The sequence below is a fragment of the Amblyomma maculatum genome, chromosome 6 (assembly GCF_055883805.1).
Source record: "Amblyomma maculatum isolate TAMU_Amacu chromosome 6, ASM5588380v1, whole genome shotgun sequence".
In the NCBI taxonomy this organism is placed as follows: Eukaryota; Metazoa; Arthropoda; class Arachnida; order Ixodida; family Ixodidae; genus Amblyomma; species Amblyomma maculatum.
In genome coordinates this window covers 144,434,145-144,506,233 of record NC_139349.1, presented here as the reverse complement: position 1 = coordinate 144,506,233, position 72,089 = coordinate 144,434,145, and the positions used below count along the sequence as shown (strand labels likewise).

Below are 72,089 nucleotides of genomic sequence, written 5' to 3'. Positions count from 1 at the left end.
TATTGTTGAGCCGCTTACGCCATCTTCCGATTTGCGACGCCGTGGCCGTGAAACTGTACATGTGCAGCGTCTTAAGCCATTCTACGATACAATTGTACTTCGACCCCTTAAGTCGCCAGGATGGCTCCTTTTTCTCTGGGGGGCATTGTGAAGAAAAAGATGAGCCCTTTTTGCTGGACGCTGACGAAGAGGAAGGAGTCTGTTGAATTGTGATCGCGCAGATCATCGTGCTGGTTTGATCAACGTGCACTTCCTTGCCGACCTCGACGCCGTCCTCGACGTATAGAATAAACCTTCTCTTACAATATGTATATTAAAATGCTCTGAAAATCAAGTGCGCTTGTCCTTTGTTTGTTGCGCTGTGTGTTTTAAAAAATAGATTTGATTAATTGGGCGTAATTTATGCGGGTTCCAAACAGGATAAGCATATTCAAGTAGCGGATGCATTAGAGATTTATATAGGTGACTTAATTGCCATGGTAGGAAAAAAGCACACTGGAGACCAGGCAGTGGGTGACTATGGATTATGTAGAGATAATGGGAAAGGTGCGATGCAGCGACCACAGGGTGGTATAAGGTCTCGAATGTGTCTAGTTCTGAAGAGGGAAAGGCACAGATTAGTAAGAAAGAAGTCCATCAACGAATTAGCAGTAAGGGGGAGGGCTGAAGAATTCAGGATCTCGCTACAGAATAGATATTCAGCTCTAACCGAAGATGACGACGTTAGCCCTGAAGCAATGAACAATAGTTTCAGATATATCATTACTGTTTGCGCGGTAGAAGTAGGCGGTAGGATAGAGAGGATACCGGTGACCTATCTAAGGAGACGAAAGATTTGATTAAAAAATGCTAACATTGAAAAGCTTCCAACCCAAAAGACAGGATAGCACTGGCAGAGATATCAGAGCTAATAAATAAGCGAAACTGACCGCCATGAGGGAGTATAAATAACATGAAGAAAATTGAGCACGTTCTAAAGAACGGGGGCAGTCTTAAGCGGTGAGGAGGAAATAGGGAATAGGTAAAATCAGATGCATACGTTAAGGACAAGCATAGGGATGAATATGGAAAGGATAGTCGAAGTAGCCGAAGAGTGCTGTACTAATCCATATATTAGCCGACGTAGTCAGGATAATAATGAGATTGGCAGTAGTTATGAAGGAAGAGGTTAAGATAGCGTTAGAAACTATAAAAAGGGGGAAATGAGCAGAATGAGGTATGGGATATCATGCAAGAAAAACTGGCCACCTCGTATACGGAATGCTTGGTGTAATTGACGGTAGCGGAATGACGGCAAAACGGTATCATTATGTTAATTCATAAGAAAGCGGAAGCTATGGATGTGAACACGTACAGCCAGTCAGCTTACTGTCTGTTACATATACGATATTTACTAAGTTAATCGCTAACAGAGTCAGGATAAGCTTAGACATGAATTAAGCAAAATATCAAGCGGGTTTTCGGAAACGGTACTCTATTATCGATCATATCCATAACAAAAATCAAGTGATAGAAAAATGCTCGAAATATAACAAACCCTAATAAATAGCATTCATTAATTACGAAAAATCATTTGATGAAGTGGAAACCTCGGCAGTCGTACAGGTAGTGCGAAATCAGGGTGTAGAGAAGCCGTATGTGAAAGTTCTGGAAGATATCTATAATGGCTGCACAGCAGCCGTAGTTCTGCATAAAGAAAGCAACAGAAATTCCACACAAAAATGCTTAGGCAAAGGGACACGATGTCCCCAGTACTATTCAAAGGTCCTTAGAGGAATTATTCAGAGACTTGGAATTGGAGCATTTAGGAAAAAGGGTTGATGGAGAACACCTCAGTAATCTGCGATTCACTGATAACATTGCCTTATTAAGTGACTCAGGGAATGAACTGCAAAGAATCATTAATGACCTGGACACGAATAGTAGAACTGTATTCTTGAAAATAAATATGCAGGAGACTAAGGCAGTGTCCAGCAGTCTCGGGAATAAACAGCAGTTCTCAATAAGCAGCGAAACACTAGGAGTGGTAGGAAAATATGTCTACTTAAGACAGGCAGTAACCTCACATCCATGCCATGGAAGGAGAATTTGGCATGTATTCGCGTATTGTTACTAGCAGCTTACCGGTATCGCTCAAGAGAAAAGTATACAACAGTTGCATCTTACCTGTGCTCACCTATGGGACTGAAAATGTGGAGGCTAATGAAAAGGGTCATACTTAAGTTGAGGACAACACAGAGGGCTACGGAACAAAAAATGGTACGTGTAACGGTAAGAGATAGGAAGCGCGCAGAATGCGCCAGAAAAATAACTCGAGTTAATAACGTTCTAGTGAAAACCAAGAAGAAATGGGCATGGGCAGGACATGTATTGCGTTGGGAGCACAACCGATTGTAGCTTAGGATAACAAAATGAATTCCAAGGGATGGAAAGCGTAGCAGGAGGCGGCAGGAAATTAGGTGGGCGGATTGAGGTTAAGAAGTTCACAGATGTCAAGTGGATGCAGCTAGCACAGAACCGCATGAATTGGAGGAATATGGGAGAGGCCTTCGTTCTGCAGTGGGTATAGTCCGGCTGATGAGGATGATGACAATAGAGCCTGAACTTAGTAAAGGCTCAATGTACCGCGAGGCATTCTATTTCAGTGGTCGAATAGTCAGTCTCTGCCTTAGATGTCTGACTCGCGTCCGCAATTACACGTTCGATGCCACTCTGTTTCTGAATGAGCACGGCTCCAAGGCCCTTGTTGCTAGCTTCTGGGTGAATGTAAGTCTCGGTATTCTGGTCAACGTTTCCGAGTACATGGGAGGTCTGTAAGTTCTGTCTAAGGCGGTCGAGTGCACGCTGCTGTTCATATGACCACTGGAATGCGACTTTCTCCTTCTTTGGGTAAGTGGCACAGCGACATGAGAAAATTCGGAACAAAGCGCCTATAGTAAGAGCTAAGACCCAAGAACTTTCGCACGGCGTTTTTTTTTTTTTTTTTGAGAATCTGGGGAAGCAGGCGCCGGTGGCTGTTTTATCGGGATCTCGGAAGATACCGATGGTACTGACAACGTGGCCATGAAATGCGAGTTCATCGTAAGAAAACTGGCGCTTTGTTGGCTTCAGGGTCAGGCCTGTGCTTCTTATAGCCTGTAGTTTTACTTTAAGGTGGACAAGATGACCGAGGAACGTTCTCGAGAAAATCGCGACATCATTAGGGTAGACAAGGCATCTTTGCCCCTTGAAGTATGGCAAAGAGAATGTCCATAATTCGCTAAAAGTTTGCTGATGGGGTATAGAGGCCGAAGGGCATCACTTTAAACTCATTTAGACAACCCGAGGGGATAAAAGCCGCCATTTTTCGGTGGAGCTCATCGGCTTCGTTTTTGAAGTAACCACGTTTCAGGTTGATACATGAAAAGTAGCAAGCATGTCGTAGATGACCAAGCGCGTCATCAATTTGCGGAAGGGGAAAACCTTCCGAAAACCTTCCTTCAGGGTGACATTGAGGCTGTGATATTCAACACAGAGCTGAATAGTGCAATACGTTTTCTTGGCTAGTAACACTGGAGCTGGCCATGAGTTGTACGAGTGTTTAATTATATTCTCATGTGCTGATGACATGGCGCTGGTGACCAAAGAGGAGGCAGAAGTAATAACACTGATATGAGCTCTTTATTTGGCTACCTTGCTCCCGAAAAAGAACTTAACAACTAGGCAGCAGCGATATCAGCGAACATGCTCACTGGTCTTCAACTCACTACCCGTCACACCGAGAAGCCTTCAATATAAAGACAGCGAGGAAACATCTAGATAAAGTCGAGAACGGCGACTAGCATAGCTTGGAACATTGCATAAACGCACGCAAGTGGCCTCAATCTTTAAAAATAATAATAAAAATTAAATAAATAAATAATAAAGCAGCATCTCGCGACTACGAGCATGAACACAGAATACGGAATCGACCGGTGCGCTAGAATCACAGAAGGTCGCATGCCGGCAGCTGAAGAAAAAGAGCAATAAAAATTTGAATTGTTCGCGTAATTACTCCGCACTTAAAAAGACCTTACCTCGATGCTAACAAAATAAACTTAGAAAAGTAAACAAAGCACTAGTGTAAGGAAGATGATACAGCGCCGACACAAACGACGATGAAGACTGCTGGGTTCCTGGCCGATCAGCTGGCGCGCGCAACTGAAAGCCCTGGCTGTCATTTTTTTTTTTTTGATAACGTTGTTTACTGCCTCAGGGCATAATGGAATATGGTAAAAAATGTAAAGGGCATTGAATGAAAAAAAAAAGGGTTGGCTGTTCTAATGAAGTTCAAGAGAGAGTGATGATAAGGCCCTTGAGTCCAAGCGATGTACGAAGATGAGTTGTTCGGCGACAGGCCCACTACCGCCAGGAACCGAATTTTCGTCGACTTCAGTGCCGGGCAAACCCACAACAAGTGGTGAATATCTGCCTCATGATCTTGTGACTTGCAGACAGGACATCCTGGACTCTGATATAAATATCGATATTGAGGCCATGTTCGTGTTAGAGCATATTCGGACGAGATTGTGCTTCGCTCTACGGTCGTCGTGTGTCACCGGTCGCCGTCTCCAGTCCTCCAAACAACCCCCAATAAACCCCTTTTTATTTGGTGGAGGTGCGAGGTGCGACTTTTACACGATCGCTGTGGAGCTCCGCAGCCGTACGATACCTATGGCTACAAACGAGGTAGGCCAAAAGCCAGTGGCAGCCCCTTCGCAGTCCTTCTCATGCTCCGGTGCCATACGGCAGAGAGACCCCGCAGATTTCAGCGGGCAGGGCGACCAGAAACTACTGAAGCAGCGCAACAGCACAAGGCCGGAGGAAGAAATGGACAAACACAGCGCTGAACTGACAACAAATGATTATTCCGGATGCTAAGCATAAATATATATACTTTAGCACAATCGAAAAAACAAAGAAACAGAGAGGAGCGTAATGAATCAACCCAGTCACTGTGCGCATGCAACCGCTTCGCGTGTACAATGATTATACGATATCAAATAGTTATGCTCTTTCAACGAGATGGCTATGGAAGGAGTGCTGATACAATTATCACCTAGCTTCATGATTTCAGATGCTTCGATAATCTCTCGTGTAAGTTTATCCTTGTGCTTGGTAACTATACTTGGCTGTTTTTGAATACTGGGAAACATGAACAATCACTACAGTGAATACGCTGTTTCCATGCTCCCTAAGTCTGTCATTTATACAACGGCCAGTTTGGCCAATGTATGAACCGCCACACGTCAACGGGACTGAATACACCACGTTTTCTTGACATGACACATACTCCATCTTGTGGTTTTTCTTGCATTCATGACCAGGTTCTGATTTTTTTATCTGGGCCATTTACCCTCGCACACAAGCCATTCAGTCTCACGGGCGCCGAAAAAACAACATAAACTCCAGCCTTTTTACCTATTCTCTTCAAATTGTGGGACACAACATGGACATAGGGTATTACTGCCAGATTTCGTTTGGAATGAGGGACATCGTTGCCCCCCCCTTTTTAGCTTTTTCAAACTCCCTTCTGCTACTGACGCCAGAATATGAAGGGGTATTTTGCGTCTGCTAATCTATCAACCTGATTAGAGAAACTATAGTCAATCTTGTGTGGACAGGATTTTTTCATGGCATTTTGAAAGTATGACGCCACAATGCCTCTTTTCACGAGCTTCGAATGGGCTGAGCTATAGGGAAGTAAAGGCTTTTTACTCCTAGGTTCAAAAGCCCAGCATACATGGAAGTCTGAAAAATATAAAGTTAGATCAAGGAACTTTATGCGATCGTTCACAGCCAGTTCATGCGTAATTTCTAGCGGCGAAAGCACTTCAGAAAATATCGCGCAGAAGTCATTCACTTCTGAAGCGAACCTAGCTGAGTCACAGTCTAATAAAATAAGGTAATCATCTACACATCGGAACACTCTTGCAACTGTAGAGCTAATGAGCGAATGCTCGAGTGTCCGGTCAAGCTTGGCAAGGAAAATGTCGCATAGTACTGGGGCGATGCAGATCCCAATCTTTGAATAAAATAGTGCCTTCCCATAGGCTGACTGAAGGTACACTTGCAGCAGGTCTAAAAAGCTTTCAAGAGAAATGCCACAGGCATTCTGTAATGCTACCACTCCGTAGTTGTCAACTGCTTCACTAATGCACTTTAACAGCTTGTCATGAGGGATGGAATAGTATAGGTCTTTTATGTCAATGGAAAATGCGCGGAGTAGCTTGGCCTGGTCAGTTTTTAGAAATTCAATTACTTCGTCCGACTTCTTTACCTGATGAGGGTCGTCAATAGTTAGGTTGGCTAGGTTATTTTGTAAAAAAAACTTCCCCAGGCTCTTCTGCCACGTGCCCTTCTCTGAAACGATCACACGTAATGGCACGTCTACTTTATGCGTTTTCGCGCTAAGAAAACATGTCGAGGCTAAATGTTTCGCATTTGTCAATAGAGGATAAAAGCGCCTCTAAATGTAGCTGTTTCCACAACTGTTTTGCCTTTAATTTGGCTTTTGCGAGGCAAACTCTTCTGCATTCTTTGTAAAGTGAGCAGACCGCACCATTTGCTCTTCGCTGGAAGCTATCCTTCGAAAGTGTAGCAAAACCCCCTTCTTTGTCTGCAATCAACAATGCTAGAGCATTTTTATGCTTGACCATAGACTTATATGCTCCATTCTTTGAACAGTGCTGCTGGGACCAGTGACACATCTTTGTTATTCAGAGTTAACTCCTTTAATTATGCCTGCACTTAGAGTGAACATGATATAATCAATTAATAAGATTAAGTGGCATATACTTTTTATAAGAACTTAAATTTTTCACTGTTGTCTCTTTATAGAGGTATGTATATCTGTGCACATCTCAGTCAAGGATATCACTGACGGCTTTCCCAATTGGGAATGTTTGCTTAGGACCAATTAGAACCAATGGGAAGCCCAGTTGGAAGCCCAATTCGTTTCAAATGGGCGTCCCAATTAAGAGCGAAGGAATCCCAATTGGTTTCTTCAGTCCCAATTGGGACCCCCAAATGGTTTCTTCATTCCCAATTGGGAGTCATGAAACCAACTGGGCGTCCCAGTTGGGAGTGAGGAAACCAACTGGGCTTCCCAATTGGGAGTGGAGAAACCATTTGGGTTAGACAGTACCCATTGGACAAACCATTTGGGATTGGCAGAACCAATTCAATCTGACTGGTCTTCCCAGTTGGACCCATTGACTTTTTTTGACTGGGCTGTCTGCAACTCACAAAATAATGAGGAAGATATTCACCACTTGTGGGTTTGCCCGCCACTGAAGCCGACAATATCAGCACCTGACGGCAGTGGGCCTTTCACCGAGCAACCCATCTTCGTACATTGCTTGCACGCAAGGATCTTATCATCGTTCTCTCTTGAATTTTATTAGAACACAACCAGTCTATTTTCTTTCATTTATTACGCCTTTTAATTTTCGTTTTGCATATTCCTTTATGCCCTAGCTGAGACAATAAACAATGTTATTGCCTTTGCAGCCGCGCTTGATGTTGCGCTCCCACTCTTGCCTCTTCCCTGCGTCTTTCGGTGTCCTGAAGAGAGAACATTTCACCTTGCACGAGCGCTACCCGGTCTTGCACCCGGGCAAGAAACACGTGCTATCACGCTTACCGCGTTTTCTGGACATGACGCGATCACATATCCATAAAAAAGGCACACTTGCACACATGCTAGCTAATTTGCGCGCATTCCGGCTCGCGAGCGAAAAAAAAGTGCCCGTGGTGCACGAGCCTTGCCACGGCACCAACCGATCAGCGCGGCGCAGATTCGCAGTACGGCACAACCGCCACAGCACCACGTACACACCGCGACCACGCTCCGAATGCGTACAGCGCCCCCTGCGCTTTCATCCGGGAAGCGGCCAACCGGTTCCATAGGGAACCCCGCTCGGACGGCATACTAGCAAATACTTCTAGGGACTCTACCTCCGCCGCGCCGGCGCTCGCCCGAGAAGGGGAGTGAGAATGAGGCCTTAATGGTGCCAGCACTCCCCGAAATCCGGTGGCCACAGCCGTGGGGTTTTGCTCCAAGGCGCCGCCGGTCCGGTGAGCGGCGGACTCCGCCCCACGAAAGAGAGACCAGTGAGCGCGCTCGCTTCTCTCACGTGACTCTACGTCACGGCTTGCGTGTCGCGACCAAGCGAGCGCCGGCGGAGTGGCCGCGCGGCTATGGTGGCTAGAAAGGTTAGGTGATGCGAGCTGGCCGTGAGCGCCACTCCTACATTTCATGCCTCTCGTAGGTGGCGCTGCTCTCAGCACTTCGATGCGTGCTCGGCTCGTGCTGGGGCACGGCCGGTCTCGAGGGAGAGCGCGCGCTCCCCCTCGAGACGGGCCGTGGCTGGGGTAAACTTTGGTGCGATTGCAGCGCAGTCATACCAACAAAATGTTAAAATTATTGTTACCACTTGAAATATTTTAACCAGGTAAGCAAAATAGGCAAGTCAGGAGTGACGTCGACTGCTAATATGCTCTTTGGCACCGTGAAAGCGGGCGATGCGGCTGTGCCGGTTGTTTTGCTTGTCGCGCTACTAAATGCTGCTTAAATGAAGAAGTTTTGGTCTGAAGATGCATTACATCATTTCCCGATGGGCACAGTGGTCGAAGTTATAAAGCTAAATATTTTGGTTTGGTGTCGTGAGTTTTAAAAAAGCCAAAGCGACTCGGGCTGAGGGGCGTTGCAGTCGAAGATTACAGAGAATGCAGATGACAAGCGATTATTTAACGTGCGGTTACGTCGCACAGTACGCAGGCATCAGGCTAATTTCTATTCTTTGTTGTCTGCGAATTTCCGGTGCGTCTAAAGTGGGAAAGTGCAATTTTTAGCCAGATGATAGCCAGAACGTGCAACATGCGATGTGAAACGGTATTATAAGTACAGAAGGAACAAATTGCAGTTTTATTCACAAAAACCTCTCATGGATAAGCAAAGTTTTGTTTATTGCACTTAAGGGCAAGAATGCTGGAAAGAAAAGTGAAATATCACAATGTTGAGGTTGCTGTTGATGGCCTCAAAGATACATGTAATACAGGTAGAATAACCACAATTTCCAGACACAACTGCTCACAACCAAATAGCAAATTAAACAACCCACCTCAGTTTCAACAGTTTAATTCTCCCTTGCCTTTCTTTTGAAAATGAATTCTGCGTCTTCAGGTGTAGTCTGCTAAGAACATAGAACTTGATCACTTTGTCACAAATTTAATATGTCCGTGACAACCAACCAGCTGCAGTTTGGTCATTTGGAGAATGGATACCAAGTCAATAAGGCTGTCTCTTCGGATTTCAAGCGCACTAAAACAGCGAGTAAAGGTGTTTTCATGGGATGTCAGGGGCGTTTAGATTGGTTGATGGAAACATAAGACCGCCTATGTCAACTGCACTGGTAATTAACTAGAATAGCAGCTCGGGCATATGTTGGTTATGCATCTTGAGGTAACAGCGCGGAACGTGGACGGGAGCACGAGATTAGAAGACGATACAACGAGCGCTGACTTTCAACTGGTAATTAAGACACGCTCAGTTCCGTTCTTGAGACTGAGGAGTTGTCTGCATCAGTCTTCACATTTGGTGCCAGCGATGCATTTCTTCGCCACATATCCAGCGATATAAAATATCAGCCTTGAATAACTGGCCTGAGTGATGACAGATGTGTGTTCATGCCACAGTCTTTGAGAACTTCATTTGCATCACTCAGGTCTCCCACATAAGAAGCTGGTCATGGATGATGCTGTCACTTATTTTTTTTTTTTAGCAATTGACTGGCCTTTTGCCTGACATTAATGCTTCATTATTTTTTTTAGTTATTGATTGGCATTTTGCGTGACAACCGTGCTTTCATTATTATGTTTTAGCAATTGACTGGCCTTTTGCCTGACAACAATGCTTTCATTAATTTTTTTAGCAATTGACTGGCCTTTGCCTGACAACGATGCTTTCATTAATTTTTTTTTAACAATTGACTGGCCTTTTGCCTGACAACAATGCTTTCATTAATTTTTTTTCTAGCAATTCACTGGCCTTTTGCCTGACAACGATGCTCTCATTATTTTTTTAAGAATTGACTGGCCTTTTGCCTGACAACAATGCTTTCATTAATTTTTTTTTAGCAATTCACTGGCCTTTTGCCTGACAACGATGCTCTCATTAATTTTTTTTAACAATTGACTGGCCTTTTGCCTGACAACAATGTTTTCATTATTTTTTTAGCAATTCACTGGCCTTTTGCCTGACAACGATGCTCTCATTATGTTTCTTAACAATTGACTGGCCTTTTGCCTGACAACAATGCTTTCATTAATTTTTTTAGCAATTGACTGGCCGTTTGCCTGACAACGATGCTCTCACTAATTTTTTTTTAGCAATTGACTGGCCTTTAGCCTGACAACGATGCTTTCATTAATTTTTTTTAGCAATTGACTGGCCTTTTGCCTGACAACGATGCTTTCATTAATTTTTTTGTTTAGCAATTGAAGGTAATTTTGCCTGACAACGATTCTTTCATTGTTTTTTTTTTTTAGCGGGGGGTTTCTAAACGCAAGAGAAGCAGAAAAGTATGCACATGTACTACATACTCCCACTAGCACCTCGGCAAGAAAAACTACATAGGCACCAAACAAAACAGGATAACCTGAGCTAGGGCAAAGCCGATTGAAAAATAGCTCCACAGCTCAAGCAGCATCTACAGGCAAACAAGAACGAACGAACCGGCGTGCGCCGGAGAGAATGCATCGAAGAGCTGACAGCAGCGCCACAGCGGCGACCAGTGGCGGCGGCATGAACCGAAGGCGCGTTTTCTCCAAGCGGCGGAATGCGCGGTCGCGCCACCTCTCCCTTCTAGCCACCATAGCGCGGCCATCGCGGGCTCGCATTCAGACGGCCGTGCGCGAGCACAGAGAAAAAAAAAAAAAAAAGCGGGGGTTGTCCTCCTCTCTGGTGCCCCGCGAAGCGCGCGCTGACAAGAGACAACAAATGCTGTTCTCTTTTTTTTTTTCATTTCTCAATGCACTGGGTGTAGCAGCTAAACATGACCTCCTGCAAAACCTTACGATGTTTCAGTTGTATATTTGAATGGGTTTATCAAAAGAAATCTTGCAAGTTCTGGCGACCCATTCCTTTATTGATGACAGAGTTATTATATATGTTCCTATAGACCTCTTCAATTTCGTTGACTGCCATGAATCATATTATAAATATTATAGGAGTGCGCATATATGCTGAGCTTGGATACTGCCTTGATATATATTCGTACCCGTTTGTGGTTTCGTAGTACGCGCGGTGTTTGTAAAGAGGCTGAGATAAGAAGGCGTTCCAACTCCGAACTGCTGCGAGAAGTCGCGACACTAAACGTGGAATATAAGAGACGGGGACTTTTTTTATCAGGGGTGCTAAGTAACAGTACTATTCTCAAGTAGTAGATTTGGAATTTCACTCACTTCCATTCCGGAGCTACGCAAACGATACCTGTTGCAAACAGTTAAGCGGGTAGTTTTTCTCGCAAACCTAAGCCGATCCAAACGCAGAACAAGTGCTTGGCAAACTGAAATCACATAAAGTATGTGGCTCATAATTTGAGCTAAGATCCATTATATAGACAAACCAGAAACAAAAAGAAGTACGGCGTAGCATACAAGGTTCGGGACTGTAAAGATTCGGACGGGCGGAAAATCTATTGGCTAGGCAGGCGAAGAAGTCAAAATGACTGCCGCACAGGTGAAGGAAAAGAAAGAGGTAATGGGTGAGGTGAGGAAAGGAGCAGAGGAGAAAACGGAACAAAGAAAAGAAAAAAAAAAGCAAACAGTGGGTGAATGGCGCGGCAAGAAGACATCATGAATGGGAGGAGGTCTAAGGAAAGAAATAAAGAAAAACCATACCAATGGGGAAAAAATAAAATCGAGAAAAGGCCGCAGCCTACCTGCCAGACAGAGAACCCCTTTTATGAAAGTTGTGACGAAACTGCTTATCAGGAGTCATATAACTAGAGTGTGCAGTTACACTACGTTTTAGTACTCGCTGCTTATATTCGTACCCATTTGCTTCCGTGCTGTACGCGCGGCGCTTTGCAGTAAACTGTGGAGTTGCGTACAGCTACTGAAGCTAAGATGGCAATGCCTTCCAGCCCCAAAGCACAAGAGCACAAAATGCAGATTTTATTTAATTTTGCAATATGCAGGACGGCACAGCAAACCTCTACTTCCGACAGATTTGCGTGAAATATTATTTCAGTTGGTGCCATTCTAACTTGATTTTTAATGCTTGTATCACAACCATATTGTCATGCTGTCGCAAACAATCCTTTTATTGATAGAATAGTTCATTATGCTTTCTGTGATTGTGCTGATTGAGAAGAATAATTTCGCTGATTGTGAAGAATAATGTTATTGGAGTGAGCATAATTTTCTGCTGTTTAATACATGGTTGCTATAATTATACTCATTTGCTTTGGCGCAGTACGCGTGGTGTTTGTACCGTTACCGATCGCTGAGATGAAAACGCGTTCTAGCTCCAAACTGCTGTTAGAGCACGTGAGACAGCACGCTTCTTTTTTTTTCTTTTTTTTTTTTTTTGTACAGACGCGGAGCACGCGACTTCCACCGCTGCAGGGAGGGCAGCCGCCCTCCGCATTTTTTTTTTTTGCAGGAGAAAAAAAAACCGCTCTGACGTAGTCGCGTGTGAGCAGCGAGGCCCCGCTCAAACAAGTTCGACGGCTTCCGGCGCCCCTTTCTGTTTGAACATCCCGCCGCTCCATCCGTCGTGCGGTGCCCCCCGCCGATGCCGCCGCGACGGAGAGGAGCACGGACTGTGAGAATGAGGCCTAAAAGTCGCACCCCGCACCTACACCAAATGAAGAGGAGTTTATTGGGGGTTTTTCGGAGTACTGGAGACAGCGACTGGTGACACAAGACGACCGTAGAGCGACGCACAATATCGTCCGAATATGCTCTAAGGCCTCATTCTCACAGCCAGTTTTTCTCTCATACGTCGCCTCCGTCGCGCCGGCGCTCGCCCGAGAAGTGGAGTTAATGGTGCCAGTACTCCCCGAAATCGGGTGGCCGGCGCCATGGGGTTTTGCTCCAAGGCGCCGCTGGTCCGACTAACGTCGGACTCCGCCCCACGAAAGACGGTCCAGTGAGCGCGCTCGCTTCTCTCACGTGACTCTACGTCACGGCTTGCGTGTCGCGACCAAGCGAGCGCTGGCGGAGCGGCCGCGCGGCCATCGCGGGCTCGCATGCAGACAGCGGTGCGCGAGCACAGATAAAAAAAAATGGGGGTTGCCCTCCTGTCTGGTGCCCCGCGAAGCGCGCTCTGACAAGAGACAACAAATGCTGTTCCTTTTTCTTTTTTTTCATTTGTCAATGCACCGGGCGTCGCAGCTAAACATGACCTCCTGCAAAACTTTACGATGTTTCAGTTGTATATTAGAATGGGTTTATCAAGAGAAATCTTGCAAGTTCTGGCGACCCATTCCTTTATTGATGACAGTTATTTATATGTACCTATAGATTTCTTCGATTTCGCTGACTGCCATGAATAATATTATAAATATTATGGAGTGCGCATTTATGCTGAGCTTGGATACTGCCTTGATATATATTCGTACCCATTTGTTGTTTCGTAGCACGCGCGGTTTTTGCACTGAGGCTGCGATAAGAAGGCTTTCCAACTCCGAACTGCTGCGAGAAGTCGCGACACTAAATGTGGAATATAAGATACGGTGATTTTTTTTTATCAGGTGAGCTGAAGTAACAGTACTATTCTGAAGTAGTAGATTTGGAATTTCACTCCCTTCCATTCCGGAGCTACGCAAATGATACCTCGTTGCAAACAGTTAAGCGGGTAGTTTTTCGCGCAAACCTAAGCCGATCCAAACGCAGAACAAGTGCTTGGCAAACTGAAATCACATAAAGTATGTGGCTCATAATTTGAGCTAAGATCCATTATATAGACAAACCAGAAACAAAAAGAAGTACGGCGTAGCAAACAAGGTTCGGGACAGTAAAGATTCGGATGGGCGGAAAATCTATTGGCTAGGCAGGCGAAGAAGTCAAAATGACTGCCGCACAGGTGAAGGAAAAGAAAAAGGCAATGGGTGAGGTGAGGAAATGAGCAGAGGAGAAAACGGAACACAGAAAAGAGAGAAAAAAAAGAAACAGTGGGTGAATGGCGCGGCAAGAAAACATCATGAATGGGAGGAGGTCTAAGGAAAGAAATAAAGAAAAACCATACCAATGGGGAAAAAAAATTCAAGAAAAGGCCGCAGTCTACCTGCCACGAAGAGAACTCCTTTTATGAAAGTTGTGACGAAACTGCTTAGCAAAATTAATATAACTAGAGTGTGCATTTACACTACGTTTTAGTACTCGCTGCTTATATTCGTACCCATTTGCTTCCGTGCTGTACGCGCGGCGCTTTGCAGTAAACTGTGGAGTTGCGTACAGCTACTGAAGCTAAGATGGTAATGCCTTCCAGCACCAAAGCACAAGAGGCTAACAAAAAATGCCGATTTTATTTAATTTTGCAATATGCACGACGGCACAGCTAATAATGTTATTGGAGTGAGCATAATTTTCTGCGGTTTAATACATGGTTGCTATAATTATACTCATTTGCTTTGACGCAGTACGCGTGGTGTTTGCACCGTTGCCGAAGCTGAGATGAAAAAGCGTTCTAGCTCCAAACGGCGTTTAGAGCAGGGGAGACCGCACGCTTCTTTTTTTTTCCTGTACAGACGCGGAGCACACGACTTCCACCGCTGCAGGGAGGGCAGCCGCCCTCCGTATTATTTTTTCTTTTTTTTTGAGGAGAAAAAAAAATTCGCTCGCGTGTGAGCGGCGAGGCCCCGCCCAAACAAGTTTGACGCGTCCGGTGGCCCTTTCTGTTTGAACATAGCGCGCTCCGTCCGTCGTGCGGTGTCCCCCGCCGATGCCGCCGCGACGGAGAGGAGCACCGGCTGTTATAATGAGGCTTAACACGAACATGGCCTCAATATCGATATTTATATCAGAGTCCAGGATGTCCTGTCTGCAAGTCACAAGATCATGAGGCAGATATTCACCACTTGTTGTGGGTTTGCCCGGCACTGAAGTCAACGAGAATTAGGCACCTGGCGGCAGTGGGCCTGTCGCCGAACAACTCATCTTCATACATCGCTTGGACTCAAGTTCCTTATCATCACTCTCGAACTTCATTAGAACAGCCAATCTTTTTTTTTTTTCATTTAATGCCCTTTACATTTTTTACCATATTCCATTATGCACATCAAAGATTCCGTTCGACATGAGGTCTCCCGAAAGCTTGGGCTTTTATCTGGCCCACGCCTGTCTTCTACAGCCTAGCTGCTTGCTCCTACTATACAACATACCATCACGCAGGAGGTTGCCGATGCACTTCCCAGTTTTGGCCAGTCAGCGCCTGTGACATCTCATGTCGACCCTGTTCCACCGCAGCCCATATTTCTTGCTGCACCATTGAGTTACAGCCTTCTTGTTGTCGTGCCGCCTCCACCTGTGCCAGTAGGGATTCCTCCCACGTATGCAGAAGTTACCGCCCGCCCTCCGCCGCCATGAGCGGCGGCCGAGATCAAACCCGCGTCGCCATGACTGGCAGTCCCTAACGCGTGAGCCACCGCGGCGGGGCGAGTCATTGAATAAAACAGTTGTATACCAATATAAAAGCTATAGGAACAATGAAGTAATAACCACGCAGCGAAAAGTTGTTTTTCTAGATATTGTTCAGAACTGTCTCATTTACTCTGTGGAGATGAAATTACTCGATCAATTGCGGGACCAGTTATTAGGAGCTGAATGCTATTCACGAAAATTAAAACGCGAAAATATCTCGTTTGCAGCAGAAGGGTTCGTATACATGTGAATTCGCATTCTATTCAGGTGGAAGGTATACGTATAAAACGTTCAGAGTATGCATTTGCACGACAATCGGCATCAAAATTATATCGGCATATATCAAAGAGCGCGCCTAAAATGCGAACAAACCCACGTATCTTTTAATAAGTTCATAGGCACCAACTAGATTACCATCTGGAAGCTCTTCAGAAATTAAAGTAAGCAGCGCATCGATGGTTGCATGCGCCTTACAAATCTAGGATTTAATGAAATGGGTATAATAAAAAAGAAATGCCTCAAATCCCACGTCGTACATGATGTGGTCGCTGACCTGCGACACAAACTTAGCCTTCACGGTAATAGCGTTGTCTTCTACAATCTGTTCAACAGAATGCACATGCTCTCCCTTTTTGACATTTGCGCTGTGAAAATAACCACCGCAGTCGCACTTTTTTAAAACCAGATCAAAGCGTGTACATTGCTACACACTCGCTTAAAACACCCCTTCGTCCAAGCGCGAGTTTAAGAAAAAAGAGCAGGAGCGCGCGCTCGCAAGACAGCTTTTTTTAAGCACGGAAATCCAAGCGCGCCAGAAGCACGCGCAAAGCGAGTAGACTGCGGACAGGGCGGGTGCGCGCGCAAGCGGCTTTCAACAACGCGAGCGACAAAGAACGCGAGTGCGAGCAAAGCGAGTTGCTTCCGCGGGCAGAAGCAGCAAAGACACGAAAGTCTACAAGCGAGCTATTCACTCTGCCAGAACAATTACATGGCGTTGGCGGAAGAGGGTGCTGTTCAGTAACGCCCGCAGCGCCACCCTGCGATGCTTGGGTACCCTATACTGTTCCCCGAAACTGAAGCGAGTGACCTTCGTGGGCCTCTTTAGCCCTGCGCGTAAAGAGGCGGGTCGCGAGCCCCTGCTGATTGAGGGTGACTTTAAGAAGGACGTTTTGTTGGGCTAGTTGGTGCAGTTGGTCCGTGTCTTCTTTCATGTGAATGTGGTGCTAGCGCGTCGTCCATTTTCGAAAAAAATGAGGTTGACTTCAACACCCCTAGTCAGCTATGGGGCTATCGTAAGGGGGAAGTGCGTGGACGTATGCTGCCAGAACTGGAGTCCACATTGAGCCTCATCTTCCACACCGACCCAGCATTTCCCACCCGCGCAAGCAACTTGGTAACCCGACACGCATGCCCGGACCTCACCTTCACTCGCAACATAAGACACGCAGACTGGATCAACACCGAGGAGACCCTCGGTAGCGACCACTGCATCCTCAACACAACCTTTTACACATGCCTCTGAAGCGCCCCACAACGAAAGCCCGCATCCCCAATTGGACTATCTTTCGCCAAAATTTCCCAACAGAAACTAATACGAGCATCGCAGAGCAGGGCTACACGACCTAGTCCCAGTCAGTCATGGCGCACCTCCAGTCCCATAAAGAACAAATACAGCTCACAGAGGTAGTTACGGACGTGGACAACCACCTCCTGCATCTCTGAGAAGCACGCCGTGGCCTCACGCGCCGTTGGAAGCGTCAGAAACACAACAGAAGCTCAAAGCTCACATTGCGGATCTCACCCGGCAGGCAGGAGAGTACGCGGCCTAACTCGCTGACTCCAACTGGGTGGACCGTTGCAACACGGCGGCGAGGCAAATGTCGAGCCGCAATATGTGGCGACTCTTCCGAGCCCTCATCAATCCAACACAGACACGCACGGAGACGCAAAAACACCTACACAAAGCCATGCACTCATTCCAAGGAAACGCAATGCAGCTGGGAGTGGCGCTACGCGATGGTTACCTGTGCACAATTACGGAGCCCCGCGGATCGACCTATTCCTATGCAGCCAGGGAAAACTCGGAGTTGGATAACTCACTCCGGCTCCACGATCTGCGGGCCAGTCTGGTCAAAATGAAGAAGGGCACTGCGCCTGGAAGGGACAAGGTCACCGTCAAACTTCTGAAGAACCTCTCTGACACGGCGCACCAGTGCCTTCTTGATTATATCAATGCGATCTGGACGGGGGAAACCCCCCCTTCCCATTGAATGGAAGACGGCTCTCGCCACCTTTATTCCCAAAGCCGGGAAACCAGTCGAAACGGACAACCTCCGACCCATCTCTCTCATCTCGTGTGTGGGCAAATTGATGGAGACGAGGGTGTGGGATCGGCTGTCTGAGTACCTTGAACAACACAGCACGTTCGCGGACACCATGTTCGGATTTCGCCCACACAGATCCGCACAGGATGTCCTGCTACAACTCGACCGCGAAATACTGAACCCCATCACATGCACAAGAAACGACAAAATCGTCCTCGCCCTGTATCTCAAAGGGGCGTTCGACAATGTAACACACGAGGTTATACTCACGTACTTGAGTCAAACGCACTGTGGTACGAACACTTTCAACTAGATCAAACAATTTCTCACAGACAGGGTGTCTTATATCCGAATACAGGATCAAGAGCACGAACCTTTTTTTGCTCGGCACGAAGGGCCCTCCGCAAGGCGCAGTGCTAACCCCTCTGCTATTCAACGTTGCAATGATACGCTTACTGCTCTGTTGGGTGCGGTCGGAGGGGTGCAGCACACTCAACACGCCGACGACATCACCCTTTTGAACACGCAAGGGTGTCTGGGGGACATGGAGACGAGCCTTCAAACGGCTGCTAGTATAGTGGACCGTTATGCCCGCGGATGTGGTCTCCAATGCTCACCGCAGAAATCTGAATTCGTGTATCTGCGCCCCACACGCTCATGATCGACTCATATAAATCTCTCCTTGCAAAGTGGTCCCATTCAAGAATCTAAGTAAATCAGAGATCTTCGACTCTTTATACACAACCGGAGACGATGCGACAAAATACTCGCCAAGCTCCGGCAGGTGGCGGACCAGGTGGGCCGCATGGTCCGCCGGCTTTCCAACAAGCGCGGTGGGTTACGATGCAAGGACGCCTTGCGGCTGGCGAAAGCATTCGTGACCAGTCGAATCTTGTATGTGACCCCTACCTCCACCTGCGGAAACAGGAGGAGGGTACTCTCGAAGTTATCCTCCGTAAAATCATGAAACGAGCACTGGACCTCCAGGTTTCCACCTCTACCAGCCGTCTCATGGCGCGAGTGTGGTGAATACTTTCAAGGAGCTTCGGGAGGCACACCTCACCAATCAGTACACATGTCTGACAAAGACAGAGTCGGATCGCCGTCTTCTTGCCCGACTTCACATCTAACACACCTAACCCAGAGAGGAGAGAGGCATTCCCGCAAAATGGAGACCTGCCCTCCATGTGCGGCCTCTTCCCGCCAACATCTGCAAAGAGGACCATAATTGTCGGCGCCTGGTGCGGGCGGAAGCCTTGGACCGCCATTATGGAAGCGAACCAGGAGTTTTCTATGTGGACGTCTCCGACCAGAACCTTAGGGGTTGGCACACAGCCGCGGTCATCCACAAGGGCAAAATGCCTTTCGTTCAAGGCCCAGTCACCAACCCACGCTGAAGAGGTTGCCATCGCCCTCGCAGCCTCTGACGCCTCCTCCAAATACATAACCGACTCGCGAGGGGCTTGTCGGAACGTCCAGCAAGAGTGGACTGCTCCCCTAGCTTAACGCATATACCAAAATTGTAGTCGAGATTCGGATCCCGCGTACCGATCTCTCGTTTGGGCTCCAGGTCGCCATGTTCTCTAAAAGAATGAGGCAGCCGACGCCGACGCCCGCGCGCTCTCTCTCCGGGCATTTCCCACGCAACCCGACGCGGACCAGGATTTTTATTTCAACCCAGCTTACAAATTTAAATAAATATGTGAATATTACAGATTCACGCACCACACTCTTCCCACCCCGTGCAAAGGGCTGGGGAAGGCTAACGAGCGGGTGCTCCTGCGCCTGCTCATCAATAAAATGTAGTGCCCGGCTACTCTAAAACATTTTGATCCACAATTCGACGGGCTGTGCTCGCACTGTGGGGAGGTGTCTGACACCTACCACATGGTGTGGGCCTGCCAGAAAAGCCATATTTGCCCCTATCCCCAACCCTACCCGAGAGAACTGGGAGGCGACCCTGTCCGGCTGCAGCATCCCAGAGGCCCAAAAGGTCTTAACGCAGCGCGCCCGGGCTGCGGCAAAGCCCAATGGAGTGCCTGTCTAGGCATCCCACCTAGTGTATATACCTCTCTGTAATACAATAAATGTTTTCACTACCACCACCACCACCACCTCAGCGTTCCGTGTCTTAACGGCCTGTGTACTCTCGAGAGCATGAGAGGCACGTGATTGGAGCTCCTCATGTTGGCGTGGTCGAGATCACTCTGCAGCCTCTGTCAGTGCACGGTAGCATCACTGCGCTCCCTCTCCAGGTCGGCCAGCTTCCTCCATAAGTGGGCATCTGAATCAGAGCCCCGCTTGCGGCACTTGCTGGTCGCCTCGATTGCGAGACTGAAAGTGACGGGGTTCGATCAGGCTCTCTAGACGTACCTGGCGCTGGACCTCGGGACCCCCATGGCGTCAAGAAAGGCCCCGGCGCCGATCAAAGCCACGGCGTCCTTAGGCGCCCACGGCCAGGACTGTCAAGGCAACAGCTCAATATTTTAAGGCGATGTCCTGCAGGCTTTCCGCGGGATCCTGCCGGCGAGTATACAGGAGTTGGTATTGGAACCTGGGTAGCGGAGACTGACCGCCAATCTCGTATGGCCCTCGGGGCTTGGCGGCAGTGAGCGCCATCCCACTGCTTCCACCAAAATGTTACAAAGTAGGAGTTCACTTGGATAAACGCATACGGGATGGATCACAGACGCAGGAAACACACAGTCACAGTAACAGACACAGTCGTTGTTGTTGTCCAAATAACTTATGGCACATACCCACAGAGGGGGATCGGCCAAGAATTGGGTAACAAATAAAATTTTTGAAGTATACTTGCTTTAAAAAAATTAATTTGAGGGATAGAGTAAAGGAAACAAAACGGGAAATAAGTGAAATATAAATTGAAAAGTGGCAACACACACGGGATATTGGCACTGCAATTGTAGAAAAAGTGATGCTTGCTCGTCCAACACCAACTCCATTGTTCGCTTCTTTCTCATCTGCCTCCCATCTACGCGCTTCCGCCGCACTTCCTCGTCCTCCATACCGTAATAATGTGGATGGAGATTGATGTTGCCCAATGTTGCAGCTTTCTGTTGATATCAATAAATGCGGATATTAATTCCGATAGTTTGCCCAAGATAAAAGGAAGCTATAGTTATCGGTTTAAATTATAGACCTTACATTGTAGCTCATATTTACGCTCTCATTATCTGTTAAAAAGGAGAGGTTTCATGCTACATCGTACAACACATGAGTCATGAACGTCTGAAAGAGCAGACAAAAATTTGGATACGTGCTTTCTTTAAATAGCGCGCAAAATAGTCATGTACGTTAAACAAGACGTGAGATTCCCCCACATCTAAATATTTGTTAACTGAATTCTTTTCGTGATTTTTTATCTGTACCCTCGAACGACGGCTGTGGTGTCAAAGGGAGATAGAGGTTACCTCTGTCAAGAATAAACTGTTATATAATCGGTGTTAGTGCACATTTTATAATTATTTGAGCTCTTGGGCGGGTTTGTGTAAGGTATAGTGTGCATTAAAATAAAAGATGCAACGACCTTAGCTCATGTTCACCCCATCACGTGACTCCAAAATGTTTCCGATGTCATAGCCCTATTTTAGTGGTTGGAATCAACGTTTTATTCAAAATATTCAAGTATATGTTATGCGCCATATTTTCACGTAATCCATATGACTGCTATGTTTTTTTGTTGTGCTGCACATCAGTTCATACCTTTGTTTTACCTGCAGAATAGGTGTTAGTTATTTGAGCCGCTTACTTTTTTGTGATACATTTGAATCTGTGATTAGTTATAAAGCTTTTCCACGGATACTACGACAGTTAAAAGTTTCCAACAAGATGTGAACCAGCAAGTTGAAAGCCTTTGAAAAAGCATCGAATATTTTTAATGCCATTGACTTTTCCTCTCATTGTTCAAGACTGAATTCTTTCCACTCAGGAAGTGTCAAATTCATTTGTTTTTAGAACACATAAATTGATGAGGTGTCAAAAGTTTATACATGAGAATGAATTTCTACTAGCATAAGTGGAGAATCTTTTCAAAGACCTTTGAGAACGCAGGCCGAGTAGTGCCTGGCCTATAATAGCAAACTGATTTTCGTTGGAATTTTAATTATAACTCTGATCTTTGCCGTTTCAATTTTTTGACGGAAAATGTGCAGTCGTATAGACGCACTAAATATGCTGCCTTTGGTGCGATGATATCAGCGACCTATTTTACAGGTTGTACCTAGCGGTCATCAATATCGCGGCATGCACTCTTTTCACGCGATAGCGTTCAATGTCCCGTTCACAAGAAAATTCGGCGTCGCCGAAATTGTGAGCTAAAAAGCACGAACGCGACCCTGGCAGGCGGTAGCTGGCAGCTGAAATGGCCGAGCCCTGATTATGCGGAGGGTTTCCTGATGTCACGTTTGGCAGGAGCTGCCAACTTTGCAGGTTGCAGGTGGGAGAAACATGTAAGGTGATCCGATCCATCGCGTATCGTCATGACGGATCCTTGGACTTCATATCTATGAGTCAACTAATCAGGCCAATCTTTCTACAACCGTTAAAGTTTGCATCAGCTTACACATCTAGTTCGCCGCATTGTCAATAAGCACGCCAGGATACGCAAGCGTCAAGTCAGGCAGCTTGTCCACGCATTAAACCTCAGTAAAGTTCTATATACAACTGTATACCTTACTCTAACCTGTCGCCAAAAACATCCGATTGAGGTTGCACTTCATATATTGTACAAGGCTGCCCTTAACGTCCCTGTACATAAGTTGACGGAGCGCCTATACTCTGCGGGGCGGTTCTTGCCCCTGGGAGTCCTCGTACAGCATCATCGAGACCGGCAAATGGCACATCATTTTAGCACCAAACAAGGACATTGGATACTTCAGCAAGTTCCACTCAAACCCATCGACCTCCCTTCATTACCCCTTCTTCCCTGATACCAGATACCCTCAGCAACCTCCGCTCCAAAAAAAGGTTGCACCCGATACTAACCCAAGTGGACGTTCCGCTCGCGTTTCTAATCCTGTTCCTCCTACTGATTCCACGATCGTCTACACAGATGCATTACGAGCTTACGTCGATGTGGCTGCTTACTCAATTGAGAGCTGCAGCGAGGTAGTGACGCATGCCCTCAGGCCTTACATAGACCTTCATCCTACAGCGATTCTCGAGACTACCAAAAGTCGCCTGTATTCAAGACCTCCCAAAAGCACCCCCTAGCGCTTCAGGATATACCATATATACTGATTCAATACAGCCTAAACGCGCGATTCACACGAGTCGCATTCCTGAAGAACTGCAGGGTAATCTACACAGAGCTCTCACGAAACTCCGTCCTTGCACTGTCAGACTGAGGTGGATTCCTGGTCACGATGGAATCCCAGGAAATGAGGTAGTGCACCGCCTCACCCGCGAACTTCAGCACCGGGCACCTGGGATTCCCTAGCCTTATCCACCCACGTGGGATGATACTCTTCGCTACAAAAAAGAAATCAACATTCGCTCTGACAACTATTAGTACACTTCCTTTTCCTGATAAATTTCTCACTGCCACGCAAATGCGCATTCATAGGCGCATACAACTAAACACAATCCTTACATCCCCCCGGATGTCCAAATTATTCCGAACTCTATGCAAACTTAGAACACTGCATGACTTCCTGCCCTGTTGTTTTCAGTCACCTCACTTTCCACACCCTCCTTCCCCAACGTGGCGGGCTTGGTTAGCCTCTGACCAGCTGAAAGACCAGTTGGCCTTGGGGACCCTGGCCGAGGACATTCTAGACGCTTAAGAGTGCGTTGAATAAAGTTGTTTCCTCCTCCTAGTGACTGCTCGGAGCATGCATGTATCTTACTCGGGAGAAGCTGGGTTTCATGGCAGCGTTTCAAAAAGTACTTTTAAACGCATTCCTTAAATCGTTCCCTGATAAGTCATGGCCATTGAGTTGCAGCTTCGAGTGTGGCATGCAACGTGCTGAGCTCTATAGTACTATGCTCATTCGTGCCCAAAGTGAATGATGCGTACCGTACTTAAAGTTTGGAAGAGGAAAAGTAGTATTGGTTCCGTGCGCATCTGAGCTTTTTGGTCAAAGCTTTCCTGCATTGTTTAATATTAAGACAGTCTTGAGGCGCACCTGTACCAAGAACGCCTTTATGCCGCTAGTTCCTTATTTCGATATCACGGCTTAAATTTGTTGGTAAAGCGGCGCACACAATTTACGACTTGTTCAGCGAAGCTTAGAAATAAATCGAAGGAAACATGGTTTAATAAATTGACCGAGAAGCATATCATACCGTTGTTCAGCAGCTAAAGGATAGTGGGCAATATATGGAGGCATTCTGGAGGGTGGCGATGCATCACACAACAGCTAGAGGATCCACTGCGCGAAACTGAGGGGAGTGATCAGAATGAATTGATAAAAAAAGGCGAGGGATACCACGTACAATTTATTTGACACACCCCATTGAACATTAACTGCAGCATTTATTGCGGAGTAAGCATGCAGACAATGTTAGACCGCTAATTTTGTGTTCTTATCGCTGAACACTACTGATGCCTTTGAAAAGATAAATACCAGGCTCTTAATAATCCTTCAGCGGAATAATTTATAAATTACTGAAATGGTAGCTTGAAGCAAATACCACAATTATAATAATACCCTTTTTGAGATGTTAAACTTCATCTATGGCACACTCGATCCAGCATTGGCAAATATAAAAATGAAATGCATGTATGAATTGAAATGTATTTAGCGAACTAATTAGTTATGCCGGATAATTACATATTTGATTGCAATTAGGTATCTGGTTGCAATTACAAATTTATAGTCCACCATTACCAATAGCAAGGCGTGTTTCTAAACTTTTTAAGTAAGCCATTATTCTCGCTGCAGTGGATTGATAAATATTATGCCGGTTATGCCGGATAATTACATATTTGATTGCAATTAGGTATCTGGTTGCAATTACAAATTTATAGTCCACCATTACCAATAGCAAGGCGTGTTTCTAAACTTTTTAAGTAAGCCATTATTCTCGCTGCAGTGGATTGATAAATATTGTGCATATGTCGCAAAGGCCGCGCGGTTTGAATAAATTGCTGGATTGCACTAAGCTTTGCTTAAATGCTCAAAGGCAAAATCTTTTTTCTTCGTTTCTTTCTCTTCTACATTTGTTATTTGCGTATTTCGGTACTTTCGTACCTTATTTAATCTCTTCATATCTTTTAAAATTTCTTCTCCCCTTGTATATTTAAAAATAAAGAACCTAAACACTCCTCACCAACTATCATTAAATTTCAATGCCAATAAGTATCAGTATCGGTCCCTATCTCACTATCACTGTCGGCCTCGATCTCTATCACTATCGGTCCTTTTCTATCAGTGTCACATCACCACCGGTCACTATTACTATCGGGACCTATCTATCCTTATCACTATTTATCGCTAGCTATCACTATCTATCTGTGACCCCATTATCTACCACTATCTGCCTAACGCGAACTATCTACCACTATCGATCTCTTGCTGTAGCTCTTATTCTATTAAACTACTATCTATTATACCTATCACTATTTATTTTTTTCTGTCGCTATCTATCATTTACATCCTTTCCCACTCTCCCTCGCTATGCGGTGAACACATCCCGAGAACGTCAATATAAGCTAAGAAAGCCTTTCCGTTTAAAATCCATGCACTAAGACAACACCACCTAGACTAAGAGACGGCCAGCGCAAGTCCCCCTTTCCACTAGTCCTACATCACGACAGTGAGATCGGGGGATAGATCGGCGGCGCCTATCGTAAGCGTACGCAAGCAAGGCGAGTGTGCCTAAGTGTGCGTGTTTTCAGCCTGTTTTTGCTGTGTTCTTAATCCATGCTGCATAGGCGCTTGTGAGCAAGGTGTCTACTATGTCTGGGCGGTTTCGTGCGCAAAACTGTCGATCTAACTATGCCAATGGATCCAAAGCGCAAGTGTACAAGTTTTCGTTGGATTCGGCTCAGAATACAGCGTGGACAAAGGCTGTGCCGTGGAAAAGCTTATTACCGGTGAAGTGCACTGTGGTAAGAAAGCGTTCTTGTTTGCTTCCTAATACTCGTGCTGTTATTCACGACTATTTGATTTAGCACAGTGTATTAAAGCGTAGGCATGCGCATATCGAGAACCCAATTTGGACAGCACAACTGCTAATAATCGAGTAGCGTTCGCCCTGTTTCGAGTGCGGAACAAAATTGTTTTACAACCTAAATTATTTTCTTATGGAAACAATTTTATTTCGCTAGTTGCCACGTGATTGTAGTTGCCGTAGTAAATGACTGCTTTAAAGCTGAGTTAGCTGCTCGCTTCGTTAATATACTCATGCCAAGCGCTGCTCCCATCTTCAGCAGCTTTTTTTATATTTACGCCACAGCTTTGTGACCAGCACGTCTGTGAAAGCGACCTCGTATTCACGACAAGCTACACCGAGTGTCGTCAAGGTCACCGTTCAGAATAATACCTCTGCCTACCATTTTTAGGTTTATCTATCCATCTAACAATAAATGTACTCTCAGATGAATTTTGTGCCTGCCTTAATGTTTATTCAAGTAACTCTGAATGAAGGTGAAAATTTCCTCGCAACTTCATTTCTAATATTGAAATAAATGCCAGTTGCAAACTTCTCATATACTTCAAACGACTGGCCATATTAGATAACACAGGTAACACAAGTATAACTCTCTTCATCACTAGCACTAAAAATTTCAAGAGGTGGCTCCAGAGCAGCGTTGAATAAAACGAAACACAACCGCGTAGGGTGAAACCGACTGTCAGTATGATCTCACTACGATGACGTCACATAAGCTTGCACAGGCCTTGTAGTAGTCTAGGTGGTGTTGACTAAGCCCCGCCGGCAGCGCTGTCAGTCAGTCAGTCAATAACGCAAGTGCCACGTCACCTTTTTTGCTCCGCCTGCGTTGCAGTGGTCATCGTTGTTTGCTAGCCCTCCCCATATGTGTAAAAAACACGCGATATAGCACATCTGCTGCTCAATGACGGTACTGAGCGCAATGCTTAGAGAGTGTCGTGTTGGTCTTATTGGTATCTTGAAGTGTGGTGGTCAAATTCGCTGTGCCACGGCACCGAGAATATTCTCATCTTAGTTCTAAAAACTGATATGACTCTTAATGATGGCTAGCTGCAAATTCTTAATTGAAAATGAATATTAATTTGTGCGCACAAAAATATTTATCATATGTAATTAACCTACTATCAGTTCTATTATGAAGTTAACATTATCAACCTCTCTTTAGATGTTCGCACGATTGGTACGACTGTGTCACATAATGTGTCTTCGTATCTCAAATGTCTGTTTTAAATTGTGCTTTACTCTGACCCAAACACCTGACGTGTAATTTTTTTTAAGCTGACGCACGGAGAAAAGAATTCGTCTTGCAGTATTCACGTCTAAATACTACGGTTATTATTTTCTTCGTGTAAACACATTGCCCCGAAGAAAAAACTGCGAATGTGAAATGGCAACAAATTTAGAATCCAGAAAAGTTTTAAAGAGTTGAACTTAATAGCCTTGGAGATTAAAATAAGACTTCAAGAGAGATTGAAATGCTGACCTTTTATGCAACTCGAATGAAGGCGTGCCGCATTGACCCGATTTTAATGAGCACTTTTCACGGAAAATGTCACCTAAACATGACATATCTTTAGAATCGAGGACGAAAATCACACTACGCCAGGAACAATGTATTTTCATTCGACTACAATATGGCGGCTTGGTATATCGTGCACGTTGAAAGACATCGCGAGCATCTGAATATTCCACTTATCAAGGCGCCGACTTGGACCTAAGCCCGCATGGAAACCGGGGCCCAGTCGGGAAAGAGCACTGTGTTCCCTATGGCGTTGGTTTAGCAAAAAAGCTGGCCTGTGGGCGGAGGCTTAATACGCGCATGTCTCGGGCAGCCCCATGGCAAGCCGCTATTGATGCTTCTGTATTTGCTCACTTGCCAAGTTCGCCAAACTCTTAGGCGACACCGTGAATTAGCTTCAAAAGATAAGCACACTATGATACATTCAGATTAGATTGACCTTGAAAAGCTGCCAAGGTTTACACTGGGGATGCTGACGAGGGCTGTAAACTGGCACGCAGCTGGGAAGAGCTAACGGTTTAAAACATAGGGTAAAATGTGGCATATATAAGTTCCCAGTTCTGCTGTTTGCCGAAAAGTCCCGGCTTCCGCTCAGACTGGAAGCGGCATCATAGTCATACGCTTGTGATGTGGACTCGCCGCCACAGTCGGCTTCTCTCCTCGGTTATCGTGTATCTGCGATGTAGTCTTTCAGCAGTCAATGCAAACCATTGGTCATCACGGTACAGTGATTTCCCGGCAACGACGAGTGTCCGTTTATCTTCAGAAATCCGTGCGATATTGAACCTAGAAAACATAAACCTCAATAATGAACAAAGGTAGCACGACATGCTAGACTGCGAAATGTTCGACAGAACTCAGCTTGGCGGGGTTCGCTTGTTGTTGCTATTGATAGTGAAGTTCGCGCAAACACCAAGTAGCCTGGCTCCTGTTTTAACCGGTTCGCACAGCACAGGCAATCAGAAGAGGGTTTGGAAGAACATGTACAAAAAGAGTTAACTTCTTCACTGCATGAACAGTTTTCGAAATTGGCCGCAAAATAGGCCGACAAGAAATTCTGGACGCCACGAAGAAACATGTCGTACGTCCAACTTGGAACTAGGCAGTGTGTCGTGAATTTCAAGGAGAGACTGCGAAGATGCTAGGAGTAAACGTATTATTGTTCTTTATAGACTGGAAGAGCTAATGTCACGGTTGAACGCGCCATATTGTCTACAGGAACAGGAAAAATACTCAGAATGTGCATGTGGCGCTTAATGTTTCTTGGGGCAGATGTGCGACGTCTACCTGAAAAAACTTTTCTGGCAGGAACAAATAGTCTGCAGACTGGTGAAACTGCAAATCGAATGCTTTGTGGGCAGCTTACTGACAGGTAGGCGAATCACCTGTGATGCCTTGAGGGACCTCGAATAGAGGATTTGAATAGGAAGTTGTACGGTACAGTTCGAGAATGAAACTTTGTTAATACGTAGTGAATATCAATTGTGGCCTTACTGTGCTAACGGAAGTGGAAAATAGGCAAAATCTCGGGCTAATAATGTTTATGATACTTATCCTATTGATTGACGGATGCAGCTGGCGAGGCAGGAAGGTGTAACGCGGACGAAGATGGAAACCAGCAGGTGGTTGATTACGAAAATTATTGAACGACATCAATATTTATTTTAAAGGTAAACACACATCTGGCATAAAGACGATTGATAAAATGGCGCGGTTGGCTTTATCATGATATTAGAGTTTCCAATAAATTAGGGCTGTTCTAAGTGCGAAGAATATTATTTTCTTCACCTGAGCATGACAACCTGGTGCCCGTTACACTCGAAAGCATTGCAATACTTTAATTACATTTTAGTTCAAGTACATCTGGCAGCCAAAGGTGCATTAGAATTGAGTAAATATCTTGGAAGAATATATATTACCGTTTCTAGCATTTGTAGCTGAAATGTTAATGATATCCAACGTGTCTTCGTCAGTTTCAGGAAAAAAGCCAGATTCTTTGGGCCGTAATTGAAATCCGCTTAGGTACAAGTGACAGACATCACTTCTGAGAAGTACAAGGCAATAAAACAGAGCTGTTCGGCTGATCGTTGACCTTTGACTTGTAGCACTAAATGACTCTGTATAATGTTCAAAAAAAAAAAATACGTGATTTGATGTTTCTGCGATGGTAACTGAGGTTCGTATAATTTAGCAGATCAGCTTCTCTGAGTATAAATGATGAGCAGAAGAGCTTTTATCTAAGGAAGCCGCAGGAAAGTTATCGGGACTCGAAGCTGAGAATGATAACACTTCTTTTTTCTCTCTTCATTATTACCGTGACTCTTGGAAACTCTAGTACCATCCCAAAATTAACGTTTCTCACAGGTAAGTAGCTATGGTGGTTTGTATAGCAGTTTTAAAATGTGTATGGAAAACGTGCAGTAAAAAGGGCTGAGGCTGCCTTGGTGTATGAAAGTTTTTTTAGGCATATATTTTTCATGTTTTGTTTTGCAGCATGTGAAAAAAAATCTATTAACTTCCCTGCATATTTTGTTTGAAATATTTTGTTTGCAATGGTGGAATTGATATATTGTGCAAGAAACGTAAAAATTATATTTTTGCTCTGTGCACATCAGGCTGTGGTTTTCGTCGTCTGGAGCATTTTTGTCTTCTTTATGCTATCCTTGAATTTTCGGGCCGATATTCATAAGAAAACAATTTCGCGAAATTACAAAGGTAGATTTTTTTTCGCCACACCGGCTTCAATTGTGCGAATGCGTGACGGTTGTTGTAATTCAAACTTTTCTGAAACTCCGTGTGTGAGACGATGGAAAAAATTCTAGGGAGCAATAGCAATATCTATATCCCGGCGTACCACGGCAACAGAGGTGACATAATATGCGCGCAGCTGACCAAAAAAGCGAGGGTTTTAGTAGGGTAGATAGGTAGGCCAGTTGGTGACAGATTGGAAGATTAAAAATCACAGCAGACACAGAACAGATGAGGGTGACGACACAGGGCCACCGCCCTGTATCGTCTCCTCCCTCTGTCCTGCGTGTGCTGCGGCTTTTAATTTTCCAGCAAGGGTCTTATCACATCATTGACATAGTATGCCGCATAGAATGGATAATCGGCTTAAAATATTTTCTTTTTAATAGCCGCATATATCCCAGTTGCCACATATAAACGGTAATTTAACTAACGAGACAAAATGGTCTCAGCCCCAGTGGAACCAACTGACGCGTACAGGTGCGACTCCTGCGATATAATCTAGAGAATTTTGTTTTCGTTCTCCAAAGTGAACAATATATGAGGAGTAAATATTTAACTTTTAATTTAGAGGCTTGATGTAGAAAATGTCAGTGCAGAAGATGTAGAATGGTAGAATGTCCTAAAACACAGCTGAATGCACCAGTTTTACCAAGGTGCCGTGTACGTAAAGTAGATTTTTATGCTGGCTTTAAGTAACGCTGACTATAAAAAGCTCCATGTGACTCTTCTGTGACGTCTGCGGGCTAAGACGCATATCTCAAGGAATAAAATGCGCTGTGGTCAGGTGGTAACTTGTTTATAAGGTCGTTAAATAAAACTGTGCTAACGGCGTCCGAAGAAAGGATAACCGATGGTCGCTTAGGGCAACAAACTGGATTTCAAAGGAAGGAAATCGTAGCATGGGGTGGCAGGAAATTAGGTGGGCGGATAAGGTTAAGACGTTCGCAGGGGTCAAGTGGATGCAGCTCGCACAGAACCGGGTTAACTGGAGGAATATGGGAGAGGGCTTCGCCCTACAGTAGGTATAGTCAGGTTGAAGATGATGAGGATGATAATTAACGGCACCCTGAGGCAAGAATTTCTGCTAGGGGGTCTCAAGAGCATCTGTAACGTCTGAATTGACACTTCGCTTCGGAATACACTAAATAAAAAGCTGGCTGAATTGTATTCATTCAATTAACATTGGCAAGTCGCATTACTTACGGATGTTATTAAGGTACACTTGATGCTATAGATAGGAAACTTATCACACCTTGAGGTTATTACACCTGTTATCAGCATGGCATGCTTGTAGTTGTTAGCACCTGGTTGCAATCAGTTTTGTTATTTGGAACCGGTGCTCAAAATATGGAGTAAGTCTGAATGAAAAGCAGGTTCAGGTGTAGTCGCTGTCTCTAGTCTAGAATTCCATTGGCGAAGGCCGCTTCCTTCTTTTTTTTTAATCTCGATGAGCTCTTGTTAACTGTTCATAGCCAGTGCTGTGCAGGGGTGTCTGTGACCCCACCGTTATTGTCGGATTATTAATACGGGTAACCTAATAGTTCTGACAGGTCGTTTAAATGATGTAGGTAATACAGATATGCCTTCCCCGTACAAATTCCGCATTCGTTGTTGAAGCACTCATGGGTAATCGCATGCGGTTTCCAGCGGCTGTTGAATTAAAGCTTTTCTCCAGATGCATCTCCAGTGACTTGTCTAGCACCTTAGCGGAAAGGGGTATATTCCCGTATTCCTAATCTGTAATGCTGGATGTTTCCGTATGTGTTAGCGGGTTTGAATCGGCAGTGACCTTGGGGGCGTAGTAAAGGTCTTAGGCCAAGAAAGCTCAGGTGTTAGCGTGTGTCCATTCGCTCATCTTAATGTCCTTGGCCAGAAACGCAGGAGTGGGAGCATAACTTCAGCACCGAATATTGCGTTTTATATGTATTTCAGCGCTTGTAATGCCGAAAAAAAAATTTGACATTAGCTTCATGAAATTTGTAAAGATTTGCATGAGGTTTTGAGTCGTAGTCGCAGTTTTGTGCGCAGCAAAAGAAGCACTAATCAAGAATTCGAAAGTCTAAACAGAACACAACGTTACACTATATATACATGACATCTCACAGAAGGCTGAAAGAGAGACGCACCGACCTTCTTACGTTCAAAGCCGGCTGGCGAGCGTTAAAAAAAGTCCGTTTATGGAAATGATGGATACTTGCTCGTAGCTTTTACTGCATCTGCAAACGAACTGCAGGGTGCCACTGCAGGCGCCACTGTTTCTGGAAGTGTGCTGCTTTCAGGCGCCCCTTAACGGAGGCAGCCGTCATCCTTGTTTCATCACCTTCTTGCGACCCTTATTTCTTTAGCATTATTTATTTTAAATTTCATTCGATTCGACCCTAAATGCAATAGCAAACTATCGCGTATTAACGGCGCTGGTTCTATTACTAATCACGAAGCTGGCGTAGATGTCGAGAAGTTGACTTTTCGCGGCATTACTGCTGATAACAGTGCGCAAGATGCTTTTCTTGTAACATGGTGGTCACTGCATACGCGGGGACTGGTTGTCGGCTGCAATTGAGGCCGCCAAGCTTCACACGGCGCAGTTCGGCCACTACTTCACTCGTTTTTGTTTCATGCACTGGTTTAAGAGTACATGTTGATGTGCGAGTCGGTTGCACATGCCTAAAGAATAGAAATGCGCAAAAAAGGCACGGACATGAAGAGGACAACGACGGGCGCATTATAACGACTGGTTTTATCTAGAAAAGAACACAAGAAATGCACCCTTCCTTGTGCCTTTCTTGTCCGTGGCTTTTTTGGCGCGTTTCCACTCCAAAAGCATATACTGGTGCCGCAGATAATCTGAAGAGTCTTGTAACGTTACTTCAACAAAGGGATCCCAGAGATGTTTATCGCTCAGGAAGCATGGTAAAGGCTGCTACTTTCGACTAAAAAAGGAGTAAAAAAGACAAAATCGACCAAAGCACAAAAAGAAAAAAAAAACTAAACAATGTTGTGGCGCCGCATTTACTGCCATGCTTTGCACGCTCGTGAGCAAAAATTCACAATGAAATAAAAGAAGCCTATTAAACGCCATATAAGCGTGTTTGTAGTGACAGATGTTTACTTTTTGTGTGTCTATTACGTTATTTCTTTGTTACTTCAGCTCCTACTCGCTGCGTACATGACGCGTTGATCAGCACGCGCACCGAATCAGCCGTGTAAGCTGTCCTTTTTTGCCTAAGGCCGATTTCGCAGTCTTGGTGGTAAATTGTTGCTGTTGCAACCAATCACGGGTATTTTCTGTATGCTTTGAGAGAACGCAATAAAGTCAACTGTAACTGTACACCACAAATACTTTTTGCGGACTAAAAATATTTGCATTGTGCACTTGACCTGCCATTTGCTTCTGCACAAGGAAGAAATTACAATTCATTAACGTATAGCGAAATAGAGTATGACGTGCAATAGCTGTGGGGCACAGATGGAAGTCAATGGAAACGACGACGTGCAACTCAAAGTGCGACAGTGTGCGTTTGTGTTCACGCGGGGCAATCGGCTGCGTAGTATCATATCGTTCCATAGGATACTATGCTCTGTGTCTGCGATGAAGCCACATTCTGAGGACGAATGCATGGCGAAAAGTTCTTCAATCTTAGCTCATTTTTGATAGAAATGATTATATGCTCTTTGCAATAGCACCAAGACCAGATGGCTTTTATGTGAATACAAGCGCTTCGAATCTCTTATGGCCCTCTCCTACTCCAGATGTTTGAGATCAGTAGTGATGTTGGTATTTGCCACAAGGTGATTTGACGAGAAAATAAACTGACTACATATTTAAGATATTTAACGTTTTTTCCTTACATAAATATTATGCACATGATCCCCGATCGACCAATAGTGCAATAAGTTTTTGTGTGAATATCAATATTTTGCAAGGAAAAATTGCGGCAGATCGTGGCACAGGCAGCTTCTCCGTTCACAGCGCTCTCTAGATACTTTGCAATCACGTAGGAATCCAGACATACCGGACTCGTTTATTCTGAAAGTAAAAGAGAGTAATACTATCGAAGACATATTTCTGATGTTCTGAGGAAATCACCGAGTGCAAAAAAAAAATTGTTCAAAAACGCCACAAGTTTAAATGCAGGCGATATCAGTAATTTTTTCTACGTGAATAGAAAGCGGACCTACTTAAAATTGTAGAATTGATAGGTCACTAAGTGCTAAAAACGTCCTATTGTACTGTGTCATATATAAGAGAAAGGACTAGAAACACTGTTACAAGTAGGGCATATATCTGAACATACGTGCACTATTAAAATTAAAGGAGTTCAGAGAAAACCATCCCAAATAGCTTAAAACATTAGCAAGAAGCGTTTATAAAGATGTGAAAAAGAATGCGAAAGAACGTACATTATTATACTTTTTCCAAAATTGTTATCAAAGATGGAACCTGCAAATTCTAAAATATCATCGCAAGTGTCTGAATGAAGGACTAAATATAGCAAACAGAATGTTCAGTGCACGAACTATTAGGCATAGGTTAAGGCCGAGATTTGTTTTTTTAAAAAGATAGCATATCTTATACATTATTTTATTTGTAATGGACCCGAGGCCGTTACAGGGTGGTTACAATACAAGTTCAGAATAGCAGTAGTGCTAGGCTTAACGCTGGTCATGCAAGGAGAATATGCAAGAAATGGTCATCGACGAGGTAAGAAATAAGAGAAATTTATTGAGATGTCATCTCTCCGCAACCGCAAAATAAAATAAATACATTAAAACCAGGAAGAAATGTAATTTTGAAAATAAACCCTAAAAGTTTATTACCCTAAGCGACCATCGGTTATCCTTTCTTCGCACTGCATGTCCTGCCCATGCCCATTTCTTCTTCTTAATTTCCACTCCTTTTTCATGCGCATGCTAAAATGACAGCAGAGCTGCCTCATCCGCATGCTAACATAGCACTGAAGCAACTCAGCCATTGTCTCTTCCTTGCGCTCATCACATGGAAAAGTAATGGTGTAGGTGTCCAGAACACCATCAATTGTGTCCTAGTAGAATTGCGAGACATTCTTCTAGCGATAAAAAACACGTACGAAGGTAGAAGAGACAACACGAACGCCTGTTTTTTCTTTTATTTTTTTTTTACATAAGTCAATAGTCTCAGTTCTTCGCCTTAGCTAGCGAGACAGTCGTAGGAATGAAGTTTTTAATCATTGCTTGATTGGCTTTCTGTTTAAACAAAGTTTTCGGCGTCACAGCAAAGTCAGCCTCTTTGTCCGCAACCAGCAGTTAAATATCTGTGCTTTTCAAGTAATTAACCGTAAATCTAAAGGGGAGCTTGGGAGCAAGCGGGGCGTTCCTATGTCGCAAACAATCTACACCTTCCGCAATAGAGCCGTCCTGGTCATCTGAGCTGGCTGCTGCCGCCACATTTCTGACAATAGACAGGAACCGCATGGGTCCATCTTTAAGCTCAACAAGAAGGTTTGGTCCCTGACTTCAAAATTTTCCGACAAAAAAGACTCACCGACGCAGGTCATTTTGTTAGGTGCATATTTCTGCCGCGCTTGTGCTTTCCTGTTTTGTTTTTTTTTTCTTTTTTGAGAGGCTGCAGCTTAGAGAGGCTGCATTGCACCGTTGTCGTTGACTTCCGGCCTACGTTTCTTCGATGATTGCGCAGAAGGTTTCGTCTTTCGATGCGGATTTCTAGGTCTCTCTGGCCGCGTAGATACTTGGGACAGTTCGGAAATCAAATAGGGACTGCATCTCTAGAAAGCACGGGCCTCTTTTCCGCGTCAAGCAGCACCCTTCCATCGAGCTCCGCGCAATATGCCTGGTATATCACGTCCTCTGCAAAATGCTTGGCGCAGACATGACCAGTGAGCATTAACGTCCGGTCTGCCATAGGAATCGCACGGCGCCACGTATCCAAACGAGCATTGTCGGACGGAGCTAACACGCTCCGCAAAACACCGGTAGCCCGAATTGTAATTCGGCATGAATTCGTCCCTTTGCGCAGCACGCACCAGCTGTGGGCTAATCTGCCGACGATGTCCAAACGCAAGATCATGATGCAAAATAAAAGAACGCGGTTAAAATAGCACGGAAGTACCGCCGCGCACTACGAAGAGGGGCAAAAACACGTGTGCAGATAGATAGATAGATAGATAGATGGATTTATTGAAAAGAAAAGCAGAGAGGTTGGCCGGAATAATTCAAATCTGTCCTGCTACTCTGCACTGGGGAAGGGAAAAGGGAGAAGAAAGAAGATCATGATGGGTGACGATGTGGGAGAAGGCATATGAAATATAGCTTGCCTCACAAGCGCGAATCAAGCCCGCTGGCGCACAAAATACGGCAAAGACACGCACTGCCTGGACATCCTTCCCCTTGTCCTGCCAAGCGCCCAGCAGCTGTTCCTCCGACAAAGGCCTCTTGTCCAAACGCTTCAAGGAAGCGGCTAGCACACTTCTTTCGCCCACATATAGTGGGCACAGCTATAATATATGGTCCACAGTCTCTGGGATGCCACAAGTATAACATTCCGGCGAGTCCACCTGTCCAATTAAATGCAAGTACTTGCGCGTGAAAGCCACGTTTAAACGAAGTCTATGTAGTAAGCATGCCTGATGACGCGGAATATCACGCGGAACATAAAATTTCAATGTTCGATCGAGCCTTTTCAGATGAATGTGTCGGGCATCTGGCTGGGCCCAGTAAGCTGCTGTAACATTCTTCATGCAACTCGTAAAAAGGCATGTCGTATTCGCACTTGAAAAAGGCACAGATGTTTGGAGGCTATTGCTGAGCGCGCTTTTCGCTTCAACATCGGCCTGTTCATTCCCATGGAGCCCGCAGTGGGCAGGAATCCATTGAAATAATATCTTGTGACCTTGGAGCTGGGCAGATGTGAGGAGTTCCATAATGTTTATTGCCAGGGACTGGTAGGCAGTGTGGCATAAGAAGTTATCCAAAATTTGCAATGCAGTCTTTGAGTCTGTGAATATGCACCATTTTGAGGCGGTTCCCCACATATGCAGCGAATAGATTCCCGAAAGGCTACAAGTTCAGCACGGTTCATGTTGAAGTATGTCCCAAAAGGAAATGTAGAGTCGTTTTCTGTGCTGGTATAACCACAGCTGCAGCGGATGTCTGTGCTGACACAGATCCATCTGTGTATACGTGAATATAATTAGGATATTCTGACCAGATGTGCGCCAGAGTAAGTTGTTTGAGCCCACTAAGTGGCACCATTGATTTCTTTAGTATTCCGGGAACACGAAGGTGCACCAAAGGTTTATCCATCGTCCATGGTGGTTGGGTAGGACGATATGGGAGGGCATATCCTGTCGGTACTTGCGACTGATGGCAGCGTAGTGCACTTGTAAAACTGCAGTCCGGCAGCACATCCAGAATCTTGCTGAGTGGGTGAAAACGGTGTCTAGTAAGTGCTCGTAAATATACACGAAGTGGTTCTTGCAAAAAGTATTGTGACAAAGACACAATTGAAGAGGCACATGCTCGCCCGATATGTACGTGTGCAGTGCCGCGCCACGCCGGACCGAGCCGCCAAGCGTGGGCCTTCCGTGGGCCCACCTTTCTAAGCGCCCTCTCAGTTAGCGACCGGTTGCCATGGCGACAACCCCGAACATATTGTGGCGGCCTTATGGCGCGCGGCGGGTGGAGAGTGTCAACACCTTAGTATTGGGTGCGAGCGCCACCACTGGAGCGAAAGGCGCTAGTGTCGACCTAGGGGAGCGAGTGGGATATCACGTGATTCTTCGCTGCTGGAGCAGAGGCTCGATTGAATTTGAGCGTTTAAAAGCTAATAGCTGCGTTTATTTCTGCCGTTTTGGTTGATAACGAGTGCCAGCCCTGCGATTTTTGATCTTGCATCGTTTCTGAGGCTGCTGATGTTTGTTTAAGCTGTTTCTACGGTCCGTTGCTGCTCTGTACCTGGACGAAGGCGACGGAATCCGGAGGAAGCTCCCATTGCTACTCGAAAAATAACCTCACAGAATCTTTTTTTAATCAAGCTTTGAAGGGGCAAAGAATCCAGTGGTCATCCTCATGTGCGCAGCAGACATTTCAGCGAGCAAGATTTTGTCCATGTAGTTGGCGCTAAACAGTTGGGTGAGCGGCAGAAGGAACGATGCGCGCGTTTTAATTTGAGCTTAACGATCCTATTGCTTGAAGGATGGAAGCTTTTCTGGCTTCCTCAAGCCAGCACCAAGGATCGTGCAAAGAACGAAGAAACGAAGAAGAACGAAGGATCGTGCGAAAGCCAGGTCTTAAATAATTCAGAGTGAAATCGTTGACACGGAAGTTTCACTGAAATGCCAACTAAAGATTCTGCCGCCACGGGCAGCGGTATGCATGGTGAGTTGTCTCAGGCAGCGTCTCCAGTACTGTAGGAGTTTCAAATGATATAATACTTGAATAAACGAAAGATAGAGCATTACATGCATGTTGTGATATGCTGATCGAGATATGCGTAAAAAATATACTGTGCGCGGGGAAAAAAAAAATCCACTCTGACCAAGAGTGACAATGGTGGCAGTCAATGGGCAAGAATTCGCTGCGTGGAACGAATGTCTTCACAACTGCTAAAAAATTAATCCATGTCATCCCCACTGTCAAACTTGTTTGCTCTACTTAGTTCAAGGAAGCAGACGAAAGGTGCCGCTTCCGCTGGCGCTATGCGAAGGCGCTCAGCATCTGTCAGATGCTCCGACAGTCCTCTGCTCTTGCAGAGGAATCCCATATATTACTTGTGTACTAACTGTTTTCATCTAACTGGTTGTGTGGCAGCTTTGTGTTTTTTTTACCATAAGGTCAACAGCAATGCTACAGCCAGTGCGCGTCGTCGTCGCAGTAGTTGAAGCTCACGAACCTCGACAAATATGATTCGGTGGTGTTTTCTTGCCGAATGAGTGGTTCTACTACCCCAATTCTTAAGCGCATACAGCCCGGCCTGAGGTGTATATTAAATAAATAAGTGAACGTAATACTAACGCCCAACAAAACTGCCTATGAAAGCGTCCTACAGCAGCAGTTCCCGCGCGTTATCCCACTTAGTACGTCACGCGGGCGCTTCCGAGAGGTGGCGCCATGATATGTCCTCGCGTCCTTATTCTTACACTGTGCTTGACGTCACCACTGTGGATTTCTCGTGATGGAGCCGGCGCAAATCGTCTCAACTGCCCGTGCTCAGCTGCTCGAACAAATAACCCGATACTCTTCTGACCGAGGCTCGGTCGGCTCGCTGCTGCGGTCGCGTTGCTCATCCTCTTCAACAAGCTGTGTATCATTCTCTAGTGCAAGTTCGACATGCTCCGAGACTTCGTGACTGTCGAGCCCTTCGGTTACAGCATCTTTCATCTGATGCACCAAATCAAAGTACGGGTCGATACGTTTTTTCTCACGGTAATACCTGTCGTCAAGATCTGCCTGTGACAGCTGATATCTGAATAGTATTGAAGTTCGACGTAATTTTCCAGGCCTTCTTCTAGCAGACCTTTGATTTCTTCCGCCGCTTCAGCGGAGAAGCGGGCTACCAACTTTTGTGCCCAAGTATTTTGTTCGATGCGCTTTTTCCTGCAGACCCGCTCGAAAATCTGCTAGATACTGGGCCGTATACCCGGCGATCACGAACGGTTGCGGCATGTATCGCGGTCTCGAACAATTAGGTTGAATAATGCCAGTTATAGCTTCATGCTTTTCCAATGTCACCTGATGGGCTAACAGCACCAGCTGTATTAATTTAGTTAAGGGGCCAAAACGTTTTTCTTCCTCCTCGAGCCTGTGCTCGCGCTCTTGATTACCGAATTCACTGCATGCACGGTACTTCCAAATTTCATTGTTTGTGGACTCGAAGCACATTTTCCTTTCCACGCGGCGCTACTGCCCTTGGAACTGGTCGCGCTCACGGCGCAGCAATCTTTCAAGCCCTTCGGGATCGCGTTCGCGCCATTTTTTTTCTTTCTTTTTTTCTGCCTCCTCGCGGTCACAGCGTTCCCGTCGTTCACGATCTTCGCGATCACGGCGTTCAGTGATCTCGAACCAGGCCTCTGCGGTCTTCTCAACAGTCACGTCTTTGGTCCTCATGACATCAAGGATCTGGCCAACGCAATGCTCAGCGTTTCACAAATTTGGAGATCTTTGACCTTGTAACATTCGATATTTCACTCCGGCCTCTTGCTCTTTGCCCTTTTTTTTTAAATATACATGACTTTCGCTAACTCCTTCTAGCAAAACGCGCGCAAGTATTTTACACAGTGCCTTGTTTACCCGCTTAGCATCCCTTGGTTTCAAACACTCTCTTCTTGGCTTGAAACACTCAAGATTAACACAATGCGACACCAAACCTTTCTCTTAGCTATCTTAATCTGAATCAGACAGAAAAAGTCTTGCGTTTAAGCAAAACATCAGGTACTCAACGCGCCGATGTGACTGACGACGGTCGATCCGTAGCTTTCAGCCAGCATTGCGATGTCACCGGTGCCGGCCAGTGGCACGGTCATGCCTCAGACATCTGACCGCTTCTACCACTGTACCACCACGGTCGCGCCTGTGGTATTCCAACGCTGTCATCCAATGTCACATCACCTGTTTCGTGAACGAGAGCTGGCTGCTCCCTTTGCGGTAGCTATGAAATGAAGTCAGCATTGCAGATATGAACACAAGGCGTCTTTATATACAGGGCATATTTAAACAAAAATCGGCAGGGGGGCCCAGGACTAGCGGCTAGACACAACTGTAGTCGCACAGCGACGGCCGGGTACCTATGGCGCGTCCCCTCCTTACGAGTGGCACGGCACTCGATGCATTCTCGTGTAGAACTCGCTTTTCGCAGGCAGTGCGCTGGCTTAAATAGCGTTTAAAAGTCGTTGGCGCCCAAAACTTCCAATCCCCAGGCAGCTAGTGATAACGGCCAGAGAAGTCCAATTAGCTAGCGTGCTGATCGCTCGGTTCAAATCTCCCATGGTGCGAAGGCAACTAGCCGCGAGGGAGCCGGCGCCCAGGTATCTTGCCTTCCAAGCGTGTCTGACCATGTTGACCACCTGATGCTTCCTGGCAATGCGCCGCTATCTGACAGGCGTCGTATGAGCGCTTTCGCACTAAAGTCTCCTTACTAACAGCCACTCATCATTTTTTTTGAGTGAGTAAGTGAATGAATGAAACACTTTATTGCATAAAAGTTTTGAAATCGCTTGGGGGTGCCCTCAGTCCTGACCCCATTGGCCTTTACCGTCTTGCGAGCTCTGACGATCAGTTTGTGCTGGTCATCAGACGTTGAGCAGGACAGGGCAGCCTCCCACTGCTCCGGTTTAGGTGTGTTGTTTATTGGCGCGACCTTTGCTTTTTGACAGGCCCATGTAGCATGGTAAAACGAAGGGTGTTCCCCCGCATAGCGGGAATTCATTCTCGCATCTTGTGGGATAAATGTTGCTGAGTAGACCCAGGTTGGGGTATGTGTTAGTTTGCTGTTGTTTCCACACAACCGACTGCTCTCTATTAAGGTATCCGCGAAGAGGGGAGTAGGTTCTCCTTAGTGCTCTTTGGTCTATATCGTCTAGTGACAGCGTCACGTTCCCAGTCGTTCTGCGCTTCCTTTTGCCTTTAACAGTCGCATGGTCTTGTGCCCGTCTGATGAAGCATCTCGGGATTGAAGTTTGGCCAATGTGCTCATGGCTATTTTCAGTGTCACGTCTTGTTTATCATATTTATCAATGGGATGCCGTAATACACAACATATGTTTCACGTCTTTTCTCTGCCAATAGCAAGCATTTCAATACATTTAATGTATTCCATACACTCCAGAATTTTTAGAGAGTACGCATATTTCTTTTCTGTTTGGCGTAGATGGTTTCATTGAGTCCTAAACACTTAAGACTGACATTTCTCACATGAAGAAAATAATAACCTTTATTCTGGGCCAACAATGTGTGTATAACCATCTAAGCAAACGAATAACTGAGAATACATTTCTATCTGCACTTTCATAGCACTTGGAGGGCCTCTGATTCTGCTCGTTACATCTCTTGAGGGTAGGATATTGAAGTAATTTAATGCCCGTGCTGTTTATTCCAGTTCTAGATGGCTCCCTGTCTTTCGAGTTGTGCTTGCTTTGCATTATGAATTTCAGTTATGCTTGGCTTCTTAGAGCAAGCAAACATCTTCCGCATGTTCCCTGATACTACATATGTGATTAATTATTCAATTGATAAGTAATTATGCTATAGTTATATAGAAATACTTAGAATTTTATTTTTGCCTTAGTAGCCTCAATGTAAACGGCCGTCCACACTTAAGGTGAACATGTGAGCTTTTGGACGCTCTTTCGGAGAGCCATTATGCCTCAGCCTCTGCACCCTGATGCGAAAATACATGCCATGCGAAGCATCTACTCTAGGTCCCTATATATGCCCTTGACAATTGGCCTCTATGTGCTCTCGCGGCTGACGCAATGATTTCGCCAAGAAAGCGACTGCCTGCTAACGAGTTCACATTGAGAGGGGATGACACTCTACCTCCTTCCCTTATGTACTTATATACAAGTTGGCGAGCGAATTTCAGTGGTGGTTCTTACACTTTGGCTTTCGGCCACTCATCCCAGGGTCCAACATTAGGATTTAAGTGGCCATATTTCTGTTTAAACAAGACAAAATCGTCATTAGCTAGCGATTTCAGGGCGCGTTAAAAAGTCCCACGTGACTTATATTCAGCAGGATCCGTCTGCTAGGGTGCCTATTATAATCCATGAGTCGCTGCGCAACGTTAAACCGCAAATGCTACTACTGCTAATTACGCGAACAGGCACTGAATGACACTAAGTGCTCAACATCGCCTCTTATCCTGGCCGCCTTTTAAGTCTTATCAGTGTGCGCGTTCTTAGCCATCACACGTGATAAACAACTGTGCGATCGCCCGGTGTCTTCCTCTGAGCTTTTTTCGCGTAATTGCAATGTACAGTATTTGCCAAAAATGTAGAGGCCCGGGAGTTCCGCTTCTAAAACATTTAGTGCGGCTTGTAATGCATTTCTAGCGTTCCGAATTCCTTGATGGCCAGATTTTTAAGGCGAAAGCGTTTGAGCATTCCTACTCCCGGTGGCCGTTACATCCAAATGCTGGAAGAAGAAGAAGAGAAGGAGGAGGAAGAAGAAGAATGATAGAAGAAAGAAGAGAGAAGAAGAAGAAACAAGAAGTCTTAGGGGGTGGTAGCTGGCAGATGACATGGCCGAGCACTAACTGGACGTAAGGCTTCTTGACATTACGTTTGGCAGGAGCTGCCAACTCGGAGCTCTCGATGACGCAATCAGCCTGCCAAAACCTTTGCATTCAGTTCATGTCTAGGCCACGCAGGCACGTTCATACGACTCAGTTAAAGCGGGGATTTATATGTTGGCTGGTAGCTTACGCTATCGCGTCATCGCGGATCCAAAGTGTCCACTAGAATGCTTCTTTGTCCTGCCCTTTCCAATGAGAAGGACCTCCACTAATGCTAAATCAGCGCTATTATACGGCTCAGAAGCAAGACCCCTGGGCTTCACATTTTTTACAAAGGCTGGGAATTTTTAACGCCTGGATAAAGCGGGACAAGAGCAAAAGCATAAGTGCATTTTTTGCGTCGCCTTTTTCACGCACATGAAATATTCGTTACAAGCCGAGTCCCCTTGGCGGGGTGGGCTAACTGACTTTCACGCAACATTGTCGTATGAAGAATGACAATAGGTAACACGGCATCAGGCTCTACTTTTATTAATGCATGAGAATATACCGTTTTTTATGAGCATGGCTTGTTCAATGAAGTCCTTCTTTCCACTGGCCACGAAGTAAAATAGTTTGATGTTCTTGAGTTTGATGAAATTGAAAGGAGTGCCAATAAATCTTTTCTGCCAAAGGTAGTAAATATATATCTGTCTCTCTTTCTTTCTATTTCTTTCAACCTTCTTTTCTTTTTTCTCGCTTTCTCTCTTTTTATTAAGGTATATTTTTGTACGTCAAATGTATAATTACTCTGGTGCATGTTTTGAGCGTTCTTTCAAATGTTTCCTTCAGCTGTGTACTAAAGCCTGAATGGCATAGCAGCTTATGTTTGACTTCCCTAAACCTGAAGGGCGTAAATCGCTCTCATATACTAGCAGGCGCCAAACAATGAAATGATTACAGGGGTCTAACGGGGTAGTTGCACAAATTTAGTCTAGCTGCGGTGACCTCATGATACACGGATTAATCTAGGGTCAGGTTTTTAGCTCCGTACATATTATGACAGCTGCGTAAAAAAAGAGTGTGCTGTAGGACACAGTGTACTGAAAGGCTAACAACTGCTCATTTGGTTCATTTTCAGCACACACGAACAAAAACAAAAAAAACTAGTTATGACAAGAAAAACATGTCCAAGGGTTTCCGAGGTATGGCGATAGAAAACCTACATCGTTAAGATGTACCAACGGCATAACTATTTTCGTGCCCAGGCTTCTCGTGACATCGCGTTTTCGGTACACAGCCTCCGCGTTCAGCGGATGACGAAAAATTCCATGGCATTTTTTTTCCGGGTCTGGATTGGATTCCACAAGCATGATCAACAACGTACCGCTTTGTTTTTGTTCCAAAAAAGCTATTGAGACAAATAAATTAGTGGGCCACCAAGCAATCATTTCATCAAATAGCTTTTATTTTGCAAAGTTAGAATGACCTAATGAACAAGACAAGTAAACAATGGTTTTGCCAATCTTCATAATCAAGCCAATTTTCGCATGCTTTTATTAACGACACTGTGTTCAAATCGTCAAAATGACTAACCAGTGGAAAGGCATCGGAGAAACATTTGATTGCATTGCAGATTGGCATATCTTGTGGTCCTCTGGATGACCAAAGAAGTGAAAATTGTTCCGGTTAAAGCAGACGAGCTACCGCAGCTCTTCTCAATCAGGCTACACGAGCGTCATCTCAAGTTTGGGGTTTGGTTTGGTTTGGTGAAACTTTATTTCCTACAGTAGGGGTCCTGGAGAACTCTCGGCTAGGCGCCAGGTGTAGAGGGCAGCTCCCACGTCGGCACAGAGAGCCCGAAGCTCTCCGCCGCCGCGCGGGCCTCCTGGACAGCCCGAAGCTGATCATGTAGTGAAGCACTTTTTAAAACTTTGTCCTAACGTTCCTTGTTCTTGGCGTAGGCGTCGCTCGATGCACAACCACACAGCATATGGTTTAAGTCTACACGGTCACTGCACCGTTCACACACATGTTGTCCGTCGTAGTCTGGGTCGATGTGCTTCATGCGCCAGGGGTTGGGGTATGAGTTCGTTTGGAGCAAGCGTAACGTGACTGATTGGCTGCGGAATAATTTCTTATCCGGGAGGGGAAATGCTCGTCTGCCTAGATAAAAGTGCTTAGTGAGCTCGTTGTACGTGAATAATTGATCTCTGTACTCGATATGTGGAGTAGCAGGGGAAACCGGAGGGACACGGTCGATGAGTCCTCGCGCCGCCTCGTGTGCGATCTCATTGAGATTCCGCAGGCCGCCCCCTAAGCTGCCCATGTGTGCCGGGAACCATACGATGGAATGATCGGTGATGTTACTTCCGCCTAAGATCCGTAGCGTCGTCTTGTCTATACCGCCCTTGGCGAAAGCTCGAGTGGCTGCTCTAGAGTCGCTGTATACAGTTGTGAAGTCCGAGTCTTTTAGAGCTAGTGCTATCGCTGCTTGTTCAGCTACCTCTGGCTTCTTGGTGTAAAGTGTGAGTGAGTTGCGCGTACGCCCGTGTCCGTCGACTACTGCTACCGAGTAGGCATGCTTTCCCGGTATGTACGCTGCATCCACGAAAGCTGTCTGGTCGGGGAACTGTGCCACGTCCGCAGCGAGGGCTCTGGCGCGGGCGAGCCTTCTTCCTTGATTGTGGATCGGGTGAACGTTTCTTGGGAAGGGGGACACTTTGATTGCTTCTAGCACGACTTTAGGTAACTGCAGGTTACCTAAACTGAATGGTGTTCAGGGGTTGTATGCCTCTAAAACGAAATAGCACCAGGTTCATAAGTTAGTGTTCCCAGCCCGTAATTTAGCAATTTTCGAGGAAACCTCCGCTCTTAAAACCTATGTAATTGCGTAAATGCGAAAAACATGCAATCACTGCACTTGGTGCATTCCGCTAATAACGCAATCGGCTGCAGTGCCCAGCACTGCTCATGTGTCACTTAAAAAAGGAAAAGAAGCACGGAGAGTGCCGTCAAGTCATCGAGATGTCTTTCGACTTATATGTTTACTGTCAGCCACCGTAGATATGTTCTCCAAAACCAACTGAAAATCTGTATTTCTCAGATGCATGCACGTTTTTTGTTTGGATTGTTTCGGTGGGCCTGTCAAGAAATTTCCCTCTTGGTCGAGCTGTCGAAGCAGCCGTTTTTTGTTGTTGTTGTTCCGGCTACAAGCTGCGTATGCTCCTAAAGTTCAAAATGTGTTTTCCTTTCCACTAAGTGTATGTAGGTTGGAGGACTGAGTGTTGTAAATTATGATATATGATTTTTGCGAGCATAGTAGTAGGGATATTGGGCGAGTGTATAGCAATCGGTCGGCGCTTCAGGAACCTACCCGAGCGACTCATTCTCTTCAGGTGGGAGGGCAAGTGTGACGAGCAATGAAAAACAGCAGCACACGAACGGATTTTTTCACGATGGAAATATGGCCCGTACAGGTATATCAGAAAAGGAATAAGGGATTAAAGAAGAGAGAGGACAAACAACCGCCTTCTGGCAAGCGAAATGGGCTGAGGTGCTATACCATCTCCCGTGGGCAACAGTGCCCCGCCGTTGTGGCCATTGAGGGAGAAAGGATGTTTAATGGGCTCATAATTGATAGCTTACCGGGATTAGTTGGCTGGTGGCAGATTGGTGCAAGGACGTCGGTAAACGAGGAAACGACTGCGGGGTCACAGCTAAAGAGATGACAACAAATTGAGGAGAGAGATCAGGGCTTAAGGGCTTCCTAGTGGTGGCTCGCCTTGCGTACGCCACCACTACAGCATGAACGTGCGCCTCCTTCACGTTCATGCTGTTTGCTTCACATATATCACCAGTACTTCAACTTATGAGTGCTTATCCCGCCCATATTAGTCATTACGCAGTCGTAAACTGCTAGATTGTATGAAGGGATTCCCAACGTGGGCCATCCACACAAACCAGCCGGCTTTGCCTATGGGACGCGAGTTTAAATTAGGTTCTGTCCTGGAAGCCCGGAAGAGATAAACTCTGCGTTACATAGGGAATTACGGAAGGAAAGACGAGAGAAGTGCTGTGTGAAAAATTGCAGAAATAAAGGGGAGGCAAATGAAATGCGGCCATCAAATTAGCACTAAGCTGTCTCGTCGAGCGAAGTTATGGCATGAAATGATGAAATGCGTAGTTGGACAAATAGACTTACAATGTTCACGGTGTCACAAATGTGCCTGAAGGTAACAAGCGAGGTCACATTAGAGCTTGTCGAGATGGGGAACGCCATTAAAATACGTGAATTAAGGGCTGCAATTCGAATTCCCTCCCCCGTCCCAAAGGCCAAGCTGACGGCGGTTGCGAAATCGGCTGCGTGGTATCCTGACGTCACACAAAGCGACAACCAGTCAGGTTGACGGCTTAGTCATTGGTCATACACCTACATACTGCCAAGGGCATGCTTACGAATGTTTCCCGAGAGCGTTGATGCCTGCTTCTCTGGGCAACTAGGCCTACCGCTTTCGCATTGAAAGACACCCACTGAAAGTGTCACTGAAATGCGAAACGGTAAAGACCCCATTTCCCGGATAATGCGGAGTTGTGGGCGAGCGACGTGAGCGAAAAACTTTTAGCACGCTTGTAACAGTAGCTAGCAGGTGACATGGCTCGACACTGCGGGGGTTGTGTGCTTAGTGCTATCACCAGGTCACGGACTGTCAAATCAGCGGGCTATTTTGAGATAGGTGGATAAGATACAAATGGAAGCCACATTAACCCTCAAATTCCAAGTCAGACAAGCTACTCCCATTCCACACATTGAACTCCGTAGCGTTTGGTTAAAGCGGGGCTTTGTATCTCTGTATCTTATTTGCTTTTATCGGGTGCTCCGGCACATAATGCGGTAGCTTACTAGTGTATCAATATGAGTACGCATCAGACGGACGTAAACTAAGGGATGCGTTTTTAAGCGGATAACAGGGGGCATATACGGGGGCGACGATGCGGGAGTCGTTACCGCTGTCGAGTCATACCTTTAAAGATGGAGCTTAAGTAGCTTTATTTCAGACGTTACCAGCAACAACGGGACATACAGGATCTCGCTTACTATTCGCTTATCTCTATGTTGACGAAGCTGGTGACCGAACTAGTTGGCTATTGCATTAAGAGGTTGTTTCTAGGTAAAAAACAAACAAAACGAACACATAGAACGAATAGGAAAGGTTATAGGACTGACGTGACAGGTTTCTCTGCGAAGCGGAAATGTGTATAGTGTGTACCACCACGGATTCACGATGCCGTTTGATAATATATATTTTTGCCTTGCTGTATGGCCACTCTGGCCGACCGAACTATGTATAGTCCAACGCACTAAACTACGGATCGTCTGTTCCTGGTGCGTCCTCTTTTCCTGTGAGATATATTACAACCGTTCGTTTAGACTGTGTGACAAGGGAGGACAGTGTATAACTATTCACAATTTCAACATTTCCCATATGCTCGTTTGACAACAGGTGACTGTACTTACAATGGAACAAGGATCAAGAACGGTGAAACCTTTCAACCATCTGGTTTGTGTGAACGATTCTTGTGCACTAATGGTGATGTAATGTTGCAAACGTAAGTGTTTACATTCGCAACTACAGCGCTAAATTAAGATGTATGCTTCTTGAATTTAAGTCATTCCATATTGCCACCCAGGGTTCACTGCGTAGTTAACAGCTTTAATAAGAATTGAAAGTATTGCGCAGGTAGTGCAGTTATTCTTCGCGCTATATTTGGTCGCAATATTGTGACATTCCATACTGATTCTTATAACACCCGGAGCATTATGTGATATAACCAAGGCTAAGCGCAGAGGGGGCTCGGGGGCATTTCAGGAAACACCGTCACTGCCGGCGCCGGCAAAAAGCGGGAGATGGAGAATCATCAATGCCGTGTAGAGTGGGTGAAGTGCATGCCTTGAATATTCCCTTTGAACTCGTTCACTAGTTTGTGCTTATACAACTGCTGATTGGTTCGATTCATAACACCAGTAGGCAGCAGGGAGCTCCACCTTCATTCATAGCAAATATAGCTAATACTCTCCCAGGCAGCTCCCTGGGGCAGCACTACAACGACGGCGGCTAGTCGTACTTCCTTGGTATTCTGAAGGACTCTAACGGATTGGTAACGCAGTTGCCGATATTACCACCGGTGGGAACCGCACAGCATGTGACTTCTATAAGCCAGCCACCACCGAGAAACATCTATGTGAGAGCCTGAGGCGCTCTTACGTCTCTACGTCTGGTGGCCGTAGCACTTGCACAAAAAAGGTTAAACTATCTTCCACCTTTCTACCACAACTTTTTCCTAAGAGAGAATGCAATAGTCTGCCCAGCGCTAGTTGTTGTTCCTAAATGAGGGAAATGACATAAAAAATGTAGCACTTCAAAAACTACCCGTCTCCAACTAGAAATGCGATCATTCGAGCAAAGAAGTTGGCGCAGGAGAAGCTCGGTAGCTTATGCGCCGTGTGACCCGACACACCATCCAAAGATAACCCTCTATAATCATCACCACTTTTTATCAATCACGCCGCCACCATTACCAAATGTCAGACCCAGTAATGGGTTTATGTGTCCTTAAAAGCGCAGATTTGAGCTGCAGTACTTCTGGAGCGATGGTCTAAAAAGAAGTATCGAAGGTTTTAGGGACTTCGCATTGAGTGATAGCGTCAACTAATCAGCAGAAATAAAACATACTATCATGATATGGCAGCAACGCTATCCAGCTCTGCCTCTCTTCTCCGTTTCGGTTTCCACGATTTCCAGGTAATGATTGCCTTCAGGCTTTAGGCGTGAATTGAGAAAAAATATTCGATGTTTTTGTTTTGATAGAATTAGTCATATGTTGAGTTTATACTCTGCACAATAAACTCGTTAAACTGGAAAGGCAATTTGCTTAAGCGGTCTGTAGGTTTGGCGTACATCAGTCAGTCTCAAGACGCCGGAATTATTCTATAGCTCTCTTTTTGCGGAAAGTTGAAAGCTTGCAATTGTGCTGCATGCTAATAACTAACAGTTTACAGTCCAAATCTTTATTTTTGAAGTATGGCCGTGTGAAGGTGCTAATCAACAACAATATCCATTTAATTTCTTTTATTCTGTAGCTATCGGATACTCTTTTCTGTGTGTTTACCAAACTGTCTTTTTGTTTTATTTAGGTGCACCACGAAACCTGTCTATGAAGGCTGCGAGCAGCATCCTGGCCCAGGAAGTGTCTATCCCGACTGCTGCCCAAGCGTTTACTGCCCATAGGCAGCCGCTGATTGATTCCCAGGCGCTTACTGTAGAATGAGGCGCACAAGTGATGGATAGCCGGAACAGCTATCATGTACGGGGAAATGCCAACGTATGAAACATCCGCATGGGAGGAAATAAATGTCTAAAAACCCAGAATACATTCTTCTTATTTCATGCTTCACTTGAAACGAAATCTCTGCAAAGAAAGCTGCGTAAGATAGAACTTTTGTAATTGAAATAGTAAACAGAGTTACAAGAGAGTATACACAATACTATACAAAAGATAGTGCCCTGTCGAGTTGAAAAAAACAAACGAGCGATCGGTTTATCGCCGGACCAAGGAGTGAACTGCGTCACCAGAAGTTCGTAAGCACATGTTGACTTGGCCCACATACGTCTATTGCCGTATATGGCATCGATGTCTTTGGTGAAAATCGGATCCGTATGGCTGAGCCAACACCAAAATTTACGGCCCCTTAGTGAAGGAAGCGCACCACTTCTCGCGCTTACTGTAGTTGCCACCTCCGCGCTGGCCCGAACACGGGGGAAAAACACGGGGGAAAAAAAACAAAACCATCGTTCTCTTTACTGTCTTTTTCCGAGAACTGTCCTGTACTCTCTTGTCTATTTTTTTATTGGTTTTATTGGTTGGTTTTTATTGGTTTATTGGTGACACCTGAACCGCACCGTAAGGGAAGGCAGGGAGGTGGGAATTAAAGTGGAAAGAGAAAAAGCGGAGCCGTAGTGGACGGCTACGGAGTAATTTCGACCACCTGGGGATCTTTAACGTGCGCAGACGTTAAAATCCTCAGGTGGTAGAAATGACGCCTTGATTTTTCTTTCTTCCTGGAGGCTATGGCTAACATTAAATGGAGTGGCTGATATAAGGTGCTGAATATTTAGTATATATCAACGGCGTACATATTGGATAAACTTAATGCAAAAAAATTTTATTGTGAAATAACCTCGTAGAGGTTTTATCCTGCAACGTCCTACAAATATTATACAAAGTGATACACTTTTATGATAATAAAATGAATGATTGTTGTATGACATTTATATGATATTATATAATAAAGCCCGTGTGAGAGTATTGCATCATAGAAACGTTTTTCAGTAGATGGACCGCATTTGTTTTGTACTTTATTGTCCCGTCAGCTTGCTGGGCCTTGCGCTGTGTGGCTAGCGCGGCAATTGAACAGCACATACATTTAATTTCATCGCTCGAGCGTCCCGTCAAAGTGATTTTCCTGGCAGCCGCTAAGTTTCCTCATATATGATGAATTTTAGAGAAGAAAGAATCACCAAAGAAAATATGCCTGTTCGCTGAAACGAAATGTTGCATATATGCCTTGTCCAGGGCTACAAACTATCAAAGCTTACTAGCTGTGGACCGCCTGCTCGAAGTCCTTCACAAAGTCCAATAATCAAATATCTCGAAACTTCTATCGATTCGGCTTATCATGGTAGCAGTTGCTGCCCACAACTGTTTGATCACTTTTCGGAGAGCAGTTCCTGAATGGGGCTCTTTTAATCTTACAGAAGACAGAATGTTATATAGAAGTCCCAGAAAAACCATGGAGCTCACTTAAACTCTGCTTTTGTACTTCCGGGCAACGCTTTATGGCTATGCAGCCAAAGCTATATGACCCAGAGGCATCAGCTCAAGGCGCAGCAGAATATAGTCCTTTCATAAATCTCACAGATGGTGCTCTGGAATATTACTGAACTACGGAAATATTGACGGAGTTATTGCACCAGTACAACGTATTGTAGTGCATTTTAAAGTCAGTCCACTACGCCGCCAATCAGGAGTCAGTGGAAAATTTTCAGAGTACTGCAAAGGACTCGCGGTGGTCATTTCCCTTCCAGACCTCCGGTCGCGGCCGCCGTCTGGATGATATGTGACCGCTTTCGCAGGATTGGAACGTGCTTCTAGCCCCTTAAAAACTGCAAGGTTTTGAATCCCTTGTTCAGAACGGTATCAGCAATGATTGCGTAGTCATAAACTTTATTACTGTTGTCAGCAATCGATGGCAAACGAGGTGTCTGGGTGAACTGACGAAAACTTCAGGTCACCTGCACTCGCAAACCCGCGGCCGTTTGAATCATCTCGTATTATGCGCGCAGTGCAAAAGTGTTACAACATTATGAAGTCACAGGGTCTGAAGTATTACATCTAGGAAGATCCCAAGAATGTGTTTGTATATATAGTGTTCAGTTGTCGAAAATGCCGTAGGGCGGCGCCGCTGTGCTACACGCGGAGGACGGTTTGCGGAGTTTTACTAGGCTCTGGAACAATGAATCGCTTTGTATAGGTACCCTGCATCCACCAGGTGCCCTTTATAGGAGCTCTATCTCCGGTTGTCGCGAAGCGGCACCATGTAGCCGCTTTTGCGTTTGCCGGGGAATAGCTGCAGCAGATGACGCGCCTCACGCAGTCCAAGTGGTATGGCGGTAACCGGCGTGCCCGTTGTTTTACGACGAGTTTTCTAGACGTTCAAGGCGTTGACGCTTTTTCCGTGGTGCAAACCTAAAAAAGGGTCGACCACTAATAGAAAAGGGCCACGTCTATGATCTCAGTGAAGCTCATCATGTTTGAAGTTTGAAGTTTAAAGTTTATTTTCATTTCAAGAAGAAATGAGGGACCCGAGACAAAAAGTGAACGTTAATTCACTTGACGGCGCTCGGGCCCCAATACATGGCAACAGCGAGGGGTTAGTAATTACAATATCGGTGCATCCAAAATTCAGATTGTGGTTTCAAACAAGAGTTACAAACATCTTCCTTTTCCACATAATTCAGTCTGCGGAAAAGCTTAATATAACTGCACAACATGAAATATCCACAGGGCCAGTGAATACCATCAAAATGAATGCAGCATGAAATCCAGAAAATACAAATGAATGAAAGAAAACAGCAAAGCATATTTATATCTGTGACATAAAAAAATAAATGTATTGTTCTCTTATTAACCTTTTCAATATCCACTTTATTTTGGAGAAGATAATTTAAGAAAGACGGCAGAAGATATGCGAGCATTTGCTGGCCAAATGTTGTTCTCGCAAAAGGCACAATCCAAGTATCTGTAGAACGTGAAAGGCATGTTCGTGTAAGTGCTCTTAAGTTGGCGATGGAAAGTACTGCATATTCAGAGGTAGCAATGTGCTGTTTGTAGCGAACGGCTAAGTTGTATGAATAGAGATGGGCCACTGCCATTATTCTAAAATTCTTGAAAAACGGCATGGTATGAGTGTAGTAGTCTGCTCCAGCTATATGGCGGACCGCCTTTTGCTGAAGTACATATAATCGATTTAAATTTGTTTGTGTAGTTTTACCCCATACAAGGAAACAGTAGTTTAGTTGAGACAAGAACAATGAATTGTATATATGAAGCTTAATTTTGGCCGGTAGAAAGAAATGGAATTTTGCTAATATACCCACTACTTTTGACAGGCGTGAAATTGTTTCATTTACCTGCCTATCCCAGGACATATTTTTGTGAAAATAAACATCGAGTGTTTTTACTTCATCAACGATTTCAATAGGAGCATGGCCAAAAATTATACTATTATTTAGAGACATTATTGGCAACGATGACTGTCTTACGGAAAATAACATTGCTTTTGTTTTGGTTACATTTATTTCTAATGAATTAAGTTTGCTCCATGTGCTCAAATGATTCAACGATTCATTTATGGCGTTTACAAGCTCGTTGTAGTCATTGCTTCGAAATAAGAGTGTTGTGTCATCCGCATATATTATATACTCTGGCCTTGCACTAATGTTTACAATATCATTGACATAAAAATTAAATAAGAGGAGCCCCGGGATGCTCCCTTGAGGCACGCCCATAGTAGCACAACGAGCCATGTTGATGGCTCTGAAAGCGCGGGAAATTGCATACCGCAGACAAGAATAAACGGAGCGACAAAATGCGTTACTCTTGAGGTATACGTTTCCTTTCTTCAACAGTACTGTACGAATGATCTAAACAATTGTGGGATTCCAGATGCCGACTTACATATTTTTGTAGCTGTAAAGGTGTTTTGATCGACGGAAGCAGCAGAATCTGCAGAGCTAGCTGCGACTGCCACGCTAGCGTGGCGGGATTATGTAAGCAGGCGGCGGCTTTTGCTCTCTGCATTCAACGGTATGGTTGTAGCTCCTGCACAAGCCAACCGCATACATGGGGTCTTCCGCCATCGCGGAAAGCTTACCCGAAACTTTCCGGAATTCATGAGCCGAGAAATAAAAAAAAAGGTAGCTTTTTTTTTGGCCCCGCTCTCAAATGCGATCACTCTACTCATTCTGAAAGCAAGATCGCTTGATGATATTTGCGAATGTACATCATTATAATCTCATTTCATTTTTCAGTGAGTGTGAAAAACTTTGATAACGGTCATGTGCTAAAGTTTTTAGCCGACATCGAATGTCCATTGATCGACATGATTCGCTCAGAGGCAGTACCCAAGGACGAAGTCACTCCCAGTCGCTTCCGATTGCTCTGAAAAGGAACTTGAACTTTTTGAATGGCCCAAAAAAAGGGTAAAGCTTTTACTGTTAATAATTACAAGAAAGGAGAAGCAGAATGATTTTTAAAAGATATGATTTTCTTGAGAGGTTTGTGTAAATTATATCCTTTAATCAACATGTCATTAACTGCGAAAGAAAGATTTTTCAAACACGAAATTTCGTCTTGTAGTCGGTCGACTGGTCGCTGTGGTTCAGCACCAAGGACCGAATGACCGACTTCAACGAAATAACCAAGGCGTTCCGCCTAACTCGCAGACCTCTTCCACCCCCTTGCTCGGGGCTCAGTCGAGAGCAAGCCGTTTTATTCAGACAGCTACAGATGGGCTCACTCCCCAACCCGTCGCTGATGCACAGAATGTATCCCGAGACGCACCCGACAGACAAATGCAGAGTCTGCCGAACGGAGACGGCCAGCTTCGCGCACATTCTGTGAAATTGCAACAAGTACCAGGAAGAAGCTAAGTCTGGGTGGATCCCGCCGCGACTGGAAGCAGCCGCAGGGAGCTACAATCAAAACGAACAACTCTGGGCCGTCCAGCAGGTCATCAAGGCGCTGGCCCAGTAGGGAACCAGCGAGCCGGCAACGGCAAGCGGGGACCCAGGCCGCGCGGCCGGTGCCCAGAGGACTACTAGGCCCCGTCCGGAGCGCGCGTTCTACTGCAGGCCCAAATAAACGTTTTAACAATGCAATCAAAGACGAAATTGATATTTAATGATCTTGTACCCCGGTACTTTTAACACAATCATGCAGGCCCTTACGCGTTGAGCAAGGAATATATCACCAGTGTGTGATTGTGGGTGAAAAGGATGTCAAAATATTATGTTCTGAATAAACGCAGAGAGAGGCCTTTGAAATAATGGCAGATTTTGGAGAATCACAGCCGCAAAGATATATCAGTAGTGGTTAACTTTTCTTTTGAGCAGCCCAGAACCTTTTCTGGTGTTCATGTGCACGTGCCAGTGCTAAAACAGCTTTATTTTCTTTTGCAGGCACTGTTACGTTTCTCCACCGACAAGTAGGACAGCTGACGTGGCCACCGCATAGCAACAGGCAGAACCGCGAGCGGATCGGCCATTTCGGCGTTCATCGGCAGCGCAACGCTTCCTCCCGCGGACATGTCTCAACGCGATCCTGCCACGCGCCAAATGTGCGTGCGTGCGTGTATGTGCAAACACCGGCCAAGCCTGGAGCTCGTGGGAGAGTGCGCCGCCCTCGCCCGTGTGCAGGAGGTGGAGGAGATGCGTTCGGACCACTTGCGATTGAGTCATCCCATCTTGCCCAGACACGTTGGGCGCTCCCTTTCCTGTGAGGGTTTACCCTTTCCCTGTGAACTGGAAAAACTATAAAAAGCAGCGGCCGACTCCGCTGCGACAGAGACTACTTTGACGCGCCGTTGTTACGACGCTAGACACCAGCTGTGTGAGAGTGTCTGTATTCTCTCCGGGTCAGCTTCTCTGCCCGCTATTTCCTGATGTTTTAGTAAAGGTTGTTTCGTTGGAAGACGCCTCGTCTTTGCTGGCACCTTTGATGCCGTCCGCCGTCCACGGAGCCGCCAGGCCAACGCTACCGAGGGTCCGCGCGCCGCATGTAACAAGAAAGAAAGTACTGACCTGCAGTGAGGAGCTCCTCTACGACCGTGCTCAAAGCATTGTCTCATAAACACAGTCCACTGGTCCTGCGTTACAATATGGTTTGACAAAAGGAGCCAGAAGCGAGAAAAATGTTTGAGCCTGAACATTGTACAAGAGTCTCCAAATGTGGCCTTACGGTATGCTCAGACGATCCATGGTTGGCTCGCGTTCCGGACGGGATTTTCAAGTAAGCATTTCCATAACATGTTTTGTCGGTCACTGAGCAAAATGTGATTTCAGGGACCAAGACGGTGAAACAGTTACGCTGGAAATAAAATGTCCCTACGCCAGGAGAAACCAGAAAACGACAGACATTGCCTTCGCTGAAATACCAGGCTGTGTGGCGACAAAGACATGAATTTAAGATAAATGTCACCCATATTACAAACAGGCAGAAGTTCGCTTGCATATGTTCTTGGCCTCCAAAAGTGCTACTTCTACGTATATTGAAGTCTGGACTCCCTCACAATTCGTGTTGTGAGGGACAACATATTCTTGTTTTCGGCAGTCCCCAAGCTACGTCAGTCTTATTTTCAACATTTTTTTTAGGGCAATATCCGAAAGAAGAAAATTGTGATATTCCCCACCAAGCAGCGCGTTCACTGGCCATAAGGCTTAGCAATCGTTTATTATATGTGGATGCAGTACATTTTGTTTATACTATCTACAATGGCTTCACTGGAGCCATTTTAGACAGTCGCATGAGTAGTACCATATTCTGCACGGTAATAGTAAGGCAGTGCTATAAACAGCTGATATCATGTGCAATTAGGCGTTGTGTTTACTTTCTGTCTTCCAGCCTTTCCAGTAAGTTGAAGCTAGCAGTTTGAGTTCATTGTAGGTTTTGACAATACAGTGTAGCATTGCCACGGTGCCGGGGCAAAAAGGAAGGCATAAATCCTTTTTCTATGCCCCTAGCACCACACAGGTGTCACAACACAAGCAGCATAAGTAACGGCAAAGGTGTTTGCTCACTGTAACAGCAAGAACATACCATAACGGTTCTGCGTTGGAAAAAAAGAAAACGAGAAAAAAAAAGGAAAAATAGTGCATTGATCGCAAAACACACAGACAGTGCAGTAATGAAACAAACATGAAAGGACGTGTTGACTTTCGCTGTGCATGAAACAGAACGGAAATGCACTCATTGCTGGGACAGAAAAGATAGCCTTTATTATTTTTGAAAAACAGACAAGCTGGAAGACCGTTTTAGTATCTCAATGAAGGATTCCGTTTAAAAGCTCAGAGGCTTGCCATATTGGTAAAACTGTACCATAGTTCTTCCGAATGCTTGTTTTAATGAATATGTGTTAGGGGACTTCAATACTGGCCCCGCCGTGTTGGTGCAGCGGTAAGACGCCCGACAACTGTGCCGGCGTACCTACTGGCGTTCGATACCTACCGCTGGCGGCTGCGTTTCAATGGTGGCGAAACGAAGAGGCATCCGTATGCTGTGCAATGTCAGCGCACGTTAAAGATCCCCAGATGGCCGAAATTACTCCGTAGCCGTTCACGTGACATTTCTGTCAAACCAAATCCAACAAAAATCAGTTCTTGCACTCGGAGCACCTGAGGTACAATAGATGGGGCCCTGCGCACTATTCGTGAGCCCACTCGTCACACATCGTGCATTGGACCCACACAGAACGAGGCGCTGTGTTGCTCCATAATTCTTTGCACACAAGAGCGATTTCTCCTGCACAAAATAGGCACCACAAGCTCTTCTTGGCTTGAGGAAAGAATTCGTCTTTTTGATCCAAGATGCCTTCAGGAAAACACGAATGAGCTATGCGTCTCCAGTCATTTTTCTCGCCTTTGAATGGCGTTCTTAGGCAGAGAGAAGGCTTTCGCTGCCGCACAAATAGAATGTTTTCGCTGGCACATGCTTTTTGGAGCCCTCTTCATATTGTCTTTGCTCCATGCAGCCCTCGTCGTCTTTCGTTTGTGCGTACGGGTCATTCTAGAAAACGAGACAAAAAAATCAGGGCTAAATAATGCACTTTGCGAGAGCAGTGAAAGTAATTGCTTCCTCCGTGCGATGAACTCTTCCATAGGCTCCTTCTCAAACAATTTTATATTTATGAAGGTTACCAAAATAGGAAGTAGTTGTTCTAAGTATTTCCACAGGTAGCCAAGGAGATGCAGTGACAAAAAAGATACGTACTTTGTCGCAGTAGTTCACGGCTATGCTGCTGCGCAGGTCCAGAGAAACGGGACGTAAGAATTTCGCACTTTCTGGCAGAACAGCCACTCCACGAAAGTGGTTAGGGAATTTTTTCGGAAAGTGGGCAACACACATTTAGTGAACACTTAGCGGCATCTAAAAGGGGTTTTAGAAACCTACTTCATCTCTAAGATTTTACGCTAGATGTCGCTAGACGAGGCATGCCGCATTTCGCCCTAGGTAGTATAGTTTTTCACCGTGCCCTAGGTCTCATTTTACCCCATCCTACTATAGTGCAGCCCTACCCTAGTATATGTAGCCTTTTTTTATGCAAAGTTATCTATACAAAAACGCCCAAACGCAGTCGTTATCCGCGAATAGGGATATTCCTTCGAAAGTTTTAGGCTCGCACAGAGCGTAAAAAATATAAACAGTGTATCTTTACTTTGAAACAGTCAGCAAGTGCATACACAAGTTGTATCTTAACAAGAAAATCCAGATAGCGAGTGCAGCTTCGGAAGCCGGTCGCAGTCTCTGCGGGGGAGGCGGTATTTCGGTGGACGATGGTCTTTGAAGGTAGCGAAGCCTTCGAATTGCGATGGGTTTTACCAGGATCTTCAATGCTCATTGAAAGAATCTGATTTTACGTCAGCGAGACTGAAACGCCGGCGGCGGCTGCTGCAAATTTCTTAAGTGTTCAAGGTCAGACGAGCACTAGTTTTGGAAAGAGGGTATATAAACCGAAAATAATTAATGTTCGACTAACATGTGCAAGCACCCATTTGCTATTTTATTTGTCCTCTAGAACAGCTGAAAAAAAAAAAAAAAAAGGAGACGGGGCTCTGACCAGCAAAAGCGTTGCAGGGCTTAAAGCCAATTAAAGATAAATGAAAAGGCGCAAATGCTCAAAATAAAAATATCGAAATAAAAATTATCATACGAACAATAAAAAAGAGAGAAGGAAAAAAACCAGATCTTAGTCTCAAGTTTGTCCACACTGGCCAGAAGAAGAAGAAAAATATAAAAAAAAAACATAAGAAGGCAGTATCCAGACCTGCAAATAAGGCAAAAGCAGGAAACAGAAGCAGAAAACCAGAGAACAGCAGCAAAACAACGAATATACAAAACATGACAAAACATGCGGTGAGAGAGGCGGACGTGCAGCACTCCAAACAGAAAAAAAAAGGGAGGCCGGAGAAAAGCTGAACAGGACAGTACACGACAAAAGGAAATTAAATAGAAATTAAGTCTGGTAAAAAACAGAAATTTGGCAGTCGCCTATAATATTATAATTGTTGGTCCATAAAACAAAAGAGAGAAAAACTATAATCAGCAGCAAAAGAATGAACCAAAAATAAAGTGGACAAACTGCTGATACACCAAACACAAGAGAGAGAAAAGAAGAAAGATGGGTGTAGTCTAAGCAAAATAAAGGAAAAGAAAAAAAGCTAGAAAACCTATTCTGATTTAAAAGACCTCCCCCACTAAACCAAGTTTATTAACCCGAAAAGGCTCAGTAAGAGAAACATTGGAAATACGTCGAACATAAATCAGTACCAGTAAACGTCAGGTTCTTCTTGTCCTTCAAACCTTTCGCACCTCTCAAGGTGCTCCTCGATTCGGCAGGCGACGTGCAGTTCACACACAACCACGCAATGAGACGTAGGACGACGAACTTGAAGTAACAAAACGAAAATTAACTTTATACGACACAAGATATACAGGAAGATACAGGAAAGGATACAGGAAGATATAAGATACAGGAAACTAATTTACACGAGGCAGTGAGACGATACACTTTACAAGAGAGACTGGGCGAAAGACAACTGCAAACTGAGCACATTGCTCTTTTTACAACTTCTCAGCCGGGGCCTGCCTGCTACGCTGTCTTCTTCGAGCGAAAATCAAACCAAACTCAGAATCAGAACCGTCAATGGCTGCGGAGCACTTTTAGCTGCACTAAAAGTGCTCTCGCGAGTTTCAGCTCCTACCAGTGGTCGAACAGGAGCAGTAGCGCTGTGTTCTATTGGCAGAGGAGGCGCGCTTTTGGGGTCCCTGGAGCAGCCGAGAGCAGTCCTCGGTGCTCCATCGCCAGCGGCGGAGTACAGGGAGAACGGAGGAAGTCACGTGACCTTTTTGATGTCACTTCTGGCACGGCCGGGGCGGGCAGGCTAGCCAACGTAGACAGCGTGGTTTCAAACGAGTGACGGCTTGGAGATGCCCTCAGTAAAGCAGTATGTACGCTTGCTTCCTATCTTCTTCCCTAGCTGTGAGGTATGGGCTGGTTTGGCTTAAGCAGGCTGTGCCGTTTACTTGGCTCAATCAGCCGCTTTTGCACCTTAAAATTTACGCCTCAATTATGTACATACAACTATATATATATATATATATATATATATATATATATATATATATATATATATATATATATAGATGACATGGCCGCTCGATGGAAGCGCACATGCTGCGTCGCACCTCCGTCAATGGGCAAGCGCGTCCTTGGGGAGTTTACAGTTGCGCCCTCTATTTCTGCTGAGGGCGCCACCATTCGAAGACGCGTCGCCGCCGGCGCTGCCGGCTCTGAGCGCGTGGTTTGCTTCCTTTCTGGACGCGTTCGCCTCGTGTCTGCGTGGTAAACGCAAACTTTTTGTGTGCGCGTGTGCAATCACGTTAACGCTGAGACGGGATGCGTTTGTTATTTAAGGCGAAAGCCGGTTCTAGGCTCATAGAGCGAAAATCTGTGCGCAGAAGCTGTGGCTGTAATCTGTGAGTCGCATCTGTGCACTGGTGTGTCAGTCGCAAAAGCGGACGTGCAAGGAGGGAGATTAAGAATGAAAATGATTGATGGTGATAGGTAATCAATAAAAGTAATAAATAGACATTGATAGAGGTAATGACTAATGACTAATAATGGTTAATAATGACTAAAATGATTTGTAATGACCAGTATACCAAACTATGATATGTAATGACCGCAAATGATTAGAAATGAGTACAAGTGCTTAGCGATGTGTGGTAATGACTATAATAGCTAAGCATGACTTATCATTACTGCTAATGACTACGAAATGACCAATATGTGAAAGGATGACATGTAATCACCACCGCTGACTCTAAATGAGCAACCTGCTTAGTTATGAGTGGTAAGGACTACAATGACTACGCAGGCAGACTCATCATGACTGGGAAAAGAACAATATATCATACGACGACTTGAAATGAACTGTGGCAAGCGATGAGAGGCAAACGATAGGACAAGGGTAGGCTTTCACCGTCCTACGCTTAAGAGACATCTAAGAGACCCTCAAATTTTATCTGCTGAGCTCGCTTCAGACAAAGGCAGTAGCGAGGAGTGGAAATGCACTCGCTTCCTTTGAAATAAAAGCGGCGCTGAGGTTAAAAAGTCTAGATGCTGAAGCATAATGCCCTATCAGCTGCCATTGAATTTGCTACAAGGTACAGCAGATTGGACGTGTTTGTGATTAATTATAGGTTAACAGTGCAAACAACTTGACGGGAACACAGGAGAAGAGGACGGCACAACCGCGCTAGTTGTGTCGTCCTGTTTTCCTGTGTTCCCGTCACGTTGTTTAACCTATTTATTTACCAGGGAGCTGGTCAGTGAACTAGGATTTTTAACGATGTCTTGTGAAGCAGATGAACACGATGAGGTAGCACCAGCAGCTTTTCTCGCAGGTTATGTTGCGAGGACATATCAGAAAACGGTACGAGCGTTTTTCTTATATATATTGTCACGTAGCCGTTTAGGCCCGTAACCAGAAGGTTGGTTTTAATAGGGGGGTTGACCTAGAAGGCACAGAAGAGTAGGTCCAGAGAGCACTGAGAGACAGCAGCCGACTTCAGCTTCTTCTCACAACGCCACGAGACCACTTCTTCCAGTCCGCGCACGAGACTCTCGATGAGCTGCCGCCTAGCGGCTGCTGTTGCACACGCTACATTACCCCCCTCTCTAAAAAAATAAATGCGAGTTTGATGAATTCAAAAAAAGTTCGTTAACCAGCACAGAGGGTGGTGGTCACTCACAACCCGAAAGTGCCGGCCATAAAGATAGGGTCGAAATTTCATCACCGCCCATACAACGGCCAGACATTCTTTTTCGGTGGTTGAATAGTTTGATTCGGCACGGGACAAAGTCCGGCTTGCGTATGCGATAACTCGCTCGGCACCGTCTTGCCACTGGACGAGTACAGCGCCTAGACCCACGTTGCTGGCATCTGTGTGGACCAGAGTCTCGGCATTCGCATCGAAATGGGCAAGTACAGGTGTTGTTTGCAAGCGGTGCCGTAACTCGTCGAATGCCTTTTGCTGTTCGTCCGTCCAGGTGAAGGTGACATCATCCCGGGTGAGACGTGTCAACGGAGCGGCAATGCGTGAAAAGTTTTCAATAAATCTGCGGTAATAGGCGCAGAGGCCCAAGAAACGGCGAACTGTCTTCTTGTTACATGGAGTAGGGAATTTGGTGACGGCAGCTGTTTTAGCGGGATCGGGACGAACTCCTCGATGGCTGACGACGTGGCCCAAGAACATGAGCTCTTCATAGCCAAAGTGACACTTTTGTGGTTTTAACGTGAGGCCGGCAGATCTGATAGCCCGTAGCACAGCGGAGAGACGCTGGAGGTGTTCCTCGAACGTTGGTGAAAACACAACAACGTCGTCCAGGTAGACTAGACACATCTGCCATTTAAGACCAGATAGAACTGCGTCCATCATTCGCTGAAATGTCGCTGGAGCGGAGCACAATCCGAAAGGTAGGACTTTGAATTCATAAAGTCCATCGGGCGTGACAAACGCTGTCTTCTCGCGATCACGTTCATCGACTTCGATCTGCCAGTAACCGCTCTTGAGATCAAGCGATGAAAAGTAGCGCGCGTGGCGCAACCGGTCTAATGAGTCATCAATGCGTGGCAGCGGGTAGACGTCTTTTTTTGTGACCTGATTGAGCTTACGGTAGTCCACACAGAACCTTAAACTTCCGTCTTTCTTCTTAACGAGGACAACAGGCGAAGCCCAGGGACTCCTCGATGGCTGGATGACACCGTCATTTAACATCTCGTCGACCTGTTGAGCAATGACTTCGCGTTCCCGCGGTGACACTCGGTAGGGGTTCTGTCTGACTGGTCGGGTGCGGTCGTCGGTTATTATGCGGTGCTTGGTCAAGGGCGTCTGTTTAACCGCGGAGGCGGATGAGAAGCAGTCTTGAAACTGAAAGAGTAGCCCAACGAGTCTGTCCTTCTCTGCCGGTGATAGAGCGGGATTCACATCAGGGTTGAAGTTGGGCGTTTGGCTGGCAGACGTGTTGGTCTCAAGAACAAAGCAGCCGTGGGCTGCTTCTGCGACACCTTCAAAGTAAGCTACCGTGGTGCCTTTAGCGATGCGTTGCCGTTCGTTCCCGAAGTTCGTAATCAGTACGTGAGCTATACCATTAGTCAGATGAACTATACCGCGTGCAACACAGACTCCATGATGTAACAGAAGCTCTATGTTCTGTTCGGCAACACCGGCAGCACAGGACTGATCGTCGCATCTGACTGCGACGAGAGCAGACGAACGCGGCGGCATGAATACATCCGCGTCAACGATGCGTAAAGGTGCGTGGCGTCTTTCTGAGTCAGCGGTCATCGTTTCAGGCGTCGAAAACGTTACAGTACGGCGAGGAACATTAATAATCGCCCCATGCTCACGTAAAAAGTCCATGCCGAGTATGAGATCCTTGCAGCAGTGTGGCAGGATAACAAAAACGGCTACAAAGGCTGAATCGGCGATGGTTACTCGGGCAGTGCATCGTCCGATCGGCGTCATAAGGTGACCGCCAGCAGTACGAATTTGCGGCCCCAGCCATTCAGTTTTCACCTTAGAGAGCCGATCTGCGAAATTTTTGCTTATTATTGAGAAGTCTGCTCCGGTGTCTACCAAAGCTGTTACTGGGTGTCCGTCGACGAGAACGGAAAGGTCGGCGCTAACAACTTGATCGGCTTGTGGTTGATTGGGAGTTTCGGATTCATGTGGCGGCGGCGGCATCCTGGTCACAGCATCGGACTGAGTCGTCACGGGGGGGTCTTCGGGATATCGGTTCCGTTCGTCAGCAACCTGCCCCCCTGAGGTCGCCGCCTTCAGTTTCCCCAGTGTGGGCTTGGCGACCGGCGCCTCGGCGCATCATTAAAATCACGGCGGCTAGGTGACGAGTAGCGCGCGGGAGAAGACTGTGTACGGCTGCTTGAAGAGGTTGCATTGGTTGCGAGGTATTCCTCGATTTCTGGAGGGCGTTCGCCAACCCGGGGACGCGGGGAATCCCGAGAAAAACCCCGAAGACCGAGCTCACGGTATGGACAACGACGGTACAAGTGGCCGGGTTCTCCACAGTGGTAGCACAGCGGCCGTTGGCGAGGAGTGCGCCAGACGTCTGCCTTCCGAACCGGTGGCTGCATGACGGGGCTCTGCTGGGGCGGTGGCTGGTAGGAAGGCTGGTAGTATAGTGGCTGAGGAGCGGACGGCTGTATGACGAGGCTCTGCTGGTATGGCGGCTGGAAGGACGGTTGGTAGAACGGTGGCTGCAAAGTGGGTGGCGGCTGTGCTTCAAATCGAAGCTGTTGCGCAGGAGGCCCTGCAGGCCGACGAAGAGCCGCTGCGTAGTTCATAGAACGTGGCTCCGACGGTGGCTCAGGCGGGGACAATGTCTGACGTATTTCTTCCCGCACGGCTTCGGTGACAGCCACGGCAGTCGGGTTAGGTGATCCAAGGTTGAACTTGAGGAGCTCCTCGCGAACTACCTCGCGGATCAGCTCACGCAGAGAGTGATCGTCAGTGGATCCGTTGAATGTGGCCACACTGCTGAAGGGCTGACCACAGGCAGACTCCGTGCGCCGGTATCTTTGCTGCAGGGCTCGCTCAATGAGGGTAGCTTCATTGATGAAGTCCGCGACGGTTTGAGGTGGACTCCGAACCAGACCAGCGAAGAGGGTTTCTTTTACGCCCTGCATCAGGTGGCGCAACTTCGCTGATTCCGTCATGTCGGGATCAGCCCGTCGGCAAAGACGCGTCACGTCCTCAGCGAACATGGCCACGCTCTCGTTTGGTAGTTGCACACGAGCTTCTAGGAGGCGGCGTGCGCGATCACGGCGGTCATGGCTGGAAAAAGTGTCCCGCAGCTGCTGGCGAAAGGAATCCCAGCTTTGAAGACTGGCTTCCCTATTCTCATACCATGTTTTTGCGCAGTCCTCAAGGGCGAAATACACATTGTGCAGCTTCTGAGCAGGGCTCCACTGATTGAATTGCGCCACTCGCTCGAACTGGTCGATCCAGTCGTCGACATCTTCCCCAGTAGCGCCATGGAAACTGGGGGGCGTACGAGGCTGCTGAAGCAGCAACTGGTGCTGACTTGCCTGTGCCATTACAGAAGTCTCGAACTGCTGATCAGCTGGCGTCGGTTCAGGTAGAGGAGCGAACTCCGGCGCCAGACCTCGGAGGCGACGGCTGCAGCGATGAACGGGTGTCGACACGAGCGGAAGCCGGTTGGGACTCGATGAGCGGCTGCGAGAGGCCCGAGATATGTAATTCAAGGCCTCACCTCCACCAGTGTCACGTAGCCGTTTAGGCCCGTAACCAGAAGGTTGGTTTTAATAGGGGGGTTGACCTAGAAGGCACAGAAGAGTAGGTCCAGAGAGCACTGAGAGACAGCAGCCGACTTCAGCTTCTTCTCAAAACGCCACGAGACCACTTCTTCCAGTCCGCGCACGAGACTCTCGATGAGCTGCCGCCTAGCGGCTGCTGTTGCACACGCTACAATATATATATATAAGCATACAATTTGTTCTAAATTTTCCAACGCTAAGCTGAGTGGCCTTGCAAGCAAAGGAGCCTGTGCATACAACATTTGTTTATACTCTTGAGACTGTTTGAGTCGATGCGATAAATTGAAAAGCCACGTTCCACAGAAATTCTGACGCCCGCTCTATCGGCGGAAAGTCGGAAAAATACCTCTCTGGTAAGAGGCACGTTCATTGGTGATATGGCCAGACACCTTTGGCGCAATGAGAACACATCACATGTTCAATGTGGCAGGAGCTTCCAAATTAGAGAGAGTCAATAAGATGTAAGGGTGAAATGGAAATTATTGAAAGTGGGACCCTTAGATCCCAAGTCAGGCACACTATACTCCTACAGGGCACGTTCGTACGGCTAAAGTAAAGAGGGGCTTTATATAGCTATGTGTAGGGTGCTATTTGATATAATGCGGTGGCTTAAGGCAGCATTCTAATGATATGCGACAGAGGCAGCAATTACGGGATACGGTGAATAATCAGGTAGCAAAGAGCGGGTACTCTAGCGAGGCTCTGGAAAGAGATTTAAGAACCCCAAGTTTTGTTTATCACTACTAGGTTGTTGCTTAATTTATGCGATATTTGGTAATAGTTTTGGGGCGACATATAAGTCATGCAAAAGCCTGTTGCAGGAAATATGAGTCAACTGGACCAATTACAGGTTGATGAAACCCAAGGACAATGGAGGCTTGATGTACCCCGCAAAGGAAGTAATCAAGCTTTGTTAGCTTACGAGCACCTTCATTAACAGGATGATGAAGTCTGAAGAGGTACGGTGAAGTGGCAAGCTGTGCAACTTTTGATTTCATCATTGTTTTCTCACTGTACACAGTACTTGCAGCTAATCTATGAAAACAATGATCGTGCCCATGCTGAGGCGCTATGCAAGATATTGTGAAGTTGCGGCACCCACTGATAGCGAGCTGGGCTGGAAGTGTCAACTCAACAGTGAAGCGACATTTATGGCTATGGCATAAACCTCTATCATGAAAGGTTTTCCATCTGCGAAATTTATCTTTCTTTTTTTTTGTGTGGCCATTTAATAAGCGTACTCGGCTGCTCGCTGAATCTCAGCTGCAGCTGCAATCTGAAGCGTGAACATTGGTGATCGCAGCTAAGCGTTTCACAACAGAAACACTCGATGCACGTTCTTCCACTGAAAATTACAAACCAGCAAAAATTGCACGGGTTTGCGAGCAGCCAATAAAAATAGTAATAAAACTTTCGTCGCATATACGTAGCACCTTCAGGCAGACCGGCTCTATGAAGCGCTCTGAGTTCGGTCATGCAAAATGCGGGAAGCCATGACGGATAGCCTTCAAGCGTAAAACGTTTAAGGTCTCTAACTGAACTGAAGATCCCAGGTTATCATTCAGATTTAACCTAATAAACATCTTCATATTTCCAACGTAACATTTGTCAGAATGAGATAGAAAGGTTGGTTACATGTCGCATTTTCACAGACGTTGCTCACAGTAGGACAATATATTTTTATTGGATAGCGCTGTTAGCTTAGAACAGGTTGACATCAATTTGTTTATAGAATTTGTATGCAGGAATGAGAAAATGGTATTAAAATGACACACGGAATTCGCGACATAGTTAAGTGGTTATGCATTAAGCTACCATGGCAGCTGAACAGCTTCGAATTGTTCACAGCCGGGTGACATTTTCTTGTGACAAACAACTTATCCGAATGCAACATCACGGTAATGCGGGCTCTCCAATCGAGTGGTCTTGACCCACCGTCACATTAAGCTTTTCGGGGTACACTCCAGTATACATCGTTGCCGAGCAAGCGCTAAGTGCTGACATGGTCACACTAGACATGACAGTATATACTAATTCGTGTTGCCAAGTTGTGTGAAGCGGAGCTCTTATATCCTTAAAATAAAAGGCTTCTACCACGCCGACGCCTCCGTGAAAGCGCAGCCCGGCGCAGCTCTTCGCGCGCGGCTGTCCCCAAACGGTGGCGCCACGGCGGTGGCGACGGGAAGTAGGCGCCTCCCGCCATGGCCTCGGAGATCACCTCCGCGCACACGTTTCTCTCCGGCCGTTCCAGTCGGCCGGAGAAAGCGCAAGTTGGAAAAGGGGCGTGGCAGTGTCTTTCGCCGCACCGCAGCGCTCGCCACCTATGCATCAAGTGTTCCGCCGCAGCTTGGCGCAAACTATAAAACACGAGTTTCCTCAGCTTGCGCTCGTACCACAGTCGAGCTGCAAGCTTTAAAATGGCACGGGCAAGACGGCAGCCAACAATTTCGCTATCGTTAAAGTACTGGGGCCGAATTACAGACGGCTCACACTCACAATCACACTCACAATCTTCCTATTGGCCAGCGGCAACACGGCGGGAGTGGCCGTTCTTCACATCATCGACTACTGCTGTTTACGTCATGAACACACTTGAAGTGATGACGTTGGCTACGGACCAATTGTGAGCGGGAGTTGTGAGCGCTCACAAAGGGAAAATGGCGGCGACCTATGCGGCGGCCGGCGTTCTCGTGAGGCGGTAGCGGCGGCGCCCCGACGTGATCATCGGCGAAGGACGGTGTACGAAGACTGTTTGACGTGCCCGGCGAGATGATTCGACGCATGTTGCTACTCGAGAAGGATATAGTACAGTGACTGTACGACGCGATGAACTGAGATAGGTGTGCGCGGCCGAGTGCGCTGTCTGTGCGGCGGCAGATAATGTGTGCTTTTTCCGAACTGCTAGTGGCTTCGAAGCCGCTACTGGCAACGAGGCGAACACCGGCCTTGCGCAGCCGACAGTTCGAAAGCATTTGCGGCGGCGTGCAGCTAGTGCGGCGAAGAAAGGCTTCCTTCGTCACGGCAGCATACCCGGTGTCGTGGGTTTGTCGACGGCACATCGGTCGTCTACGAGTAGCCTTGTGATGTCCCTGTTTCAGATATGAGATGCCAACATGATTTTGGCCATGAACCTCCCTACCTGGGATCTTGGCATGATGCTTTCTTCTGGCGACATTCTCGGCTGCACACAGGCATGACACAGGTCGAGGCCGGCCTGCTGCGAGACGTCGAATTCACGACACTGCGCCGCGCTGCTCTTTGCAAGATAAGTTACGGTAGGCTCCACATGCCTCGCATGTATTACCGTTCTTGGGCTTTTATAAAAGCTTAAACATAAGACACTAGTACATTGTTGAAATGCCTACGTAAGAAACGAAGATGGGAATGCGTGTGTTTGATGCCTGTATTGAGTAGGAATGGGGCATCATTTATACCGTTATGAAGTGCAAGGCGTCCTTACAGCAGTGGTGCTGAAACGTTCAATCGTTCATTATCTCCACGCCCATGATTATCATCGTCAGCAAAACCTGGTAATGAAGTACTTGATGCGACTCTTCCATCGTGTCAATAAGGCTGTCGAGGTCGACAACGACGTGACGAAGAATGTGCTTAACAGCGTGCCATTTTCGATTATGCTGGTGAGAGGGGTGCCTGTTGGAGACATGGCTGCCAGTGCCATGGAATCCCGGTCCGGACTCTCCATAACGGTTATAGAACAAGGCATACACCTCCACAAGGTTAATGGTGGATAACTGCATCGGCGTGCTGAAGACCCGCTTCCAGTGCTTGCAAAAATACTAGACGTTCCTCTACCAGCCAGAGCGTGTAGCATGTGCCTTGTTGCATAACTTCTTTGGATGTCTTCCTGCCTGCCTGCAGACGAGGAGGGTGCTGCTGACATGGACAAGAAAGGGTCACATCTGTGCACTGGCTACTTGGAAGTGGGATCACTATTGCCATGCATACCTCTAGGGAAAAGCCATACAGGATCATGTTGTGAGCCTGTTCCACAGACCTACCACCAGAGATCTGCCCATGGTGCGGCAACCGCTTTGGCTTCAATCCCAGCACAGCAATCGGCCGTGATATACCACACGTAGCTGACCAACTCATCACAGGCAGCCAAGTGCAGCGTCTTCTCGTTTCATGTCTGTGCCAGAAACCTGTTGTGATAAAGATGCATCTTCTTGGACCATGCGTTAAAACACCTCATCTGTCAAGTCAAATTTGTCTTCGTACACCCCCCTTCACTGTTTCTTGCAACCGTGCATGTTGGTGTTTGTGTGTGCATGTGTTTGAGTACATAATTAAAGTGTTTCACAACGAGGCAGCAATTGTGAAGCCTGTCGGAATGGGAAAGTGTCACAGAAGTTTTTTTAAAAGCACGTGTATCCATTGTGCACCTTTATTTTCCTGCAGCATTTCACACGCTTGAATATGCAGCAGCGAAACCAACTGCTTGCAATAGCATCGGCAGTTATTTGACGTGCTGCACGATTGTGCTACACAGAGAGGACACACCAAGAATAATGTTTAGAGCCTAAGCTGGCACAGTACTCATCGCAGGTCTGACACACTTCAGAAGCAAGAAATGAAAGTATTGTGCATAAAACTGCGACACAGAGGCAAGACACAAAAGAATAGTTGCTTAAGGATTACAGGCTTGCATAGTAGTTGTCATAGGTGTGGCACATTTCAGAAGCAAGAAACAAAGTATGGCACTTAGCAATGCAGAAACATAACACAAGTAGTGCTATGTACAATCCATTTGCATAGGGCCGTCTCCATTAGTGAGCCTTTCAGGACTACAGGCCTGCATATACTGTTAGGATGCATAGAACGCATTTGCTTAATGCTAAACAGTGTAAAGCTGACAAATTGAATGCATAATATTGCGAGTTTTAGTGCTCACAGTGATTGTAGCATCAGTTCAGTCGTGTCCGACTCTTCGTGACCCTATGGACCATGTCACGAAACGCTTTCCGGTCTCTCACTATCTTACTAACATCACATACCTTCATCTGCAGTGCCTCGAGGATGCCATCTAACCATCGCGTTCGCTGCCTACCCCTTATCCGGCGACCCTCAACCTTTCCCAACATCAAATCTTTCTCCAGCGACTGCTCTCTTCTCATCAGGTGACCAAAGTAGCTGAGCTTTAACATTAGAATTTGTCCCTCCAATGAGCAGTCAGGGTTTATGGTCGACAATATCGACTGATTTGATCTTCT

General features: G+C 46.0%; 1 long non-coding RNA gene across 1 annotated transcript; it reads left to right on the top strand.

Moving 5' to 3' along the window:
* Positions 1-29,855: 29,855 nt before the first annotated feature.
* Positions 29,856-51,027, top strand: LOC146186955 (uncharacterized). Its single transcript, XR_014707888.1, has 3 exons — positions 29,856-30,012; positions 49,108-49,213; positions 50,799-51,027. It is a non-coding gene; the product is annotated as an uncharacterized LOC146186955 (long non-coding RNA).
* Positions 51,028-72,089: the final 21,062 nt, after the last annotated feature.